Here is a 52925-nt window from a genome sequence, read left to right as displayed (position 1 = left end):
ATTCTGGGTAACTTTTAAAAGGGAAGTTATTTATATGGTGTGTTTTGTGCTGTAGTGGACAAAACCCAACACCTATGCCTAGGTACATGTGTACAGTTGCATACATGCACACACACTCAAATATGCCATGGTCAGGATCTGAAGAAAAAAAGTTATGAATAATATTAAAATTGATGAAAGAATGTTAAAATTTCAGATTGATTTATGTTAGATTATTTGTTGTCTTAAAATATGTACATGGAGATTGTTTTGATACATGTTGAAATTTCCCTTGAAAATACAACCAATAGAAAAACTGTAATGCAGAACTAATGTGATTTGTGGACACTTACAACTTTAACATGGTTTTTGTTTGTTTGTTTTAATTCTGTAGTTCACATAATGTAAATGGTCAGGCAAAAGATTGCATTATTTTTATTTTCTATTGTGATGTACAGACTTTATTTAACAGTTCTACATATTTTATAGAAAACTAGCTATTTTGAGGGACACTTCTTTTTAAAATTAAAATAAAAAACATTACTTTTGTTCAGAAAAGCCTTTAAGTATTAATATGTATTCTGGCTGAGAAGTTCATAGGTGTGTCAACTATGGTTTTAACTTATTTGAAAACAGCAAGAGATACATGATGTTGTGCCTCAATTCTCATGATAAAGAGCTTTAAAAAACAATTAACAAATGAACAATGTATTATCTCCAACAATTGCCAAGAAATACATGTTGAATTTGAAGTTGTCTGTCATGCCTTTATGCCTACTTTTTGCACAGGTAGTTGGAAATTATGTCATGAGCCAAAAAACAAAGAAGGGATAAGTTGTTTGTGGTTGGGTTTTTTTTAACCTTTTTTTCAGGATTTTTATCAATAAGAAGGAAAAGTTTATGTGAGTACTCTGCTAGCTTAAACTTTCAGAACACCGAGGACTATTTAAATTAACCCAATTCCTATTTGGAATATTTTTTTAAACTTACATTTGGAAGTTGCCACAGCATTATTTGCTGCAAACTTGTTTTGAGAACTTTTTTTCATTCATTTTTCCCAAGTCTTTGGAAAGCCACTGCTGGGAGTGTGAATTTCAGTAATTTGTAATGATTTGCTTGTTTTCTGCACCGTTGTTTAGGCATTTGCAAGGCAGTATGATGCTAAACCGATCTATACATTTACTTGAACACAGCGTAAGTGAGCAAAGGTGAATAAAAAAAGCTTTTTGCCTTAAGCTTAACCTTAATTTTTCAGACTTCAATTGCTAGGTTCATGCTGAAACATATCACGCTCATGGGGAGCTACTAAGGTTTTCAGCATTTCTTGATTCCCTGATATTTAGAAAAGAAAAAAAAAAAAGTTGTTGCTAAAGTATCTGATTGTGTGAAGCACTTGAGCACATACCTACATTCCATGCAAACTCATCTACTGTTTGGAGCCTAAGTATGTCCAATACTTTAATAATCATTTGGAGAAAAAAACAACCTTCACTTAAAGCTAGCCTAATAATTTCTACACAATTAAGGATGCTTAGTGCAGACTCCAAAGCAAAGATGTTGCTTTATTGCAACATTGTAGAGCCCAGAAGCCTTTAAGATCAGGGTGGGCGATAGGATTCTTCTGGTGGAGTGTGATAAACTTCATTTTGTTGGTCAAAACTATAGGGATTCGTCATCAAAAAATTATCCCCCAGATCTGGCAAATGTTTTTCTTCCTTAAGAAAACAATTAATTTAACTATGGGAAATATCTTGAGGAGTATCAAGACTGTGCCTTGGAAGTTCTTAAACATTTTGTGATTATCCAATGTGCTCCACATGATTTCAGTTAGGTGGAAAATAATTTGAGCCACATATATACTTATAATTGAAATGAAAATTTTTGTGATTAACTTAGAAGTTCCATGAGAAACAAGGTATTTCTACAGAAAAATGTAGGCTTACATTTTGAGTTTATTATGAGTTTTACTCAAGAAACTGACAGTTTTCCCAATATCCCTAAGTTTTTCCAAATTATTTTCTTAGTCTATTTTGAGGTACTGAATATAATGTAAAATTCATATATTTAGTTTACCTCCATAGTAATCTAGAAACAAATATTAGATCTTGATCTGAAAGACCATTTGAATGTGTGTTTATAAAACAAATACTTTGGTTACATTTTATCTGCTCTGTCTTTACAAGCTGTATTTTAGCAGTGTAAAATGTTTGAAAAGCAAAGATACTATGTTAAAAAGGGAAGTTATGTGTTCATCTTCTGTCACATACTAGAATGATTTAGTAGTTCCTCATTTGTCTGACAGTGCCACTGAATCAAAGAATGGTTTGGCTTGGAAGGTACCTTAAATATCATGTAGTTCCAACCCCCTTGCCATGGGCAGGGACTTCTTTTCCTAGACTGGGTTGCTCAAGGCCCCATACAACCTGGCCTTGAAGTCAAAAGTCTTTATCCTGTGCCCACAATCTTTATTCCAAACAGAGGTGATGCCTAAAAATGGCTATGTTGCACAAGACGATGCTTTATGGAGCCACATTGTGTTAGCCTTGGCTGATATAGCAGAAGTGGAGTGCACGTTGCTCCTAATTGTTGAACAAATCTCATGTAATTGTTACTTGGTTATATTTTACTGTTGAATGCAATTATAGAAGCCCAGATCATGTTACTGACTTTTGTGGTGGGACATGCCATGCCCAAAATGAAATGTACTATATTGTATACAAGAAGAATAAATAACGTTGTAGTTAACCTAGAAAAGATGTAAATAAAATATGAAAGAAGAGTGGAACGAGACTTATGGTCACACTCTGATGTGTGTTATATGCCAGAAGTGTAGAATACTCCTTCAAAAATGTAACACACTAATGTATTTTGTACAGCATCTGCTTTAGAAGGTGCCTTATTGAGTTTACCATGAATTGCTTGTTCTGTACACAGATTATGTCCAATGTATCATTTTTAAGTAAATAACCTTATTTTAGTATGCATTAGTAATGTGCTTTATTACTATAAGACTTTTGCCTTAAAAAATGTAATGACTTGGAAATCATAATACTGTAACTAAATTTCCTACTTTTTAATACCTCGCTTACGGGTTTTTTTTCCCAACAGTTTGTGCGTAAGTTGTTAGTGGTCACGTATTGTTCACTGGTGTTCAGAATTATGTGGTTCAGGCTCTGTATTCCTTGGGCTAAATTTGGGCACAGCAGTAAAATGAATGTTTCCTCTTTCTGATTTTTTTTTTTTTAATCCCTGTCTTGTAGCTAAGCCACAAGTTAAAATTGAATGCTGCTTTTACTTGAACATACGCAAGTTCTTTCCATGGTGGTTTCATCCATATAAATTTATCTCGGTCTCATCAAGTAAAATGAGAATAAATAAAGAGATAGGGGATTCTTGTAACGTGATTTTTCTTCCCTCTGTGTAAGACATCCTTTTTGTGTAGCAATATCTAAATTCAGACTTGAGCTAATATACTTACATGCTCTTGGGTACAGAATTATGCAAGTGCTTCTGTGTGGCCTGCTAAACTCACTCTGTTTTTCACAAGTCAAGCAAATGTAGCTAAATCAAGTAGATCTCATCTGCAAGTATTTTCTCATTGCAGAAGTGTATCAGCTGCTACTCTCCGTACTCTCCATAGAGTTCAGTGTTAGTTTGCAAGCAAGCGGAAGTAAGATCAATTTTTGTGCTCTTTTTGCCTTTGATTAGCAATAATTGTAGCATTAAACATAGGTTTGGTTTGGTTTTGGTGGGGGTTTTTTGTTTTTTTTTTTAATATATAGTAGCTAAAAAGTTGTTTGGGGTTTGGGTGTGGGTTTTTTGGGGTTGGTTTGGGTTTTTTTGCCGGGGGCGGGGAGGTTGGTTGGGTTTCATCTGAGATACTTATAAAGAGTTATCAATATATTATAAATGTAGGTATAATACTTTCCTTTTTCCTGTAAAGTCAAGTGTTAAATTCTTGCAGTAGAGTTCTGGAAAGTATAGACTATGGACTGTATGTATTTTCAAGCCTTTTTTTTCCCTTCCCCCCTCCCTCCCCCCCGCCCCCCATGTAATCCCAGGAAATAACACTGCGCAAAGTTTTGGTCTTTGCAAAACAAGCTTTTCCTTATGGTCGTAGCGATCGTGTAGTTTGTGGCATGTTTTTCACTGGTCATGGTGTATAGGGTTCTTTTGGTCTTAGTGTTACTGAAGGGCATAGTGAAAATACTGTGAGTAAATGAAACTTCTTGTATGTTGATGCCCCCTTCCAGTGTTGCTTCTGGAAATGGCCACAACATGGTGCTATATCCTCAAGTTACAAAGATCCTTTTGGAAAAATTGGAGTGATTTTATAAGTAAAAATAAGTTCCACTGCCTGCAAATAGTAAATATCAAAGTGCAATCATTACATACAATTGGTTTTGGTCTCCATATAAAAATGTGTTACTGATGACCTTGCATCAGTACCTAAGTACTGGAATAGCTATATCTAGTGACATCTACAAATCCCACAAGTATATTTTGTGTGCAAGCCAGAAAGCATACTGAATAGTTAGTCAGTTGAATCACAGGCTTTAAAATAAATTGCAGAAATATCACTGTTTCATAAGGATTCATTTAATTTCATTATTCCCTTCTGGGAGCTTTATCTTCACCTTTCAACAAAATAGCACTTCAGTCTTTCTCACTGAAATTAGTGTATTAACTCCATGCCAGCTGTGAATCTGTGCCATAAGAGTACCACTTCTGTGGGCTGACCACCCCATGTTCTCTTCCCTGGGGATATTCCAAGGCCAGGCTGGATGAGGCCGTGAGCAGCTGAATCTAGTTGAAAGACATCCCTGCCCATGGTCGGGAGGTTGGAGTAGATGATCTCTAAGGTCCTTTCCAACTTAAGCCATTCTATGACTAGTGACTACCATGGACTTCAGAGAATGGCTTGATGTGGATATCTGAAATCAGGTCAGATGGAAGTTTATTTAAAAACTGATGTATTCATTAAAAAACCCTCACAATCCAGTCTTGTTGACTGAGAAGGAAGTAAGACTGCCTGGCTCATGCAGCCAATAGAATGTTTTCATCCATTATCCTGCATTTATTTTATTTTTTTTGCTACATAATCTGAAAATTAGAATCTTCAAATCAAGTACATCTTTTTTATATATGCAGGTGACTAACTTAAGGACGTCTTTGAAGAATGCAAATAAGAAAACATGTTAACATTGTGTTCACCCTGGAGTCAATGACCTCTGAACTTGCCTGGCTTATTCTTCAACATAAGTCAATTCTGGTAAGGACAAGGGCACCAAACCTTTAGAAGTCTTGTCTGGATGGAGCACTACCCTATATACTGCCTACTGTGTCCTTTTCCAAGTAACTGTGGTTTTTGTTTGAGTTGAAGCTTTAAAAATCAAGGAGAGTCTTTTAAAGTGTAGTTATATTTATCTTCTGTCTGTATTTGAGTGTGGAATTTAGCTGGTGGGTGCAGAATTGCATTGAAGATGGAGTGTTCCTTGAGCTACCCTGACCTGGACAGCACACTTTGTTCAGCGCTGTGGAACTCTGATACCACAAAAGCCCGTAACTGGAGGACCACTGGTGCTTTTCTTCCTTTTTGACATTTCACCTATTCAAATCCATCTTCTCTTCCCCCTCTCAGATATCTGAGCTCTGTGGGACAGAAGATGACACCGAGCTTGCAGGCATTCTGTGCTGCCTGCCACAGCAGTGCAAGATACTGTTCCCTGCTAGGTAAGTGGGAAGACACTGCTCATTAATCCCTTGTGAAAATCAGCACTTACTAGGAGTAGATGAGAGATCATTTTTAGTCATTTGCTCAGGATGAAGATGAACAATCCTCTTTTCAAGTCAGTAGCTGAAACTGCTTTGTAGCTGTGTAGTGTTAAGTGCAATGTGTATTGGTACTGATATGGGGGTTTAATGATTTTTGCAGGTTTAGTTTTGCTTAGAAAGCAAGCAGTTGGGGAGAAACATCTTAACAGCAGCATAGATTTCTGATAGAAAATGCTACATTCAAGGACATAAAATAGATAAGAATTTACCTTTTTCCCTAAAAGTACTTGGAATTTCTAAATCAGTTTCATCTTGGCAAATTTAATTGCTTTAATATTGTTTTGTGAAACATTAGAATAGACAAGGAAAAAACAATATCAAAATAACTGAACTTTTTTTTAAAGTGAAGGCTTTTGAGCTATTTTATTTCACAGAAGAAGAGTTTAGGACATGACCAGACATGATCATCTTGAGATTTTTGGAAATCAAAAAAAATTCCACAGTTCAGAAATTCTACTCTTGGATTTACTCTAATTTATTTTATATTCCACAGTGACAGCAGACCACTGAATTTGCTTTTTTGCTATTAGTTTTACTTGTTTGCTTGGTTTTAAACTGTGTACTAAATGCTGAATTTTGGGCTGAATTCACCATATTATTTAGGATCATCTTTAGAAATAAACTGTATTTTCACCAATATTTTTAAATTTTTCCTAATATCTAAATGTAATTAATCTTAACAATATTTTATTGTTCTCAAATTTCTGAAGTATAGCTGAAATGCAGCAGAGGTCCAGAAGCAAAAATACCAGGCCATTGCTAAGGTCTTTGCTGACAAATCCTAGCATAGGGTGCAACGTCCTGGGCTTGATCCATCTTTTCTAGTGTTCATGTTGTGCACAAACACTGGAGTGAGCTGCAAAAGTTTCCAAGGCAGTCTGTTACTGCTTGTAGTCCACAGACATCTAAAAGGTAAAATTATCCTGATTTCTTAGTTTTAAGCTGCTATCCACAAAACACATGAGCTGATACATACAGTCCTTCCTAAAATCTTCCTTGCCAGTGGTACGGGTATTTGTCATGGGAGCATACTCTTTTGCCAGGGGTAAAGAGAAATTACTAATAAGTAATTTTTTTCTAATTAGGTGCAGTGCTCACAGTGGAAGGATTTGGGAATGTGTGTGTTCATTTACTTGGGAGTCCAAATGGTTAGCTTATTACTTGAAAGAAAATCCCATCGCTGCTCATAAGCAACTAATTACAAGCCAAACACTTCCAGAAAAGAAGCATGAAGACAAACCTAGGGTAGTGCTATGTTTAAACACATGCAGTAGGATTGAATACATCACAGATGAAGCAATAGTTAATTGATCCATTGCATCTATGGAAAGATACCGATAAAACAAAATGTCACTATTCAAGTTTTAAATATTAAGAATCCAGCCATTGTGGTCCCAGGTGGACTCTGTCTCACTACAGAGCCCTGCAGCAATTCAAAGCATACTCTTTCTCCCTTCTCCATTTCTGCCATAGCAAAAGTAGTCATGGTGTTTCCATTTGGTGTTTTCCTCTGACTGCTTGAGAGAGTTCTTTTGTACCCTCGGCTAAAGGAGAGATGTCCTAATGCTGGCCCTGAACTGAACTCCACAGAGACGACGAACAGATAGACACCTTTATGTGGTGCTTTGAAGTAACCATCTTCAGGGAAATAACCATTTCCATAATTGAGGTATGTTTCATTAAACCTCAGAGTTTTTTTGTTATCCATTCCTGTGAATCCCACATGAAATGCCACCAATGAGTCTGCAAAAAAAAGGAACAGGATTTTAGCAACTGGTGCTTTTCCCTCCCCAGGATCATCCAGTAGGGGGAATAGGGTGAAGCTCTATCACTCCTGATTTTCCTTTGTGCTTTGCAGAGCTAAATGACTGAAACGGGTATGAAATCAAATGGTTCCCTGGAAATATCTGAACCATTACTCTTGGCAAAATACAAGATCACCCAGGAAAAAAAAAAGTACTGCTTTTTTGCTATCCTAAAGAACATACTGATTTTTGCTATTCTAAAAATAAATGAATTTGAATTACATCCTCTGTTTATTCAGTCTTAATTGCAGTTCACAGCACTGATGCCTAAAGAGGATTATATTTACTCTATATTACATGCCCATAATAAAGGTTACAATCAAGGCCCAATGCTGAAGCTGGGGTGGTTTGTAATTACCAAGTGCTTATGGCCACATGTTTACAGGGAAAAGAAACTGGCCAATCAAACTGAAAATTTGTGTCTGAAGTTGTTTTGTCAGTCTTTTTGATTCCACTTGTGCAAATTATAGCAGTTCATTTTATGTATCTGTTTATGCTGGGAAGGATTTGGTGGGTTGAGTACTCTCCTTCCAAACTCACAAAATCACAGAATGTTAGGGTTTGGAAGGAAGCTCCAGAGATTGAGTCCAACCCCTCTGCCAAAGCAGGATCACCTGGGGTAGGCTGCACGGGAATGCACCCAGGCAGGTTCTGAAATTCTCCAGACTTCACAGCCTCTCTGGGCAGCCTGTCGCCCTCACCATAAAGAAGTGTCTTCTTGTGTTGAGGTGGAACCTCCTGTGTTCTAGCCTGTACCTGTTGTTCCTTGTCCTATCACTGAAAAAAGACTGGCACTTGCATCTTCAGACCCACCCCTCAGATATTTATAAACTTGACAGAGGAAACAGAAGCAGGATAGGAAGCCTAGCACTCCCTATTAGCTTCAAAAGAGAGAACTGCTGCTACATTAATAAAAGCGTCAACAAACAAATAAAGTTGAAATAGTTCAGGGCAAATTTTCCAGCAGCTCTAATGTATGAAGTTTTACTGGCCTCAGGCAAAGTGTAGCAGTCCATCAGCTTGGTTATCACTCAACCTGCTTGTTTTGGTGGAGGGGGAGGATGTAAATAATTCCAGAATTTCTCCCTCCAGCATCCCACAAGGTACCTGACAGGCCTTGCAACCAATATGCTGGGTGCATGGGGCCCAGAAGCAAGCTAGACCTGCATAGGAGCAAGTAGAACCACCCACCTTTTTCCAAAAGTCCTGTATGCACTGTATTTCTTCCACTTATTGTTTCCATATTTTCCCTGTGCTTCTCAGGCTTTTTCTTGTCCCTTTGTTTGTCTTGACCTTTCTGTTGCCGCCTCACTTTTCTAGTCAGCATTGACTGTATCTTTGTGACATCCAGACTTATGTTTGAGGCAACTAATTCTTCACTGTTTCCAAATAGCTTTTTAAAAATCAGCAGATGTTCCTCCAGCTTCTGCTTGAGGATTGCTAAATCTGCTGAGAAATTCTCCACAGAAATGTTGAGTGGCTCAATTACATTTGCTATTGTATGATTGCAGCAGAAGTTTGTGTCACTCCTAGATTCGTGCCTCTTGATTGCCAGGCTCAGGTATTTGATGTCATTCTTCAGAGTCATGATATCATTATAAGCTGAGCTATCCAAAGAGTCATCTTTGGCAGCTTCATAGTTAGGTTCCATATGTTCTGCAACACTGTATTGACTTCTGACTTCATCTACAGTAGAGGAAGTTTGTGTTTCTTCTTTGGGATGCTTAGGATATGTACGAGCATCGTGGTTATTCTGTTGACCTCTCTCCAAGAGATGAAATCTCTTTGTAAGAGATTCTAAAGTTCTATTTTGTTCTTGGATTTTATCTGAGATATGTCTGAGAGATTCTTGCAGCTGAAATACTGATGTTATTAGGATACTAGGATCTTCTTCAAACAAGACTTCCATAAGTTCTTCTCCTAGTAAAGCTTCCAGTGCTGTTTCATGCCGCATGGCATCTTTTAAAAGAGAAACAAAAGAGCTATTGAGATACTTGATGTGTTGATGAATTTCTTCATCTCTCTTTTTCAAAATGCTGATGTCTTCTGCAAAAGCTGTGACTTGCAACTGAAGCTGCCTGTTTTCTTCTTGACGCAGATTAAGGGACTGATGGATAGATGGAAAAGCTGAAGAAAGCTCTTCAATTTCATTCCTTAAGAGATCTCTGAAAACTGACTCTAAGTGCTTCATATCCTTGAAGTTTGATTGAGTGCCTTCAAGGGAATAAGTGGTATTCTGTAAGTCTTCTTCCAGTACATCAGTGTCAGAAGATACTCTCTGGCAATTGCATTCCTCCATGTACCTCAACAGATCTGAATAGTTTTCCCGAAGATTTGAGAGAGTATAGTTGAGCTCTGATATTTGCCCTTCTATTGCTGCTTTGTTTTCTTCCATAATAAATGATTTCTCCATTAGAGTTACTGTAAGATCTTCTGGCCTATACTTTGAGATATTTTTTTTCATCTCCTTAAACCACTTCTCTAAAACTTCAATATTCTGAAAAGCCACATCTGACTCCATGTAAAGTTCTTTAAGCTGCTTTGCATGCCCTGCCAGAATGTCATTTATTTGTCTGATGGTTAACTGGGTATTCTCATCTTTGGGACCATGATGTGAGGAGAGTTCTGTTAAATTTTTTTTCAAAGTCTCAAACTTACTTTCAAGATTGTTTTGCTCCTGTTTCATGTTTGCTATACTGTCATTCAGAGCTAAGAAATGGGACTGCTGTACTTTATGAATCTTCTTGAGCTTTGTGTCAGTATCTGCCTTGATTGCATTGAGGTTATAGTGAATACTAGCCTGCTGCATTTGCAGTTGGTTTTCTATATCTCTTTTCACTTGATCGACTTTCACTATGTTTTCTTGGACTTTGGAGTCAAACTTAGTTCCCAGCTCCTGGAATTCCTTCTTGGGCACAGTACTCTCCTGGAACCTTTCTATGTTTTTCTTGTTGGCTTCCACATCATGGGACAGGTTTCTTACCACGTTTGACAGATTCTGTAAGCTTCTGTTGAAGCTTGTCCACATGGGGTTAAAATGTTTCCTTAGAAAATTCTCCACATGGGGAAACAAAACTTGCTGCAGAAGCCTTTCCTGTGGACCTGTTAAAACAGTTTAAAAGAAAAATAATTTCATTAAATTCTGCTTTTGGAACACATCTTAATCTGGCCAAGTCTCAAGTATGTGTTCTTCTGCAGTTACTGCCATCTTAACTCCCCAAAATTTGACCACATAATTTATTTTGACAATTGCGAAACTACTCTGAAGTTAAATCGAGGTTACTGTGAAGCACATTGTGTCTTTGAGTCTGCAGACAGTAACTTAGATATGTATTGACTGCCCCACTTACGTCATAAAAACACTGACCTTTGAAAACCCCAGGACAAGCACTTTTTTTAGTTGCTAAGACTGCCCATTTTCACAACAATTCTTAGCTGGTTGACTTTTGCTTATTTGTCTCAATGTTCTTTTTCTGATGCTTTCTACACTGCACCTCTACTTCACTGAAGTGTTACAGATGAATATTCCAGACCAGGACTAAACTTGAAAAATCTGTGAAATATCTGTTCTAGTTAAGAATTATACTAAGGCTTGATTTCTGCCTTCGGTGTTCACGCTTGAAGTTCATTGAGGACAACAGTCTGTATCTTTAGAAAATGCTTCTGTGAGCCAATGTCTTACATTAATAGGTCAAATTTGGTAGCCTCTCCTCCCACCCCCAGTTTCTTTATACAGCGGGAATAATCTTGAAGAGAAAAGGTGACTGGTTTTGGTTTGTTTGGGGTTTTTTTTTCCACACACACCAGTCTGATATTCTACACATCAGACTGTGCATGAGTATAAAAAATCTGAATTCTCGTAAGAAAAGAAGCAATAGAAGCAGAATAGTAAGCTAACAAATTTTATAAGCAACCTCTTTATTCTGTGATTAAGACATACTATGAAATTACCGATAAGTGCAAAGGAATCTCTCATCTCATTTCCCATTTCAAGTTATTCTTGAGTTTAGTTTGTTTATTTGTATTGGGTTTGCACAAATTTTCTTCTTAGGCGCAACCAGCAGACCAAGGAATATTAGGGTATTTTTGGGTTTGAGTTCTCTTCCTGATCTGTGTGGTTTTACAGGGCCTCTTGGCAGGCTGATAATTCTGTGTCACACCTCTCACCTGAATTGCTCTGGTTCACTTCTAACACCATGCTTGTACCGTTGTTTTCAAATATTCTCTGTAAGTCACCTAAGTTGCTGACTGCTTGATGAATATCACTTTGAAGATCATCCAGTAAAGCCTCATGATTTTGAATGACTTCCAACATTTCTCTTGAATCCACTGATGACACTAATCACAAGATTAAAAAAACAAAGTCATGCAACAGAGTGCAGCGACCAGGCAACAAGACCTCTGAGAACACCTGTGTAGTTTTTGCTCTGACATTTAGGGGGGGGGTTGTTGATTTATAGCACCTTAACTCACAGTTTCTTTTGCAATTTTTTTTTTTCCAACAGGTATGAAAACTCAAAATATTTAAATAATAGCAGAAAAACTGCAGCCACACTAGCCATGATGGCAGTAAATTGCTCTTCATTGAAAATCTCCCCACACCATAAAAATGTTCTGGACTAGTTCATTTGAAGCCATTGACTAAAAGGACAGCAACGTTTGACAGCCCAGCATAAAAGGAAAGGATGAAAGAGCAATTAAGGTATTCCACTAAGGAATCAGAAGAATAGGGTGTTTCACTGTCATAGCTGACTGCTAAGGGGCCCTTTAAATGCCTTTAAAAAAAAACAAACCACCACACCACAATTTATGCTGTAGATTTCAAAGTGTACAATGAACACTGCAGAAACTGAGCCATCCTGGGGGTGTCTCACTCCCTAGGGTTGCTTTTGACCTTTAAATCTATTGTTTTATAAACTCATGTAAAGCAACTGCTTATGCATTCAGTGCCGAGAGCACAATGTAAAGGAGACTCTCTTCAAGAGCTGCAATACTTCCCTAAAGCAAATTGCTAGAAAATACTTCATAAAACACCACGTCACATGGGGTGAGGAAAGGCCCTTGGATCCTTAGGTTGGTAGGACAGGCTATGAATGTACAGTACCTCACAATAATAATCTCAAAGCTATTTTGTATCTACTCTTAAATAGCATTTCTGGCAGACATCTGAGCATGGTGTACTTTCCTGTGAATCCACTTAACCAGATCAAAGGGTTAAACATCCATGACACCTTTTAATGCTCTCTTCTGGCTGATGTTCTGGTTAGGGAGCATAAAGCTAGCATAAAACTTTCTTTGTCTAGAGTATTCATCTAGCTTTATAGCAAAAGTTCTCATGTATGCCAATAAATGTATTGTATCAAAGCTTTCCCAAATAATGCTTTCACTTGAGATATTCTCCATAGTTTACCATATTAAATTACAGCTAAAAAGTACATCCTTTTTTTCCTGATCAGTGACTGAAAAGTAAAATGGTGTCAAGCAAAATAACTTCAAGCCCATACTCTGGTTTGAGAGCTCCTCTTCTTCTTGTTCTTCAGTTTGATTTTCTGGCACCAGAATAAAATTGGGATCTGCAATTGAGACATAATACATTGATGAAAACATTTAGATGTAGGAGCTGCTACTGTTTATCAAGACAGTGCAGGGCAATTTCATGTGCAGTGTAACTGATGCAGAGATGTGGAGACAAGTGTCTGTGGTGCAGGTTTCTTGGGGCAAGAACATGTTATCTGGAGAATTTGGTTGCAGTACAGCACTGGCATACAGCATGGCATAAATGGTAGTGCTATGCAGCTGTGTGGGGTTTTTAACTCAGGAGTTACTGCTCTTAAGAAATAAGGCTATTGCAAATAGATGGGGCAAAGTTTGTTGAGGTTTTGTTTGGTTAGTTTTTTATCTGGTTTTTGTTTTTTTTTTTCCTGGTGGGGTCCTACCAAAAGATCTGCAAGTTGTTCTTCCTTGTTCCACCAGCTATAGTGAGTGATGCTGTACAAATGCAGAGATAAAGATGGAGAAGCTAGTTTTGGTCTATGAGTGTAAGGAAAGAGAGACAAAAGTAGAAGCACTGCATTTGGTAATATTAAGGTCAGGCTGGGGCATTACCTAAAGATAAATCTACAAATAAAAATGGTATGTGAAGAAAAGCTAAACCTACAGAGATAAAAACATGCACTTCCGTTTTATCTGTGGAGTCTGTGAGCTAGACAGACTGTGTGAAAATTTGCCTGTTACGATTTCCTTAATTGGTGGAGGGAACTACCTTATATCCCTTTAAATTGTAGTATTTGCTAAATCCTGCCCATGCCATGAAGCACTCTAGCTTTTAAACCACAATCTCCCCTCCTTTTTACTTAGCAGCTTCACACATCATTATTCAACAATGCAGAGTTACAGAGGTTGCAGATGGAAGGATCGAGTGCCTGTAGGTTCAGATCAGAGGGAGGCCTAACAAAACTGACATCCTGGTTGGAGTCTGTTATAGACTACCCAACCAGGACGAGGAGGCAGATGAAGTATTCTATAAGCAACTGGAGGCTGTCTCAAGATTATCAGATCTTGTCCTTGTGGGTGACTTTAACCTGCCAGACATGTGTTGGGAACTTAACTCAGCAGAGAGGAGACAGTCCAGAAGGTTCTTAGAATGTATGGAGGACAGCTTCCTGATGCAGCTGTTAAGTGAGCCTACCAGGGGTCAGGCTCTGCTTGACCTGCTGTTCTCAAATAGAGAAGGGCTGGTGGGAGATGTGATGGTAGGAGGCTGTCTAGGGTGCAGTGATCATGAGACAGTGGAGTTTTCAATATGCAGGGAAATAGGGAGGAGCAGTAACAGAACCCTCACTTTGGACTTACAGAGGGTAAACATCAGCTTGTTCAAGCAACTTATTTGGAAAGTACCCTGGGCAGCAGCCCTTAAGAACAAAGGGGTCCAGGGCAGTTGGACCTACTCCAAACAGGAACTCTTGAAGGCACAGGAACTGGCAGTTCCTATGTGCTGAACGATGAGCCGGAGGGGAAGGTGACCAGCCTGGATGGGCAAGCAGCTCTTGAATGAATAAGGGAGGATGTATCACCTTTGGAAAGGGGGGAGGCAACTAGTGATATGCTTAAGGATGTTGTTAGATCATGTAGAGGCTGTGGATATAGTCTACCTGGACTTCAGCAAGGCCTTTGACACCGTCCCCCACAGCAAACTCCTGGCCAAGCTGTCAGCCTGTGGCTTGGACAGCAGCACTCTGTGCTGGGTTAGGAACTGGCTGGAGGGCTGAGCCCAGAGAGTGGTGGTGAATATTGCCACATCCAGCTGGCAGCCAGTCACTAGTGGTGTCCCCCAGGGATCAGTTCTGGGCCCCGTCCTGTTCAATATCTTTACTGATGATTTGGACAAGGGGATTGAGTCCATCATCAGTAAATTTGCAGACGACACCAAGTTGGGAGCAGGTGTTGATCTGTTAGAGGGTAGGAGAGCTCTCCAGAGGGACCTTGACAGGCTGGACAGATGGGCAGAGTCAAACATGATGGCATTCAAAAAGTCCAAGTGCCGGGTTCTACACTTCGGTCACAACAACCCCATGCAGTGCTGCAGGCTGGGGTTAGAGTGGCTGGAGAGCTCCCAAACAGAAAGGCACCTGGGGGTACTGGTTGACAGCCAGCTGAACATAAGCCAGCAGTGTGCCCAGGTGGCTAAGAAGGCCAATGGCATCCTGGCTTGCATCAGGAATAGTGTGGCCAGCAGGAACAGGGAAGTCATTGTGCCCCTGTACTCAACACTGGTTAGGCCACACCTTGAGTACTGTGTCCAGTTCTGGGCCCCTCAATTTGAGAAGGACATGGAGACTCTTGAACGTGTCCAGAGAAGGGCAACAAGGCTGGTGAGGGGCCTCGAGCACAAGCACTATGAGGAGAGGCTGAGGGAGCTGGGATTGTTTAGCCTGGAGAAGAGAAGGCTCAGGGGTGACCTCATTGCCCTCTACAACTACCTGAAAGGTGGTTGTAGACAGGAAGGGGTTGGTCTCTTCTCCCAGGCAACCAGCACCAGAACAAGGAGACACAGTCTCAAACTGCACTAGGGGAAGTTTAGGCTCAAGGTGAGGAGAAAGTTCCTCACAGAGAGTTGTTAGCCATTGGAATGGGCTGCCCATAGAGGTGGTGGAGTAAACATGCCTGGAGGTGTTCAAAAGAGGATTGGACGTGGCACTTGAGGCCATGGTTTAGTAGTCATGAGGTCTTGGGTGACAGGTTGGACTTGGTGATCTTTGAGGTCTCTTCCAGCCTTATGATATGTAAAGGCTATTGCTGGAGCTTCCATGGAAGTAATAGCCTGGGCTGTTACTGCATTGTAAGGCTTCTCCCTGCTCTAGCAGACAGTATCTCTGTGCAGGCTGGAGAGTGAAACTGCCTACCTTGATTGGACTTGGACACACTGAGATTTCCATAGTCAGATGACTTCATCCTGTCAGCTAACCATAGGAGCATTTCACATGCTAGTGTTGCTTTCTAATGTCACCAGTTTCCACCTGCAAATAGGCATTTCTAGGTGGACTCATACCTCTGACAGGTCCACTCTGGCAAATTAATACCTTTCTCCTTGTGTAAAGACTAGAAAGGTACTATTAATAGAAGAACAAGCACCTACCTCTCTTACCTACTAATTGCACCTAATTACAACTACTTATTTTAAGGTAGCAGTAATTTGGGACCTAGCACACCAAAGAGAATGAGACATCAATTCTCAAAAATAAACAAATACAACAACAACAAACAGAACAACAACAGAAAACCCCAAAACAAACAAACAAAAACAGGAGCACAAAAAGGAAAAATAAGTATGTAAACTTATTTCTTGCCACCATGACTGGCATTTAGTCATTAATTCTCATGCTTGTTCATTAGCTTTCCTTACCCTGCTGTTTACAGTCTTCGCCAATAAATCCAGGACAGCATTTCCACTGTAAAGACTTCAAAACCTTCTGTTTTACTTGATAGACTGGCTTCAGAGCTGTCCTGTACCTGGGGAATAAGTGTCTGGGCATTAGATTGCAAGTTATTGTCAGCTGGTGTGTCTCAGTGTAAAGTCACTCACAGCAGTCTGGTGCCAAGCATGTCCTAGGGGACGAATACAGAATGCAGTTGAGAATTTTGTCAGAAACTGTATCACTGCTGCTTAGTAAAATATTTGGGCAGCCCACAGCATTTTTTCCCCCTACATGAAACTGCTTTTCAGTATTACTGTCTGCAAGAGGTATGTGCAAATTCTTACAAGAGTAGAACTACTACTCACTGAGCAGGACTTCAGAGGTCTGCCTCATGCTTTACTGTTATTCAGTAGAGGTTGGTTGGCTATTTTTTTTCCCCCAAACATGTTGGCCCTGATCTGACACAAGTTTAAGAAATGTCACAGGTGGCAAATCTGTTGAACTATCAGAAACTCACCTGTAATACTTTCTGTAATTGAGCCCTTTGTAATCGAGTTTAGACTGAGCTCGAACATCTATAGTATTCTGATGAGCTGTAGAGAAAATTCTGGGTTTGAACAAATATTTTAAAATATCACTGGTACCAGTGAAGATAAAAATTCATTGAAGACTCACTTAGAAGTAACCATGAAACTTTGTTGTCATCCAGATAAAGAGAAATTAACAGAAGCGTTTTTGCAATTAACTAACTCTATAGGTATGGAAACCTGTAGGTGAGCATTAAGTATTATTTCACTTTGTAAGTGTATTGTGAGTCAGTGTCTCCTAGATTTAAAAATATATTATTAGTCCTGGTACCTTTCCAGTATTTTATTGGCTATCACTAGTACTCTTTGGGCAGCCATTCCTGAAAGAAGAGTAAGCAATTGCATTATTGCCATGTAAGTGGTTTCACTGATGGCCACAGGCAGGGATTTTTTGGAGTTAGGTGTGTGTCTCATACCTGAAATTCATGGAAAAGGTATGGTCTCTGCTTTTTTCTGAATGAACATGGGAAGATTTGGAAAATCACTAAAGCACCTTGTAGTCCTGTGCTTGATGGCTTGGAAAAGCAATTGTTCTACTTTGGTTTTTAAACTGAACTGATGCTTTACTTTCTTAAAATGCATCATTAAATAGTTTTGAAAGTATCATTTAGACAATATAGAGGAAATTCTGTTTTCTTCAGTCACTTTTATTTATGATACTTACATGATCCTCTGGCAGTCTGGTGCTCCATTTAGGCAGGGCTGTTGGGAGTTTACAATGTACTTCTCTTTCATGCAGGCCTCTATGTATGTTACCAGCCGGGAGTGCATGAAGGGACACCAGTTTCTAGTGGAAGAAAGACATGGGAAAGGAATTTGAAATAGTCTTTAAGTCTTGGCTTGTAACAGTGCCAAAAAAAAGTGAAATGTGGAAGGGCTTTACTTTCCCCCCCCCCCCTTTTTTTTTTTCAGCTGGACGATGAGCAAAGTGTAAAATGCTTCTGATCTTTTCCCTCCACTCCCAGCCCATTTGTTTTCATTTGGGATGTTTATCTGAGCTGGTTACAAAAGGGTCGACTTTGATGCATTATTTCCATTTCCAGTCCTTTTATTTAGTAGAAGAAATTTCTAACCCATGATAACCTGCAGGTTAATATCACTATAAATGTCAGATTGTCTTTCTTGGCATGTTACCATTTCAGATGCCTATTGAATGACTCATCAGGTTGAGTCAATGCCTGACTCATCAGGTTGAGGCAGACTGCTTTTGTGAAAACTTAACCTGATACATTCTCCATTAATAGTCTTCCTAAGCAGTACTTCTTCAAGATCTAGTTTTAAAGTAATTTCTTCAGTCATCTGCAGGAAAATCATATGGTAAACATGAGGGCTGTTTTCTTGTGTTTTAGTTTTATGCTTCTAGCTATAGATAAAAGAATTTTACTAGGCTGTTAAATTTTCCAAGCCAGAATTATATAGGCATCTGTTAATCCCAGAGTGTAAGTGAGCCTCTTCCTTTTCAAGACATGAAAGTGTAATGCTGGTTAAAATTTGATGGTTAAAATCCAAGATCAGAAGTGACAAGAAGTTGAGGAGTAATAACTAGAATGGGAAATAATAATTTTTTTATTTACTACTAGTATCTGATTAAATACTAATTGCAGTCATTGCTCATAACCTATGCAACACAGTATTTCAGATAGTGTGTTTACAGAAGTTCACCAGTTAAACACCAAGGGGTCCTACCATTCTCTGTGAATAGTAATGAGTTGAAAAGACATGTGACAGGTTTTTTAGAATAAAGAAGCTATAGGGACATAAGGGCTCTCTGCTCTGGTTAACATTTCAGTCACTGAACCAGCAATTGCATTTTACAGGCAACCTGTCTTAAAGACAGTCTGGGGCCTTGTTTTTGATTCAGGTTTGGCTCCGTCCCCTGCCTGTTGTAGAAGGGCACCTACAATGGTTATTTCTAACACAGCATGAACATGGGGCCTTTGGAAAGTTCTGACAATATCACTCAACACTATACTGATGTTAAAACATGCTAATCCCATTTCTTAAGGAAAAAAGTGTTGAGCAGTAGGGTGAGAGAAATTACAAGATATATACCACCCTCCCTGCTGCAGCTAATGCACCTTAACTTCCCAATGTCTCTGTAGAGATGGCTGCCAGGATAACACCTAACCTAACTGGTTCCTGTCCTGAGAAAGAGAAGCAGGGATTTGATTTAGTTCCTCTCTTCAAATGAAGATGTTTTTAAGGGATGAGGAGCTTACAGCAGCACACCAAGTGGCAGCTCAGCCTCTGTGGTTTAGGCTTGGAACCTGTGGCCTTCCCCAAACTGTGCTGCTTGGGCATCAGGCTTGCTTTGAAGGACTCCTCTTTTCCCAGTGACCTGTGAGATCCAGCTCCTCCCTTTGCAGCAGAATCTGCGGCTCCTCCAAACATCCATCAATGCTTGTTAGGTTGGAGTGATTAACTGTTCTGTACCAAAACACCGACTCCACAGTTTCTATCCCAGTCTCATTTTCCAGATGGGAAGACTGGATTGAAATCTGTTGCAAAAGGGGTTTGAGGCCTTCGTCGCTCCCTCATGGTAAAGCACCTGCAGAGGAAACAGCACTCTAGTACTATTCAAACTAGCTGTCCTGGCTGAAGACTGCTTGAATCTCAGTAAAACTAAGCTACACTTACGTTAGATGTCCATGTGACAGGTATATTCATGAAGGCAAAATGTGGAATTTTTAAAACGTTGTTCATGATACTGCTGCTGGCAATCCAGTACTTGAAAATTTGTCCCTCAAAAGTTTGAATGCCCAAGACTAAATCTGATGAGTGAACAGAAGCTATATTTGCATGACTTTTTTTTCCTGCTCTGTAATCCCTAGGGGTTTACAGTTCTACCTCTCACAGAACAGCATCACTGGATCTTTGTAGCCATTACTATGAGCCTTAGAGATTGCTGCTGTCAGTATATGCATCATATGTGCTTAAAGAAGTCTGCAGAAAGATTAGAAATCTTATTGTATGTCATTATGCATGCTATTAATTTCCTTTCCTGTAAGAAATGAACGCTAGTTGCTCAGAACAAAAGTAATATCAGACCTTATAGAGTACTGATCAAATCATATCAGTTGGAGAATTTGGTGACATCAGCACGGTTCTTGTATTCCGTGACTTAGAGCTTGTGTTATAATGGAGTAGTGTGGGGGCGGGAGCTGTGTCTGATAAAGAACAACTGAACTTTAAGCAGTATGTTTTCAAATGGGAACACAGGAAGCAACTGTCCAATAATCAGCATATATGGAAAAAACTTTGTTCCTCTGAGAGAACTGCAGAAACAATGAGCAACTGAGTCCTGCGCAAAAGCAGCAGCTGCGGCCACAGTTGCCGGACAGCCAGGAGAAGAGTAGGAAGCTGCAAGGAGGCTGGGAAATGTGAGGAGGAAAGGTCAGACAGCCTGGCCTTGCTGTGAACAGTTCATTAGGCTTGCTGGGACATGGCTTTTTCTTGCTCCCCTGTTTCTTAAGGAAAATGTGATTGCAATTTCATGTGAGCACTCATGCAAGCAAAATTATTCCTGCCCTTGCTTCTAAGAGAGGAATCTGGCAAAGCCTGCAGTGCTGGGAAAGCTGAACAGGAAAGCAGGCTGCTGCAGCCTTTGTTACGCTTTCAAGCCAAAAGGACTCTTGAAGATTTGTAGTTTTAAGGCTCTTGCAAGTGATGGGGTGGGGAACTTTCATGCCAGTTATCAGTCTTTCCTGTGGGACAGAAAAAAATTCATCAAGTTTTTGTTAAATTATTACTTCTTGAGAATCAAGTGCTCTGCTTGTGTCACTGGATGACTAAAAGCTAACAGACCAGCAGGTATGCTCTAGCTGATGTCTGCCTCTGAGATGCACAGAAGTCCACTAGGCTTTTTTAAGGCTGTATTGCTTTTCAGTGTTTTATGTAGGATGAATAGCCCTGAAATGATTTGTGCTTGTGTTTAGGCTGTTCTTTTTCACATGCCCAGCAAGCCATAGCTGGGAATGGCTTTTCCCCTTCAACTTTGCTGGAAAAGTAAAGTGACCGGGTATTGCTGCTGGCATCATTGCTAGGTACTGTATCTTAGGTCTGCCCTCAGAGTGCCTGCCAGATCCAGGCAGAAATCTGCATTCAGTGTGGAAAACTCCTTTGGATTCTTTGGCTTTAGTGATTTGTTCTTTCCTAATGAAAACAATCCACACCCTGTGAATCATCATCTGGGCTGATTCATTTTTCCCAGCATACACAGCTCTCATGCAAGTCCTGTGAGTCATGTGAGCCATGCAAATCTAACCCAAATGTGTACATGCATCAACATGTGTATGAGGACGAGCAGCATTGTGTGACTGGCAGGGCTTGTGCTCTATTGCACGTGTAAATACACACACACATTTAAAAGAAAATATGAGGTTTCCTTTCCAAACCCTGATAGTGTGTTGATGAACTTCCTACTTATAAAAGGTGGTTACTTTATATCAGAAATTAATTGACTAATGGTTGATCCCAGCTTGATGCCTGTTAGCATTATGCAGAACGAATAGCAGGAGAAAAGGCGAGTCTGATAGATTCTCAATAAAAACTTCCTTTAACAGTGGTCACATCTCTTTGTATCCAAACTTCCTTTCATGATGGTCACATCTCTTTGTATCAATTTTGCTTTAGTGTCTGTTCACCGTTTCTCTCTCAGCTGATATTCAAAACTTTTGCATAGAGCTGAAGGTCTGTATAATACTATGTTTTGGGTTTAATCACAAAAACTTAGTGTCTTCAAGTTCCATTAAGCTTACAAAAAATTATTCCTTTGTCAAATAATTAAGTAAGGCCTATCTTTCCCATCTGTAATGAGATGCAATATAGATTAGTGTGCCCAAATATTTAACTTATATCACGGTAATTTTTGTACATCTTGTCAAATGTTTCCTTTAAGTGAAGCCTTGGGGGAAAATATGCCATTCTTTAATGCTAAGTGAAACAATGACTGAGAAAGGCTTGCTATAAAGTTCAGTGAGGAAATCAGGAGTTCTGCTGGCATCAGTGGGTTCTGAATCAGGCTATGCAGTTTCAAAAAGCTGCTCTTTTACAAGTAGCACTTTCTTTATTCAGCTGGTTTCTGGAACACAGCAGCTTTGTGTTCTGCTTCTGCATCTCCCCCCCACCCCACCCCCCTCCTTTGTAATTGTGTAGCTTCCTTCACTGAATATATAACCAGCTTAACACCCTCTGCTTTTATTCTATTGAATACAGTTTCCTTTTGACTCAAGTTTCTGCTGCCAAGGAGAGAGAGAAGTAGAAAGAAGTTGCTCATGTGAGCAGACCAGAAGAGCTTTCTCTCCAATCTGGTGAACGGTAAAGTTTATCACAATACTGGAAGTGGGAGCAATGCTTGAGGGAAGCTTGGCAAATTCAGGGCTACAGATGTTTCATTTGTTTGGTTGGTTTTCCTGTTTTACTTTTCAAGCAAAGTAACTCTTTTAAAACCAGGAAGAAAGAAATCTGAATAATTTTCTTTCCTAGACTATATGGGCTTTTTCCTAGGCTTTATTCTGACCTCCTTACTGAAAGGAGTCTTCACATGCATCTGTGCACTTTGTGTAATTTTGAGATAAGTACATTCTTCTGTCTGAGGTTAAATACATCTGATGACAAAGCATTCTGTATTCAAAGAAGATTCAGCAAATTTAGGTTATCGTGAACTTTTAAGGTCTTCAAACTAAAAACTGATCCTAAACCAAAGTTTTTTTTCTCATGTTGCATAATACCTCTGCTTTTACTGAAATGTAGTGAAGTGCAGGCAGTTCTGTCTCCCATTCTAGGATTTGTCTGGGGCACCTTGTGTTATTATGAACAATATGAAACACACAGAACCAGGAGGTAAAGCGAGATGGCTTATCTGCTCTAGTTATCACTCTGCTCAGATTAACACAAACTTCTACACTGACAACTGCAGCATGATAATGAGTGTGAGTAATGTTCCCCCCAGATCAGTTAGGTTCTTAATGTACATTATTTTTCTATGTTCTCATGACTGACACTGCAATGCATAGTTTAGGACATTTCCTAGGTCAGTGGAATTTTTGCCAGAGCAAAAGCTTCAGGACTTCAGGATGGGTGGTTTTTTTTCATAAGTTTTGTTATTTCTTTGGCTGTACTAGTACAACTGAGTTGTCCTTCACACGAGCTTCCTCAAGTTTCTATTCTCAAGGAAGCTAGTTTCTATAATTACTTTGAAAACTCCTGTCCTGCTGTCCCTGTGTCTGCTCTTCAAAGCATAAAAATTTTCAGGTCCACAATACTTTCCTATACTGGGCAAAAGGCACCAGATAAGCAATTATTGCTGCTTAAATGTGGTACAGGATGACACTAGAGGACTGTGTTCTTCTAATTTAAACAAGCAAGAAAAAGAACAGGGCTGTGTGTTCTGTTTTTCCCTTAGTGCAATATTCTCATTGACAAGAAAAAGCAGCATGTATAAACCAGAGGTAAAATACCACATTTGCATTGAACTAGGACTGTGCACATCAGGCATAGCTTTTTTTTATTGCTAAGGAATGCAGGAAGTGTTCATCTGTTTGAAAAAGGCACTGGTTCTCTGAGGAAACATGGTATGCCACTGGGGTTTTAATTAGCAAACAGTGATCGCTAGTGGTCTGTCAGTGAATTCTCCAGCTCTTCCTGAGCAGCCAGCAGCCCTGTATTACAAACAGCAGAGTATCCATCTTTCCCTTTGGATGAGTACAGCTCCCTCTCAAGCAAGGTCTGGGATTGTGTTGTGACTCATCCCACAAGCCACCCTGGTTTTCATTGGTGTTCAATCAAACTGCTTGATTTGCAGTGTACGTTAACAAGCTGGGCTGAAAAGAGTGGGAGTGGTAGTTTCAAACATGTGCATTTCTATCCAGTGCAGGAAGTCTTCCGGAACCCTGAATAGTACTTGTTGAATGCCACTTTCATTCCACAGTAGTGCCGCTTAGTCTGTTATCAGCTGAGATTTGTCCTGCAGCACGTCTGAAAACCTTAGTGCAGTTAAGGCTTTCTGAGGAAAATCCAGTCCTGAACATGGACCTTCACTGGGAATAGGAGGTGAAGAGCAAGCAGGCTTGGCTGCTGATTTTGAGCCAATGCCAAACGGTGTACAAGCTACTTCAGAGAAATAAATGCAAGATGTTTTTCCTTAAATCTAACCTCATTTATATTGTCTGTCCCCAAACAGATGATTTACAGCCTATTCCCTGGCATAGCATACTTACTTCCTTACCTTGAAGCAGGAATTGCAGCCAGTGACTACTTACCACAGCTGTGCTGATGCCAGTGATTCAAAAATGCATGGAAAGACAAGCTTCCCAGACAGCATGTATTTGAGGTGCAGCCAATGTGCACCAATGTTTGCCCTGGTCATGTTTTGTCCATGAGCATTGTTTTGTTGAGGGCTGGCCACCAATCACTCACTCACAGGCTGTTACTTGCACAAGTTAGGAACACAGCAGATCCACATGGAAGTAGTGCTGATGGTAGTGCTGTGGCTATACTGAAATGAGATCCCTTGCAATCTGCTGGAAGAATGAATTGTTGCAGCTTGCACTAATGAGCTGTGGAGTAAAACAATCCTTTGAGCACAGAGGGTTCCTAACCTCTGTATTGCATGCAATGAACCTGTGTCATTTGCATCAAATGTGGTAATGGAGCCATTCCACCTGCAGCTGTGCAGCTCAACAAGTGGTGAATACTGGAGAATTTCCTAAAGTTCTGAAAGGAGGCGAGTGCCTAACTTTGATAGGAAAATGTTGTTTCTGTTAATGAACTTGGCACTGCAAAAGCTATTGTTGAGCACTCAATGGCCATTTCACTAATTTGCAGGATGTTGGGCTATAGATCAGCTCAGCCGTGTTTCTTCCAAACCTGTTCTATTTTAGGCATATGTTCTATGCCCCTTTACTGGGAAATTTCAGTATCCCATAAGAATAAGTCTCTGTCTTCCTAAGAAAGCCCCTGTCTAGATGAGTCAGCATAAAACAGGTTGTAATTAAATCAATGGTGGTTTCCTGTGAAAGCAGACCAATTAAAAAACCAAACAAAAAAAGCAGCTATTAAGATTGAGTCTTGTTCTGACTTCCCTTGGAATAAGACTGATTTGGATTCTCTTTGCTTGTCTACACTCAAGAATAGTTATTCTGTCTTTTGACACCCTGGGTAATCACAAGAGATTCTGTGTGCCTGTCTCTGCACTGAATCAGAGGAAGAGGAATGTGTGTCAGTCTGACAACATACCTGGCTGCTAATTGGGAGGCCTTCCTCTAATCAAGGATGACTTCATACAAATCATGTGTCCAAGCCTCAAAATATGTTAATGCCATTAAGCATTTACTTGTGCTAAAGATTTCTGCCTTTCCTATTTATAGGCAGGGTGATGGATTTGAGGGTTTTTGAGAGGATTTTCTTCAGTTTCTTACAGACATGTTGTAAGAAAAATCCAGAGAGGTGACAGACTGTGTGTTTGTGGATTAAAGAGAAAGAAACACAACTAAACCACCTACCCAACAGGAAAGCAAATCCAAACCAGGAGATACTTGGCAAGGATTACCCTTTTGGAAAGACAGAGAAGTTCTGAGAGACTTTGTCGTAGGTGGGGAAACCAGCTGTATTTGCTCTGCTCATTTCCATTTCATCATCTCAGTCCATTTCTCCCTTACTGGGTGAACCTTCTATGTGGGGACCAACTCTGTCAGCTGGGTTACTGAGGGGCAAAGTTAAAAATAACTTCTGCCTTTTCCAAAGATTATTTTTAACATGGAATGCTTAAGTGATCTGGTTTACAGTGTTAGTTGGCAGATGGGTCAGGCCAGCTGGCAGCTTTGGGCTTTGGTGATGGAATTGCACCTTTTAAATGCTTCTCCCTCTCTCTCTCTCTCTCTCTCTCTCCATATTTTTTGTGTGTGTTTTGGTTTTGTGTGGGTTTTTTTTGTTTGGTTTGGTTTTTTTTTCCTAATTGGGATATGAACACTAAGTGGATGAAATCCAAGTTGTCAGCCTGACTGTTCTGGGTGTTGTAGGCACATGGACTAAAGGCCTCTTGCTCCAATTCTGCTCAGTGCTGAGCTACAGCTCTCCACTAGTTCTGCTTCAGTGCATTGCTTCATCTGAGAAATAACATGGTTTTAGAAAGAGAAAACAAGCCCTTTTGAGAGTAATGGCAGTAGAAATCTTTCCATGGATCTCTGATCAACAGAGGCATGTTCATGGCAAGGTTACAGAGAAGATGATGTGTTCTTCCCAGGGCCAGGAAACCTCTCCTCTCAAAGGCTGAGTCATCATATTCCTAGTCCCAATCCAGCCACATGGAGGATACGTGTGTCCAGTTCTGTCTGCCCAGGTCTGAACTCTATAGCCTTAAGGGAGAGCAGGTAGCTGTATAGGTGTGTAGCCCTATCCTTCAGCTCCCCTGAGGCCAGCTCAGCACTGTCTTGCTTAGGCATATGTCATTACCAAATCTTGGACAGAAGAAAAGAAAAAAAACTCCCCCAGGTAGCTTGTTAGTTTACAACAAGTTTTCACAAGGCAGTAAGCGTGTCATCCACATACACTATTGTCCTGACGACTGTATTTTCTCATTGACCTTTTTATTATCCTTTTCCATGTGACTTGATCAGACAGCAGTTGAACTGGTTACACCTAATGGTAAGTTTTAGAGTAGGTGATGAGCTAATGAAGAGTTAATGCAAGCTCATATTTAATGTTTACTGGGTCACTTCTAGAACATCTGCACATATCTAGTTATGTCCTGGGTAGGTTTACAAGCTTTATTTTAACTCCTTTCATACACCCACAGGAAAACCACCAGTCACAACAGCACATTCCTATGAAGTTCTGCATTGGGCTTCTGTTTTATATGGGAAATGAGGAGCAAAAAAAGGTATTTATTATCTATTTTGAGTATTGTACATTTGAGTATTTATGAAATCAAGAACTTTTTTTTTACTGCTTTTACTCTTCAACTTCCACTGCTAAAACAAATGCCACCATAATAATAATAATCCATCAATTTCACAGTACACATTTTTATATATATTTATTTTTTCATTTCCCCTTTTTAATTGTGCTGAAAGTTTGGGTACATATGGATCCATTCATCTTAGGCATAGGATAAGATATCTGAAGTCAAACCAATCAAGTCATATAAGGCACAAATGCTGAGGAGGAGAGGAGAGGAAAGAGAAGCAAAGGTGGTCTCCTTTGGAAAACTGACCTCTTTTGACAGTTTTGTCTTTTAAGTAGCATGTAACATTTTAAAGTAACTTGTCCACTTCGAACATACAGGGCTTCTCCTGTTTCCTCAGATAAAAGCAACATCTGAGATGCTAAACTGTTTACCTAGTTATTCCTCTAAAGAATAGTTGAGATGAGGATTATTATCCACATATTGTTCTTTTTTTTTTTGTCACCTAAAGGCCACTGATTTCTTACTGATTTTATTATTTTAAGGTGCTTACTAGATGAATCTTGTTATTCTGAGAGGAATTAATTAGTACAGTAGCATATCCAAACATTTGACTGGGGTCTAATAAGTCATTGCATGCTGAAAGAGAAACCAGAGGATCCTGACGAATTACCATGGACATACTAACCATGATGATCTTAATTATTCAGATAACTGCAATAAGGAACAAAAGGACTATGAATGTTTACAAATGTAAGGATCTTTTCTAACAACCACTATTCCTAATACATAGAGTAAATAACAAGAGGTTGGGAAAAAACACATCACTTTTGCTAGAAAATTATGAAAGTCAAAATTCTGTCTCAGAAGCAAAGCTACTAGAGATTTTGTTTATTTATCTGCTTCCTGGTTCTGAAAATGAAATGTTTTGAAATCAAACTTGAATTAGGATGGAAAATTATTCTCCATCACTGAGCTTTTTTTTATGACACATCTTTACCGTCCCATATCTCTTAATTCCTAATCAATTCCTGATGTTTTCTTTTCTGCTCTGCCCCTTAGAGATATCAGCCAAATCCCTTGATGTTTCTCCCAGGCATGTGTCCGACTTGTAGGGAGGAAATAGGAAATCCATGACAACTTCTTGTCTATGTATTGCAGGGTATTGCAGCCATGAACACCTGACATGCACTTGAGGACTTCATGCTCTGACGATACATTGCAATGACTTTTAGAATTTGGAATGCAGTTACAAAAAGATCCACGCTGTCCTTTCTTATTTGCAGTCTCTCCCCTCACTTTTGGGCATACTTCATCTAAAAGCCTTGCATTTCTTCTGTATGTTGTACCAGCTTCCCAGGCTTGTGTACGCTATAAATGTGATGGCTATAACAAAAGAACAAGGCTACTGACAGGCTAGATTTTGATTGTCTGTAGTCATCAGCATAACTTTGTAATTGGGAAGAATGTTATGATTTGACTCTTTATACATCTATCTCCATAAAAGAAGGAAAGATTTATCTCCCTGGGCAGAAATTAGGGTGAGTAATAGCTGGCGGTGTATTGCATTACACAAGGTGCTGCTAAACAAAGTTACACAGAAAGAAAACCCCCCATCAGGAGAGTACATTAATCATAGAATGGCTTAGGTTGGAAGGGACCTTAGACATCATTTACTCCAACCTCTCTACCATGGGCAGGGACACCTTCAACTAGACTCAGTTGCTCAAGGCTTCATCCAGCCTGGCCTTGAACACCTCAAGGGAGATGGCGTTTATAACCACTCTGGGAACCTGTTCCAGAGTCCCATCACCCTGATCCTGAAGAAGCTCTTCCTAAGATCCAGTCTAAACCTACTCTCCCTCTGCTTCAAACCATTCCCCCTTGTCCTATTGCTAGGACCCTTATGAAAAGGGTCTCCAGCCTTTCTGTAGGATCCCTTCAGGTATTGAAAGGCAGCTACAAGATCCCCTTGGAGTCTTCTCCAGGCTGAACAAACCCCATCTCCCTCAGCCTATCCTCATAGCAGAGGTGTTCCAGCCACAGTTCTTGGATCATCATTGTGGCCCTCCTCTGGACTAAATCCAACATTACAGTGTCTTGATGACCTACACATTGTAGAAGGCTGTTTTCAGATAGCTTTGGAAGGCTATGGGGAAGATCTGCCTTTGATGGAATTAGAGAAGGCTATGTTTAGTCTCAGAAAAGAATGTAAACATCTTGTAACTGAAGGAGAGAAATTAGGCAGAATTTGGTTGGATGTGTTAAAATATTGTTTTGTTATTTTAACCTATTGTATGCCTTAATTACATGGCAGTAGAAAATAACCAATTAATGTGACACATGTGTCTTCTGATAGACTATATAATCTTGCTGTATAATGTAACAAAGGTCTTTGCCTGCTTACATCTTGTCCTGGGAGCTATGCTCAGGGTGATTTGAACATCTATATTACAACAATACGTTCACCTTTTCACATCACTGAATTTTCATAGTATTTTCAGTTTTCAGAGTGCTTTCAGCATTTCACCCAGCAATCAAATGATTACTGCCTTGCAGCAGAATGTAGAAGTTCAGAGTACCAGCTGGGCTTTGTTTTCCTTCCTCTAACAGTGTCTGAAATGCTGGTGAATTAACAGTGCATTCCATTATCAAATGCTACCCATCTCCCGATGGAAGTCAACATTTACAGGTTTTAGAAGATGACTTAAGATTAGTGGTGGGAGGTACAGATTTGTGGGAAGATGTAGTATGAATGGCAACAGGGTTTTAATGCTCTCACCATGCTATGCACAGAAGGGAGAGTTTAACTTTACATGTCGATGAGATTAGAAATGAGATTGCATACTTCTGTTTTTCTGAAAGGGAAGCATGACATGAGCAAGGCTTCATAGTCTCTTTCCTTCTTTCTTTTTTCCCTTCTTCAGAAGCATTTAAAGGGAAAAATACCAGGACATCCTAAAGCACTGAGTTGTGAAGAGCACTCGCTATGCTGCTGTACCCCAAGCAGGGCCCTGCAGTATGCATCCATCAGGGCTATAAAAGATTCATTTACTGTCCTGCTTGGTTTTCATCTGCTTTAAACATTTAGCGACCTACTTACATGCCCTGTAAAATCATAGTGTTTGGAAATCTTTCTGCTGAAGTACCTGCCTTTTCCACTCAGGATGGCTACTCTTCTGCTTATGATTACCATGAGAAACATTTTGCTGTCATGAAAACCTTTGTGAGGGGTTGAATCTGTGGTCATGCTTATTTTTTATTTCTCACTATCTTTATTTTGCTAACATCCTGCCATTCTCTTTCACTCTCCCATTTCCACAGCCCAAGTCTGTAGCCAGGCACATTCTGATGATGGTCAAATGTTGCCACAATCAGCAAAAATAATCTGCATTGGTTTGTGATGAGAGAAAAAGTAGTAAATGGACTTCCTTTAGTTCTGCTTTGCCAGAAATATCATTTTGTTCTATGGTGCTACATCAGAACTAGAAGGCTTCACATCTTCCAGGTGTGTCTAGACCCCTAACCTTCAATCTGCCATCTCAGACTAGGCAAAGAGCTGAGAGCTGGCCCCATCTGTGGTTTCATCCTCCACAAGCAATTCAGCTTTCTGTTTCTGTAGTTAAGACTTTTAGAGCCCTCCTGTTTGGGTATAGATTGATCCCTAAAATCAAATATATTTCAATGAGAAACTTCTGTTGAAAATTATCACTCATCAACAGCATAAGAAGGTATCAGGAGTGCACTATCACTACCTGTAAGACGGACATGTAAGGGTACTTACCCGTTTTGGGATTGTGGGCTCACGGCTTCAAAATCCTCTATGTCTTCCTGATGTGAGATCACACTTGAAGGGCGATCTTGAGTATTCTCCCTGAGCCCCTCTGCCTCCCAATAACCTCCTTCTTCATGTGACAGAGGAGTCCTCTGAGGGTATGCAGAGATCTCAGAAATGTGTGGCTGTGAGCTGTGCACTGAGCCATCATGATATCCATGATGGTCTCTGTGTTTGACCAGCTTTGCCAATCCAATTATATTACAGATGAGTAAAAGCTTCACTAGCATGGTGGGGTTTTTTTCCCCACCCTGTTACACCTGTCTCCTGTTCTCTTTTCTGAAGCTCAGTCTGGATTAGTTCAGGAATGCCCTGGCAATATTTTTTAACTGGAAAGTTGGAAGAAGGAAAAAAAAAAAAAAAAAAAAAATAACAAAGAGCGGAAAAAGCTTTTGCCCCTCCCAGCTACTGTGGAAACGTCCCTGGCTATTTAACAATGTGAGCCTGGTTCCTGTGTGGGGCTCAAATGCCTCTGACAGAGAGGGGAAAAAGTGGTAGGAATATAGCTTATTCAAGGAACTTCTGAGCTTTGCTGCCTTCTAAACTTATCTGTGAACAGGAACTTGGCTTTTATCAACTGCCTTCTCCCTCATGCACAGGAAAAGGATGTTAGCTTAAAGGAAGGGAAGAGAAAAGAAAGGAAAGAAAATACTAAGTGGTCTAACAGAGTCTCATTACAGTGCCAGAAAATGTCAAGGACCTGCTTGCTCCGGCATCTGCTCATGTGGGGTTTTTTCCTACAATTTAAAGGCTGAGAAATCTTGACTTTAGCAGCAAAACATTCATGGTATGTACAACAAGTTATGGGCATCAAGAGACTCGGAGTAAACGCACTGCAAAAAAGGTGCTTATGAACATCCATTTTTGTGTGGCCTTTGCGAAGTAGTTCTGTGAATCATACTCTGTGCCCAAAGTGGAAAATTTTCATGCAGTCCTTCAGCAAGGTCAGGATTATTGATCATTTTAAAGAATTTCTCTCTTGCCTAAATTTTTTTGTGCATTTTTTAATTAGTGTTACAAAAGAAACATTTGCCAAGAGCTGCTGTAAAGAGCTACCTTCATTGTCACATCCTAGTAATAAATACATTTCAAAGGAGGCTATGGAGGTTGGATGTGGCTTTGTTTTGCTTGGTGCTGCTTTTAATTTCATTGCTATCATAGACTGGCATTTCTTTTCTTACTGTCTTGCAGGGTGGTGAGCTCTGTAATTTGCTAGAATAGAATGAAGGAGAATGATGCTTCACTGACAAAACAAGGGGGAATGCTGGTGCAGCACTCTAGATCATGTCCCATCTGAGGGCTGAGATGCATAGCCCAAAGTTCAATACATCATGCAGAGCATTAAATAAAAAGCTTTTCTGGACTCATTCCAAAGCCAGCTGAAAAACAGGTGATAAAATTCTCTCTAGGATTTTGGAAGGCCTTGCTATGAATTTGCATCTCCTTATCAGGAGTTGGATCTGCACCCCTCTCCTGATTGCCCGTCTTTAATGCTTCATGGAAAAAACTAGATTAATCAACGATGCCCTCACTGACCTGTGACAGACATAGCTGCTTAAGAGCAGTTGAGCGCTAGGGCAGCAACAGTGACATGTGAGGAAAGGTAGAGAAAGATTGAGATTATTTTAAGTGCAAATCCTGCACTTGCCATTGTAGTCACTTCTCCAGGGAGATGAAATCACGTGTTCTGGGCTGAAGAATGAAAAATAAGCAGCTTCCCTCCATTCCTTCCTGCTGCTTTTATTTCAAAATTGTGTGCATCCTGCTATAATACATGTTAATGTGTGGATGTTTCTTGGGCCATGTTTCACATCAAATGTGCCTTTCTCACAAGTAACTGGATGTGACCTAAGCATTATGTGTGTTTAAGACCCATTATCAGGAAGGAACTGAAACCATGAGACAAAACAAACAACAAGGTTATAACCTGAAATGCTGTATGATGTGGCTTGCAGGAGAGTGATTCTGTGCTACAGATACTGAAGTTTTCCCACTTGTGACCTATTTCTAAACCCTTTGAACTTGTGTTTCACTATATACTTTTCCACTTGGTATTCACTCATCCATTAAATCTTTATTCTTCATGGATGTGATACCTCCCAAGTTGTGAGGCAGTGTTTCTCCCCTATCTTGGCTCGGAACATCTGTCACTCCTTCAGGTGCAAGAACTCATTCTCCTTGACTTTGTAAAGATGCTGCTTACAAGTCCAGCAATTGGGAGGCCCAGGTTACTCAGCCTGTTGCAAGTTAATAATTTATCATGACTTTTTGGTAACAGTTACGAAAGATGTTAAAGTATTGAGTATGATGGAGAGCTGTGATAGGTGTAGCATAGGATGCTATCATGAACACATGGAAGCCATGAATTATTCAAAATACCATCCTTACTAAACACTAGTTAAGGTTTCTGTCTAATAGCTGTCTTTATTTGATAAATCTGAATAGCATATTCAGTGGGGCATTTGACACCATCTCCCACTGCATCCTTGCAACTAAATTGAGGCAGTGTGGTCTTGATCAGATAGTAAGGTGGATTGGGAACTGGTTGAAGGGAAGGAGTCAGAGTTGTTGTCAATGCGACAGAGCCTCATTGGAGGCCTGTGTCTAGTCCCTCAGGGGTCAGTACTGTGACCAGTACTGTTCAATATATTCATTAGCAGCCTGGATGTGCACTGTCAGCAAGTTTGCTGATGACACCAAGCTGAGTGGAGTGGCTGATACACCAGAAGGTTGTGCTGTCATTCAGTGAGACTTGGCCAGGCTGGAGAGCTGGGCAGGGAGGAATTTGATGAGGTTCAACAAGGGCAAGCATAGAGTCTTGCACCTGGGAAGGAACAACTCTGTGCATCAGTATATGTTGGGGACAGACCTGCTGGAGAGCAGTGAAGGCAAAGGGGACCTGGGGGTCCTGGTGGATGGAAGGATGACCAGGAGCCAGCAATGTCCTCTTGTGGCCAGGACGTCCACTGCCATTCTGGGGTGGATTAGGAGGGGTGTGACCAGCAGGTCAAGAGAGGTTCTCCTCCCCCTCTACTCTGCACTGGTGAGGCCACATCTGGAATATTGGGTCCACTTCTGGGCCCCTTAGTTCAAGAAAGACAGTGAGCTACCTGACAGATTTCAGTGCAGAACTATGAGGATGATTAGGGGAATGGAACCTCTTCCATACGAGGAGAGACTGAGGAAGCTGGAGCTCTTTAGCTTGGAGGAGACTGAGAGGTGATCTCATCAATGTTTATAAATATGTAAAGGGTGAGTCCCGAGAGGATGGAACCAGGCTCTTCTCAGTAGTGCCCAATGACAGGACAAGGGGCAATGAGTGGAAGTTTAGTCACAGGAAGTTTCATGTAAATATGAGGGGGAAATTTTTTACTGTGAGGGTGATTTATCACTGGAACAGGCTGTCCAGGGAAGTTGTGGAGACTTTCTCTCTGGAGATGTTTAAAATTTGCCTGGATGTGTTCCTGTGTAATATGGTGTAGGTGATCCTGCTCTGGCAGGGAGTTGGTCCCTTCCAGCCCCTGAAATTCTGTGATTTGATGTTATACTGATGGTTCATAATATTTGATATATTGGCAGACTGAGCTGTAAGTTTTCTTGCTTAAACATCTGTAGAAGAATGGGTATGAGGAGTATTAGGAACAAGATACACAATAATTTTGCGTCTTTTTTCAAATCTGGTGCCTCAGCATGAAACCAGGGAAAATGGACATACAAAGTAATGTGCTGGAATAAATTGCTCTCTGCTCTCTGAGGTCAATTTCGTCTAAGAGGTACCTTATAGGTGAGAAAGTTGACTTGCACCAGCTAACATCAGTAGACATCTGTTCACTCTTCAATTACCTTGTTGAAGCTGGGAGTATGTAACAGAGCTGAATACCACTGCTGGAATGGAGATAAACCAAATTTAAAACATATTTTGGGAAATTATTTTGAAACAGATGTTACTTCAAAAGTATACTTGAAACCCTATCAGTAAGTGACATGATAAAACCTGTGTGAAGATGTTTGGAGCCACCTCCACCTTGACACTTCTCAGAAGCTTCTAGCAGTTCTCAGAACAGCTATCCAAAAAACCCTCTACTTGGCTTGCTCTTTATTTTGGCAACTGTTGGTCCCCAGACATTGGGGGCAGGGGAGGTGGCAGTGTTATTCCTGTGTCTGAGTTAATACTTTCCCCCAAAATTATTCAAATTAATATCTTCAAATTAGTCTTCAGACTTGAAACTGGTCTTGAAAGAGTTGATATTGCCAGTTACACCAGATTCATTGGTGTGCCCTGGGATTTTGCCTTCTCTGGTAATTATAACCATTTCTAGTAAACACAGATCTTGACCCCTTCCAGTGCTGCCTGCCCTGAGAATTCAGTCTCCCATTTGTAAGTCTATAATCAACTTGCCAGATTCAAGCATTGTCTCCTAGGTAGTAAATTCTTATATTGGCCTGTTCCTGTTTGTTTAGAGCCAGACACCTGTAGCTACAGGTAGACAGGAGATGAGTGACAACACACCAAGCAGTGCCAAAAAGCACACTTGATAAATTGCTTTTATGTACTCAGAAAGCAAAGGTGCTGGCTTTGTCAGTGTCACTCAGTGTCTCTCTGGAGAAAAAGCCCTTAGAAATTGTGTTTTAAATTGATAGATTCAGGCTTTTTTGTTTCTTTTGTATCTTCCCATATTCACCACCAACTCCAGAATGCTCTTCTAGACTTAAAATCAGACCTGTGTATTAAAAAAAAAAAAAAAAAGGAAAAAAGCCTTAGAAAAAGGTTTAATAAGCCAAGAAAAGATTGAATAATTTTAACAAAATCATAGAATGGTTTGGGTTAGAAGGGACCTTGAAGATCATCTGTTTCTAGCTCCCTGTAATGGGAAGTAATATGTCCTACTATGACAGGTTGCTCAACACCCCATCCAACCTGGCTTTGAACACTTCCATGGTTGAAGCTTCCACAATTTCTCTGGTCTGCCCTATGTAAATGCCTCACCACCCTCATGGTGAAGGATTTCTTCCTAATGCCTAATCTAAATCTAGTTCTTCCAGTTTGAAGTCATTACCCCTTGTCTTGCCAGTACATGACTTTGTAAAAGTTGCTTTTCAACGACTTCAAGTAGTGGAAAGGTTGCTATAAGGTGTCCCTGGAGCCTTCTCTTCTCCAGCCTGAACAGACTCAACTCTTTCAGCCTGTCTTTGTAGCAGAGGTGCTCCAGTCCTGTGATCATCTTTGTGGCCCATCTGGACCTGCTCCAACAGTTTTATGTCCCTCTTGTGCTGGGGGCTCCAGAGCTTTTCACAGTGTTCCAGGTGGTGTCTTACAAGAGCAGAGTGGAGGGGCAATCACCTCCCTCCACCTGCTGGCCAGGATTTTGCTGGCTTTCTGGGATGCAAGTGCACATTGCTGGCTCATGTTGAGCTCCTCATCAACCAGCACCTCCAAGTCCTTCTCAGGACTGCCTTCTATCCATTCTATGCCCAGTCTGTATCTGTGATTGGGACTGACTCAGCCTAGGTGCAGGAACTTGCTCTTGACTTTGATGGACTTCATAAGGTTTGCATTGGCCCACTTCTAAAGCCTGTCAAGGTCCCTCCAGATGGATTCCCTTCCCTCTAGCATATTGACCACACTACAGCTTTGTGTCATTGGCAAATTTACTGAGGGTGTTTCAGTCCCCCTGTCCACATTTCCAGCAAAGATGTTAAACAGCACTGGTCCCAGTACCGACATCTGAGGAACACCTCTCATCCATCACTTGCCTCCACTAAGACTTTGAGGTATTGACCATCAAATCAGATTGCTTTGGATTCATATATCCCAGCTTGAAATCTGAAGCAAGCTGAATATCTGAAAGGATTTTATGTCTGGGAAGATGAATAGGACTGTGAACAGCAGGAATATTCTGTGGACAGCTGCACAGCAAAGGAGAAACTTCTCATTAGGCATTGCTTTTTAGATCTGGAAAATGCTGTCTCATTCCCCACTGCCAGCATGAGTGTGCTTGCAGCAGCTCTGGGGAAGGGAAGCACAGGGAGACAAGAGTCAGAAAGGGGACGGGCTAGGAAGTGACCCCTTCCAGTGGTCTGTCCTTCAGAGGAAGAAGATGAACCCTTGCTGACTATTTTTATTAGTTTGCTCAGAAGCAATCACTGGTGTTCTGTGGCAGAGATCAATCATGAAAGACTGCTGTGCTGGCATCACTCTGCTCACTCTGGGTGCACCTTGAAGATGGCTTGTCCCTCAGTCTCTAGCAGAGGAAATTACTCATTAATTATGCGAATGTACATGCAGGAATTCAAGTCCTAAACTGTCTGCCAAGAGGATGTCAGACAGAACTGCTTGTTTTCCTTACAGCATGAAAATGGATGATCTGAGACAGTTCTCTCTTCTGCATTTTGAAGTTTTCATAAGTGGAGAGAGAGAGAAAGATTTCTGTTTATACAGAGCAAGGTTTGATCCTGTTAATGTTAGTATTATTCTCTGTACAAATATTCCCAAACAAAGGATATTTACCAGCCACAAAAGCAGTCTGTTTTTCCTTTCCTTACCTGTCTTTCAAACAATGTCATACACCATTTAAGTACGTTAATAGAATATGACCAAATCCCATTCCTTTCATCCTGCAAGATCTCTGTGTCAGCTGTTAGTCTCCAGCATGAGCTCACTGCTAAAGGTCAAGGTTAAGGTCTAAGGTTCTGTGTGCAGAATAACTTGCAACTAGGAAAATTAAAGAGGGAAGAGACATATTAAGTAATATCCTGTTTAAATCTGTTGCAGAAGCAAAGGAGAAGTAAAGGACAGGGGATATTGATTTCTGCTTTGCATTCTGTTTTTTCCCTTTCTTTCGTACTTTGGGAGTAAGTAGACATGAGTTAAACTTGTCTTGCCCATGTTCCAGAGCTGCTGGCATACATTGCACAGCCCTGCTTCTAGATATTAGCCACCAACTGAAGGAGAGAGGTTTAGGTGTGCAGTAAGTGGGAAACCCACACCTTTCAGAGCCTGTCAAGAAATTACAGTGTTACGCAGCAAAAGACTCAATGGACAAGCCTGAACACCCTGAATTTAGGTTTTAAATGAAAAAATCTTTTAAAATGTTGGGTGGTTTGTCATTGCGCAAGTCAAGACAAGGCTTTCTTCTGGTATTATGCAATCAGCTCAGTGTTTGTGAGATATGAACTTATTTTCAAAGTGATATGAATTAATAGAAAATAGTGGGAGCTTAATGTCTATCTTAACTGAGTTCTCAGTATCACAAGGTAGATAACAGAGAAAATAAGATTGCTTCCAGGTGAGACTGGGACTTGAATTGCCAGCTGAAGCAGCTTCTCTTTAGCTGCTGATTGTATTATCTAGTAAAAGGGTAAAACTTACACAAAGATGAGATCCTGGCAAAATCTTAAAGCCAAGGTTGCTTGCATTGTTTGAGGCAGGGCTGGCATCAAATTGTGACTGACTCCTCCGCTCAGAATAGAAACAGGGCAGCTGCCATGAGGTGGCAAACATTCAGGAAATGTTATTGATGCTTGCCCTCTGTAGAACACCTATGATGTTGTCTTGAGTCCAGAGCTTTCCTAAAAGGGTTTCAAGGTAAAACAATGCCTGTGTAAACTGCCTGCTGCTTTGGGAGGGGTCCAACAGCATTTAAATGTCTCTTGTGAGCTCTTTCAGAAGGTCATCAAGAGAAGGGAAAGCAGGAAAGGAGTCTCCCACTCCAGTACTGGCTAATTCAATCTGGTGGTGATTCATGTTTCATATCCTAGGAAGGCTTGATATTTCATGTATTTGTTACCTTTTATAGCAATGCAAAATATGTAGAATTCAATTGTATCAATCACAATGACAGGACAATAGCTTAACAAAATCAAAATGTGCTTCTCACTTGGCCTTATCAGTAGAGCCTATAACCCTGGGAAGCTCTGTGCCCTGCTTTAATGGTCTTCGAAAGCCTAGTGGAAAAGTAAATGGGCCCTGCAACAATTCTCAAAGATGTTAAATTCACATTTTACCAAATGTGGTAAAAGCAAGAGAGTGACTCTGTGCCTGATAGGAGTCTTGTGTCTGACTGCAAGAGCAGCCAGGTTAAATTGCTGGTTGTAAGGCACAATACGACACATCTCTCTTCAATTTAAGAATACCCTGGGAGCAGATATGAGCACCAGCTATGCACTTTGGGTAGCAGTCCATCAGCTACCTAGAGGAAATTTGGAAAGAGAGTGAGAAAAACCTTTTCTCACTGTTTGGTGTGACAGTCTAGAACAATGAGAGCTCCTATAACTGGCATGCTGTGATGGTCTGCCTCTGAATCTTGCACTTTTTAAAATCAATGATTGAGAAGATCATTTATCTACCAGGGATCTGGCTTCTCTACATTCAAATGGGAATTTGTCATTCACTTGTAAGGAAATCTGTTTGTAGTAAAAAGATTAAGAAATCTGTATGTTATTTTACAGAGGCACAGCTTTTCAATTGTTTCAGGAGGCAGTAATAAACCCACACCCAAAACCTAGTTAAGTATTCTTGGTTCCACGGTAAGAATGGTGTTTGTGCACATGTCTGCATATATGTATGGGCATGCCATTTTTTTATTCAGACTGTTTTCTGTGTAGTCATTCTCCATCTGACACTTCCAGACTAATAACCTGTGGCAGCTGTGGCCTATGGATCACTACACTTCATGACATTACTCTGTGCTACCCTTCCATAGGGCAGTTAAACTTCTGCATTTTGTATTCTGTTTGCCTGGTGAGGAAAAGCAAACAGCCAAAGCTGCTCAGGGTTTGTGCCCAAAGACCGATGCTCCATGGCTTCTGTAGTTTCAGATGTGGCATTTAGTAATAAATAGAAATAATCATAATTGCACCAATGTGTGTTGTCACAGGTGCTTGTACTGGATTTCAGTTTGCTAGTGGGACAATAACTGTTTTGGACCACTCAGGATCTACTTGAGAAAACAATTTCTCTTGAGTTTGAGCACATTAGGACACCCAACTGTGATTAATGATCGTATGCTTCAGTATTTTTTCCAAGCAAGGTGTGGAGGCTGGGTGAATCCTCTGTGCAGACTGCAAGATTTCCTCAGTTCTCTGCTAGATGGTTTCCTCATCCCACTGTGCTCTGCAGCACAGACCTCCAACGTGAATCACAGTCTGTGTAAAATGTCATCTAACTCTGCAGCACCAGGGTAAAGCTCTGTCTGCAGCAACTCAGAGAAACAAATAGGAAACAGGATTTCCCTCAACAGGCATCTGATTTTTCAGAAGTCAACTGTTGTAATGGCATGTGCAGCTGAGCAAAACCCATAGTTTATACTGAATGCATTCAGACTTGACAAACATGGCAAGTGGGACTTCTTAGCTCCCTTCACTTGAGCTGCTTGCCTTTAGCTCTTACTATTTACTAGAAAGAATGTTCTTTTTACTGTTTGTGCAGGGTGGGATCTGGTAACTGTCAGACCAAGAAACCTCTTTATTTGATACAAACTTTACCAGCTTTCCAGCTTTTCTCCATCCCCTGGAAACCCAGGAGAGCTTGTGTTTGCCTCCCATTGCAGACTCTGGGAGATGCCCTTTCAGGAACTCAGGTCTTCAGATTAAAAGCCTCCCTCTTCACATAAGAGCATCCTTGAGTGAGAGCTTTGCAAGCATATCTTAACAGCTTTATCTGTCTGGAAATTTTCCAGGTAGTCCCTTACCTACCGATGTCATCCTCCTCCTTTCCCCCTCCCTTCTTAAATATTCCCAAGCAGATCCATATCATTAATATTTTAGTATCAGCTGCTCACAGTCATTGGCTGCACTGCAGCACGCTTCATCAATAAGAGCCAGCAACGGCTGTGAGGTTTGCCACACTGCCTTCATCCAGCAGAGCAGTAAGAGCAAAGCCAGAGACCAACAGAAAAACTGAGCATTCACCGAGGGCAAGGCTGCATATTGCAGTCTCAGTCTTGCGGTGCTTTCTGCTGCTATCCCTCATTCAGATCATCTAGGTAGCACACTAACAAGCAACAAGAATGGATGTCTTTAAGAAAGGTTTCTCGATTGCTAAAGAAGGTGTGGTGGCAGCTGCAGAAAAGACCAAGCAGGGAGTGACAGAGGCTGCAGAGAAGACTAAAGAAGGGGTGATGTACGTAGGTAAGAGAACTGTTTTCAATCTACATTTGAGCATGAACTGCCCCATAGATTGTCTCTGAGAAAATCTGGGGAAATTACATTGTGGCTAAAGCTTGGGAGTGAATGGCAGGAGTTCTGGATAACATCCCCTGCTCTGTCACAGTCACTGTGTGAGCCTGGAATGGGTGCTTCAATTTCCTCAGCTGTAAATTAGATGTAGAAATGGAGCAAATACCAAGGTGGAAGGTTTCTGTTATGAATAATCACTGTTTGTTTCCACATAGAGTCACTCATTCTCCAAGCATCTGACCAATGCTGGTCTTTCATCTCGCCTCCACGTTGCAAGAGACAAGCCAAGGAGGTCCCCGAGAGGAGCCAGCAGTGTTGTAGAGTGAGGATTGCAGGATGCATCTGTTTCCCCACAAACATGCAATTTTATCCTGAAATCCTTTTTCTTGTTCACTGACCTGTTTTATTGCCCCTCCTGTGTTATCTTACTTTACAAGAGACACCCAAATGCATTTTGACCAAAGCATAGGATCTGGAAAGCAGCACATGTGAGACCTCCCTCAAAGTTCATGAGCTGTTTCAGAAACCTCTCTTTGCAAGGTGACCCTTGAAACCTGCTAGCTCCATTATCTAGCATATGCAATTATATGGCTGGATGGCCAGATATTTCACATACTATAATATTTACGGAGTCTTTCATTCCCAAGACTGATTACCTCACTGCTGAGGTAATCAGCAGTGCAGTAATCACTGCACTTCATGCAGCTTTTATGTTTGCTAGATGAGGAAGAGAGGGATTTTTTTTAGTAGGAAAGTTTACATGCTGGTTCTTCCTGCTGTCATGCTGCACCCTGCAAAGCTATATGTAGCAACTCTATTTAAAGCAGCTCTATGGACAATAGATACAGAAATGTGTTTGTGCATTAGAAATTAAATAGAAATGATATGTGTAGTAGATTTTGGAATGTCTTCATCCCAAAATTTTAAGTACTTGACTATTGACATTCTGTAAATGAATGTATGTAACAGTTCACATTTCAATTTGAAGTTGACTCAGGAGGAAAAAAACAATTGACCACAATAGCTGTGAAATGCTAGATCTACTGCAGCATAGCTACTGCTCCAAATGCATCTTGATTTTAAAATTGTCAGAAATGGTTGTTCTGAACTTTTATACAGAATTCCTCACATCTCTATTCAATCATGTTGTACATCTCTGTACTGTGACCTGGTTTTAATTTGTGCACAGCTAAGAGGTACAGAGTCTGCTCATGAGAGTCTAACCTTTTCAGTGAAGTTTTGAAAATCCTGCTAAAAGCCTAAATCTCTGAATGAGGATCAACTAAGGGTCAAGGATTAAGTGTTTTCTCCTTTTATGTTTTTGGCTGGTATACCACTGATTCCTGCCCTGTCATGCCTGGGGTGGTGCTTTGTCTTGGATCTGATTCAGGTCCCATTGCATACTGGAGGATGTTCAGTCCTTTGGGGAAAATTCAGTCTTTCCCAGGCAGGAAAAGATGCTGATTAGCTCAGAGAATTGATTTTTAAATGAGCAGAGAAGTTGGAGGCTGGGTATATTGATTAAGACTGGAATGATTAGTACGTTGTTCATGCTGCCTTTTCTCATTCTGTGCCACATGAACAGTCAATCAGAGACCCGAACGGTTCCTTCCCTGCTTCTTCATTTGCGGATCCCCATCCCAGCAGCTTGGTCTAGAGTGTTATGAGACACAAACTGAGTTTTTGGATGCTAGGAGAAAATAATACTTCTACAAAAGCTTGATGGTCATTTTAAAACATCAGGAAAGGAACGAAAACCCCCAAAGCCTGGGATGGATGAAATGGATCGCTGGCATCTGCTTAGGCTTCTGTTAACTCATTTCTGCTCTCCAAGGAGGCTTCCAGATGTCTGGGCATAATCACCACTACTGGTGAGTCACTTGCTGCCACCCCAGGGGGAAAAAAAAGATAATGCTCATTCAGAGGCACTCACCTCAAGTAGGCAGTGTCATCAGGACACTGTGACCACTTTGTCCCTCCTCTGAGCCATGCAGGTTCAGTTCCTATAACCCATGGCAGGGCCAGAAATGCCTCCCTCCTGTGCTAACCCTGCAATGCAGTTCACAGCTGGGCTGGTTAGAGGTGCTCCATCACTGGGGAAGTCATAAGTGTGGGGTGCTCCTGCGCTGACATGTGGCTTACTGAACAAATAGAGAAGAGGGTGTATGAAAGTACAGAGTGAAAACCTGTAGCATGGGCCACCTTTGCACTTAGAAAATGACAGTCTGTTCTTCCAGTCATAAGAGCCTCTGGGTATACCAGTGGATTCTTCCATGGTTAATGTGTACCCAAGAGCTGGTAAGTGATGCTGAAGGTAGTTAAGAAAGTTAATATAAAGCTGCATCAGTGTACTGAGTATAAGATCATTAGTACTGTTCAATATTAAATTCAGGAAGCCTCAACAAAATTAATTTCTGTTTTTCCAGAATGGCTTTCACTGTCATGCTGCAGAAAGCCCCAATGCACCAAGCTCTACTTCAGGGAGGTGACTCCAGCACAAACTCTTGCAGGATGTACAGCACATCATAATATCCTTTTCTATGACCAACTTCTTCCCGCTGCACTGAGCTCCCCCACCCTTGTGATACCAAAGCTCTTACCGATGACTTGCAGCACTCAGAAGAGGCAGGATGCATGAACTTTTAATTCTCTGTATACAAGCTTCAGGCAAAGACTAATGAGTGAAATGAGATTGAGCATTAGGTGATTGGTTTCTGATTCAACAGATGCGGGTTGCTGGCAAGGGTATGCGGCAGAAGGTCGGATTTCATGTGGTGCATAATGGATGCTGAGCCTGAGTCATTGGGTGTGGTCAGGAGACCGGGTTAGGAAGATGTGGCAACCTCTCACCAGACTGAAGCAGTGGTGCTTCCCAATGGCATTGCTTCTGTCATGAAATGGATTCAGAAGATTTTATTCTATCTGCATCCCTCCTTTCTGGAATTACTTTTGATCAGGGGATATGGCAACCTACGCTCCCCTCCCTCTACAAAAGAGTTGAGCCCAAACACTTATCTTAAATCAAAACATACTTTGGTTACCAAACAAGTGTCCTTTGGCCAAAAGACAGTAAAGAAGGGCTAAGCTTGTATATCTGTGTCTGATATGACAAAACCTTGTGTGTCAAAACAATATTGAGCAGTCTTTTATTGAAATGGCACTGAGAGGGAAACTGAAGCAGGATGGCAACTGAACTGTGTGATTTTTGGCCCATTCAGGAGTTCATGTTCATGGCTTGAGACTTGCATCTTCTTTGCTCACTACAGTGCCATTCATACATGAAGGGTATTATTATTCAACTCAGTTTATATCAGTGTACTGGTATTACATATCATCAGGACTTGCAGTTTACAGCAGTAAAAGTACCAAGTAGAAAAATTTAATTTCTTCAGCTTTAAACAGTTTGGGAGGGTGGAGTAAAATGTTGAGGGCATATTGTTATAGACCAGCTTTGTTCAGCCCCAAGCAACCAATACAGCCACCAAAATAAACCCACAATCGAGAACTGTATTCAATAACACGTAACACGTATCAGGCAGAACAGAGTTGGGCTGGATCTGTTGTTATCAGCGCACTGCACCTGTTTTGCTTTGGGACTGTTAATGAGAATGAGATGTGGTTTGTAGTCAATTTCTCCCACCACACCCATGAATGCTCTGGTACCTCTGGAGTTAAAGATCTGTCTGTCTCTATTTATATCACTTTGACAACTGGCCAGAAAAATCCTTTTGTGGTACCAGTATGAGAAACTTGAAAAGAACCTGGATCGGTGCAGCTGGTTTACAAAATGCAGTAAAGTAGGATCAGTGGAACCTTTTGACACGTGTTTATTTAACATCCAACTGAGATAGATTTGATCTTTTATTTTTGTCACATGAAAAAGTATCTAGTTTCTGTAGGGGCTGCCCATCTATCATAGGGTTTAACATATGCACTGCAGTATACAAATAGAAGGGATGTATAGCCGATCAGTTCCAGCAGGTCACTTCAAGCTTGGAGGAAAATGGTAGAGACTATTTATTCTTTAAGGGCTACAGGACTTGCTAGCTGAATGCCTTCACATCCTGTTAGCTTTTGTACTCTGAGAACAGCAAGATAAATTACAATGCCAGCATACATATGGAAGGCTTTCATAATTTGAGATAAAAACCTCTGTGTTTATGTATTGCTGTGAGCAAGCACTTACAGCCTAGGCTGAAGCACTGAAGTGGGAATCTGATATGTAGGTATGTAGAAGGTGGGTGCTTGTTTTGTAGATTCAGCTTTAAGTTTCTCCACTCTTAGAGGTATAGAACAAAGCTTTAAATGAAGGGAGCTTTAAATGACCACTGCAGATAAGTATTCTGCTGAAAGGCAGGAGAGAGTTGCAAATGTAGCTGCTTGTCTTAAAAAACTGAATGAAGTAGGTGAGATTTTCCCAGATGACTTCATATATGTTCCATTTTTACAATTAGCTTACCATTGATTTGCCTCTGCTTGACTGTTCTTTCCATTTGTAAATATTCCAGGGACAAATTTTCATATTTCAGCATGGTATAATCAAGATTTTTCAAGTCTGGATATTTCCAGACAATTTGGGGCTGAAGTTCAACTGCCAACGCAAAGGTATTCATTGCCTTTGTTGGGGAAGGAACCTGGTCCCTTCTTCCTGCTCTACAAACACCTTTCTGTTTGGAGGAGGTACCAGAGGCACCACAGCTCTCCACTGCACTTCAGAAGAGCAGAAAGCCATCCATGTCCAGAACCTGGAGTGTTCTTTGCCAGGTAGCACTGATGTACCATGTGTTTCCTTCCACAGGTACCAAAACCAAAGAAGGCGTAGTGCAAAGTGTGACCTCAGGTAAGAGCATAGCCCTGTGACAGGTGTGTAAATCCGTGTGATACGTTGTTGGGCCTCTTGATAAAGCCCTCGCTTCTGCCAAATAGAAGGTCTTTGGGGGACACCACTGATCGGCATGACTTTTCCACTTGATGAATGGAGGATTCTTGCCAGGAGCCATGGTTCAGGGTCTGGTATTTGCAGTGTACATGGATAGGAAAAATATTTAATCAGTAAAGGAGGTCAAAAAAAATCTAACAAATGTTACTTGGCAGGCTTGGATGATTCACAGCAATTTGGACATTTCACAATGCCAAGAGTGCTGCCTGGCATGCAGAGAGGGTTTACTTGCGTCAGATCCTGTATGGCCAAAACTGTGGTCTTGGGGATACTCCTGTCAGGCAGTCACAGTCAGGGGCTCCAAGGGATCCTTCTAGGTTTCCCAAACTCCAAGGCATGGCAGCCATATGGACTGCTTTGGAGACAGATGAATGAATCCTTTCAATGGAGAATTTCATAATGATTACTGTTTGTGTTGTTGTTGTTTACTTGGTTTTTAGTTGTTTGGGTTTTGTGGGGGGTTTTTTTTGGGGGGGGGGGGGGGTTGTGTGTGGTTTTGGTTGATGTTTGTTTTTTTTTTCTTGTGGGTTTGTTTGGTGGGTTTTGTTTTGTTTTGTTTTTTTAATCCAGGTATGACAAATTAAATAGAAGGTACCCAGAGAGGTCATAATCCCTCTGCAATGTGAAATGCCTTACTTGCACAATTGTCTCTTAGTATCTCTCAGTGAATTTTTCATTCTCCAGTTGCTCACAAAGCCTGACAGATTGCAGTGCTGCCCTCTGAGCAGCACCTGGATTCAGAATAATCACTCACATACGTGGTCTAAACTCAGACACGAGATCACATTAAAACTCCAAATAAAGACTACACCAGGGCTTCTCTTACCTCAATGCAATTATTTGTTGTCCCAGTGATTTTGGCAGCCTTCTGGTTGTGCATAGCTCATTGACTTTCTGCTTTTGTTGAAATCCCAGTTGCTGAGAAGACCAAAGAGCAGGCCAATGTGGTGGGAGAAGCTGTAGTAGCCAGTGTGAATACAGTGGCAAACAAGACTGTAGAAGGAGCAGAGACCATTGTTGCCACTACTGGTGTTGTAAAAAAGGTACGTTTGTTTCTTTGGTGATACACAGGACAGGACAGTTGTCTTTGAATTATGCTTAAAATATCTGCAAACATTTACAGTTGATAGTTTTTCCTATCCAACAAGAGGTTTTAAGCAATATCTGGTTTTATATTATGCTTAATATTACTGTAAAATACCTGATACAATCACAGAATTGTTTCATTTGGAAGGGGCCCTTTGACCATCTAATCCAACCCCCCTTTGGGTCAATAAGAGCAGGTCGCATGGGACCAGTTAGGTTTTTGATATCTCCATAATATTCCTAAGCAACCCATGCCAGTGTCTGACCAGCCTCACAGGAAAAACAAAGAAGCTTTTTGTGTTCAGTTGGACACAACCAATTTGGTCCCATTGCCTCTTGTCCCATTAGTAGGCACTGCTGGTAAGGGTCCAGCTCCCCATTTCCTTACGAATGTAGAAGAGCATTTTTCCCAGGAACATGAACAGAAATGTGACCAAGCTGCAGGGAGCACCTGGCCGGAGCCAGATCTGGGATGTGCCGGTTGTGAAGGAGGGGAGCTGAGCTCCTGGCCAGTGCTTGTGCTCTCCCAGCCTAGACCCCGGGCGTTGGGCCGGCAGCAGAGGGCAGCAGCGACTCGGGCAGAGCCAGGTCCTGCCAAGCTCTCAGCCCTCCTGCTCTGCTCCACTCTGCACGGGTTTGCACAGCAGCCAAGGACTTGTTGATAAAGGCTGCATGACAGTCCACAGATTAAGCCAGACTCAGACAAGACGTCTTCTGTCCTGAAGCCTAATTTGACAAACAGTTGTTTCAAATGGGGGGATTAAGGGGCATGGGAAGGAGCAGAACAGCTCGCTGGATGAAGGCAAAGTTGCATCATTAAGAGGATGCTCTCACCGGGTGGTAGCAAACAGCAACCATTTGTACAGTACATAAGGACAGTATTTGGCAGCTCTTTGGTAAGCTTGGGTGTGTTTCCCCTCCTCAGAGAGCTGTGGTCAATGGCATTGATAGCAGTATGAGCTAGATGAGTCACAAGTCATCCAAACTCAGAATCAAAGCAAAGCAAGGCTGGCCAAAATTGTTATAATTGTTCAGACAGTTGGCTGATGAATTTCCTGATTTGCACATAAACACATTGTGATGTGAAACAAAACTTCTACACAGCATATAAATCCTGAGAGAATAGCTTAACAAAAGAGAAAAAGAGAACAGCAGCTATGGGTGACACAAAATGTCCTCCTGAAAGCAAGTGAAAAGGGCAAATACAGAAGCTCTGCTAAGCCCTTGGGATAAAATTAATCTCTGTTCCCCTGGGGAACAGCAAGAGTTAGGCTGCAGGAGCGCAAGCAGTGATTCCCAACCATGGGGTCAGGCTAACCCTTCCTACCTTTTTGACTGACCCGTCATAGGGTGATTGACCCAGGAGAGCTAGGAATTTGCTGACAACAGGAATCTGTCCTGCAAATACCAAACTGTGTCTCCTTCTGGCACAGGCTGGGTAGTAGCAATAGTCTTCCCCATTCATCCTAAGTGAGAGCTCCTTCTCAAAGACTGGTGAGCTACAGCTTAGAGGTGTTGATTTCAGAGCTCAAACCAGTTGATGTTATCTGTTTCCATTCTTGTGCAGTTACTCCCTTAGAAAATCAGTGATTCCTTTACTGTAGTAGTGGTTCTGTGTTATGCAGACTGCAGGAAACATAAAAGAGCTGTGCATTTTCCAGAGAGTTAAAACATTAAGATTCCAAACTGTCCTTCTGCTATCTTTCCTTGGTGTCTGCCTCAAAAATGGGGCAGACACTTAAAATGGGGAGATTGATCAAGAAATAAAAAAGGGGCATGTGTCACATGCCAAAGGGCAGACTAGATGAGGGAACCAGGAAACTGCTTTGGGTACAGTATCATGATGTCACATGAAATAGCAGAGATAGTCAGCAGAATGAAAACAGGAGGAGAAAAGAAAGACAAAAAGAAGTTGCAAGAGAAAGAAATTCAGGAATAATGTTTCTCTGAAACAGAGGATTCATCTACTCTACTGGTTTAATTCATCTTAGATTAGGAGGTAGTCATCCTCACCATACTTTTTACATCTGCTTGATACCTTTAAGGTAGCAATGACATGGAAGCTGGAGCTTTATATGCACACTGAGTGCACCCCAACTGCTAATGGACTGGACATTAGGAAATTTTTTTTCACTGAAAGAGTGGTTAGGCATTGGAATGGGCTGCCCAGGGAGGTGGTTGAGTTGCCAGCCCTGGATGTGTTTAAAGGTTATTTGGATGTGATGCTTGGGGATATAGTTTAGGGGTGAACCGTGTAGAGTAGGGTTATCACTTGGACTTGGTGATCGCGAAGGTCTTTTTCAACGTGAATGTTTCTGTGAGTAAAAAGTGGCTCAGCTGGTAGCGCATAAGACCCTTAATGGGAAGGTCATGAGTTCAAGCTTGCAGTGGGCAGTAGTGTCCTCCCTACTCTAGTCATGAGGTCTGTGGTGACAGGTTGGACTTGATGATCTTTGAGGTCTCTTCCAACCTTAGTGATACTGAATACACTTTGGATATAATGTTGGTTTCTGTGTGTGAATAGTTAATTGCCATGGAGTGGGGGGATTGTACTGGGCCCTTGGCACCAGCTGTTTTCTCTCCAGATCTGCTTCTGTTGTGCCGCACAATTTGCTAATGGAAATACAGCCAAAGGCTGACAGTAGCAGACTCTAATGCATTTTAGGGACCCACTGGAGATACACTGAGAAGAGTGATAAGGGATAGCACTTAGATGTTTTAAAAGCAAATGCCTACTGTTTTAATAGTGTAATCCTGGAACTATGGACAAGAATTTCAGCCCTTGATGTTTGAGAGAGCTGTCACATCCAGTCCTCAGACTCATTCATGCTCCATCCCGTCCTCCTCCTTTCTAATTGCACAGAGCAGTTGCCAAAGTCTGGGGTTTTTTTCTTTTCTGTTTTCAACTCTCTAATGTTGTTCCTTGCTGACTTTATAGAGGGCTTCTTCAAAGCTCCTAGGAATCTGTGTGAATGCAGGGCACTGAGCAGTGCTATGGGACAACTGAAATCTGGGGAGTTGAGTGGCCTAAGAGGCATGTCCCCAGCTCAGCGTCCCCAGCTCAGTGTTCCCAAAATTAATATCAATTACAGAGAGCTTGTTGACATTTAATCTGCTCTTGCCAGCGGGGATTGGTGGCACACACGTACTAGCAATGAGTGGGGAACTCTAAGGATTCTGGATTGACTTTTGCTCGGGGTAGCAGCCATGAGGAAGTTGAGCTCTGCTGATTTTAGCCATGGGGAAGAATTCTACATGGGGCAGTTGGCAGCCTGCTGCTCATTGCTGTCCTCACTGGCAGCACTCAGAGACAGGCAGAAGGAAATGGGACTGAAGTAACTCTATGCTTGTGGAAGGGTGCCAAGCACCAGATAAGTACAACCTCAGGTAGTGTCAGCATAGCGTTGTAGGGCTTTGGCACAGGGCTGGGCACTGCTGAGTGCAAGAAAGTATTGACTGATTTGGAGGAGGTTTAAAGTGTTTTCTGAAAAACATGTAAGTTACAAGATCATAACCTCTCCGCCTTTTTCCCCATATACACAGTAATGAGACCCATCAGTAATGTGGTTTGTCTGTGGCTCTACATCCACGCCAGTCTCTGGGGTGGACATTAAGGGCCTTCAGTGAGCTAACCACCCGCTAAATATCCCTGTCTTAGAAGAGGATTAATTCTTCTTCTGTATGACACAGCACAAAGTTTGCTGCATTGCAGACACCACGTGGTTGGGAACAAGTGCGTGTATGCACGCACAGACTCATAAAATGTCCCTGGGGACTAGAAGAATTTCCCCATTAGCTGATGCTTCCCTACACCCTCCACCTAGATCTTCCCTTTAGATCTATTTGCCCTGTCAGCTTTTATATGGTTTTGTTGCCAGTTCATGGGTCTGTCATTTTGAATTGACTTTGCTCTATTTTTCTCACTGCACTAATGATTTGAGAAGTTGTCAGTTATGTGCAGCACTGGGCATGCTTGTTGGATCACAGCATTTCTCTCTGTGCTTGATCTAGCATACAGGTACCACGCCTGCACCACGGCTGGTTGCTTTTGTAACAACTGCACATTTTGAACACAAATGGTTGATGTTCATGGCCTTAATTCTGTTCATTTAAACCACGTGACACCACCAATGCTATGACAGTCACACCAAAGGAATTAGAAGCAGAAACTGAGGAGTCACTTCCCTTGTTAAAGTTAGATTGGGCAGGAAAAGTGCCACCCAAGAGAGTGTAACCAAGGGCATCTGAGAGGCCACCAAAGGCAGAGCTGCTGAGCAGGAGGAGCAGGGAAATCAACAGCTGAAGCACCTTAAAATTACCTAGAATAAATAATCAAAACTCTCCTTTTGTATTCAAGCTTCACTGTACTTCACTGATGCGGTGATGCATCCCAGTGTTACGGAGACAGCAAAAGCATCAAGGAGTGGCATACTCTGCCCACAGGCACTGTGCTCCTCTCACTAGTGCAGCCAGGCATAGATTTTTCACATGCAGAATAGTGGTGAAGCTACTAAGGCCACAAGACTCCCTGTGCACTTCATGGCTGAAGTCTGTGCCCCCGTAATCCTGTGAGATAACAATGTAAACATTTAAACATATTAAATATGTATTATTTGTATAAGCAGCCCCAGGAAAACCTAAGAGAGGCTGGCTCTGAGCTGGATGAAAACAAAGCTACTCCAAGAGTCCACCTGAATTTGCAGGGAAGACAGGCATCCTGTGCACCCATCTGTCTGTCCTGTCAGTGGAACTACTTGCTTTAATTATGGGTTGACCTCTTAGTCAGAGCTGTCAGCATCACTCTGAGCACATTCAGCTGAAAAGCCATCCAGGACAGCCCATCCATAGAACCTGTCAGGTTGTCTGAAGGTTTGCAAGGGAGTGGTTTGGGGATACTGCCAATTAGTGCTGCTTTTGCTGCAACACCCAAGGTCAAGAGCACTACAGGAGGCTGAAGCTTTCTTTGCCTCATGCAACTGATGCCCCATTGCAGGTTGCTAAATTTGTAGCAGATTAGGTTGACGGTAAACCTCTCTGGTTTTAGGGCCTTAAAAACGAACACACTAACAAACCCCCAGCTTTCTTGCCAGTGCATTTGTTGACTTTTTGATGAAGTAATGTTCCAGAACCCAACATTTAGACTCTGCATGTTTTCTCTGTTAGACAAGGAAGATAATCCTGATAAGGTTGTCTAGCTCAGAATTGTTGAGGATGGCAAAACAACCCCCACTGGCCTATAATGTAATACGGCTGAAAGTATAAGTTTCATTTCATGTGTGGAGTGAGCCAGCAGAACATACAACACAGCTGCTGAGCTGGAAAAAGGGAGTTCCACTGACCCTGTAAAACGGAGGAATCTGAAGAACCAAATTGTAATTAATCTTTCTTTTTTTTTCCCCAAATCTGTGGACTTCTAAAATGTTTTTAAAAAGCACACTCAAATATTTGAACCCAGAAGCTTATAGTATGCTCTGTTATGCCTCTTAACCTTTAATTTGTATAAATGGCAGGTCTTTGCTGAGATTTTCACTAGTGATATCTTACCATGCAGCTACTTTTCATAACCTTGGTGAAATACTGTATTTTAATATATGTAATATCTTCTGTGGTGTATATATACTGTATGCAAATACACACACACACACACACATATATATATAAATTAAAACTTGTATAGTATTCCTCTAAGTTTAAGGTCTTGTGCTTCACTTCACTATTATGTTAAGCTACTTTCTTTTTCTCTCTCAGGGTTTGGAGTTTTTTCATTTATAATACCTTTTCTAAAACAATATGTAATTTCTGAGGGGGGAAAAAATCTGCTCGTTGTTTAAAAGCAGAAGGAGCATTACCAATTACTTCATGGTTGC

General features: G+C 41.1%; 2 protein-coding genes across 3 annotated transcripts in view; one reads left to right on the top strand and one right to left on the bottom strand.

Moving 5' to 3' along the window:
• Positions 1-6812: 6812 nt before the first annotated feature.
• Positions 6813-31156, bottom strand: MMRN2 (multimerin 2). 2 transcript variants are annotated; one of them, XM_009901707.2, is made up of 7 exons: positions 30807-31156; positions 17786-17908; positions 16522-16628; positions 13124-13192; positions 11787-11957; positions 8811-10721; positions 6813-7557 (listed from the first exon to the last, which is right to left on the bottom strand). In XM_009901707.2, the coding sequence occupies exons 1-7, from the start codon at positions 31085-31087 to the stop codon at positions 7172-7174; spliced, it is 3048 nt and encodes a 1015-aa protein (XP_009900009.2). In that variant the 5' UTR covers positions 31088-31156; the 3' UTR covers positions 6813-7171. The 2 variants fall into 2 exon arrangements, with proteins under 2 accessions (XP_009900009.2, XP_054019787.1); XM_054163812.1 differs by lacking the exons at positions 11787-11957; positions 30807-31156 and having other exon boundaries at positions 17786-17880.
• A 9514-nt stretch (positions 31157-40670) lies between these two features.
• The window catches only part of SNCG (synuclein gamma), a 16778-nt gene continuing 4523 nt past the window's right edge, over positions 40671-52925 (top strand). The window contains exons 1-3 of the mRNA XM_009901725.2: positions 40671-40985; positions 45832-45873; positions 46888-47015. Of these exons, the coding sequence (XP_009900027.1) occupies positions 40865-40985; positions 45832-45873; positions 46888-47015 (291 nt within the window). The 5' untranslated portion in view covers positions 40671-40864. The remainder of the gene's footprint in view (positions 40986-45831; positions 45874-46887; positions 47016-52925) is intronic.

The sequence above is a fragment of the Dryobates pubescens genome, chromosome 8 (genome assembly GCF_014839835.1).
Source record: "Dryobates pubescens isolate bDryPub1 chromosome 8, bDryPub1.pri, whole genome shotgun sequence".
In the NCBI taxonomy this organism is placed as follows: domain Eukaryota; kingdom Metazoa; phylum Chordata; class Aves; order Piciformes; family Picidae; genus Dryobates; species Dryobates pubescens.
This window is presented reverse-complemented; position numbering and strand designations above follow the sequence as displayed.

What these genes read in the sequence shown, in the direction of transcription:
- MMRN2 (XM_009901707.2), bottom strand. Translation starts at nt 31,087, where the DNA reads ATGCTAGTGAAGCTTTTACTCATCTGTAATATAATTGGATTGGCAAAG. An exon ending in CGAAGACTGTAAACAGCAGG is followed by an intron (nt 13,193 to 16,521) that starts GTAAGGAAAGCT and finishes TCTCAATTGCAG; the next exon opens with ATCCCAATTTTATTCTGGTG. An exon ending in AGTGAACCAGAGCAATTCAG is followed by an intron (nt 10,722 to 11,786) that starts GTGAGAGGTGTG and finishes CTGTTTTAACAG; the next exon opens with GTCCACAGGAAAGGCTTCTG.